This window comes from Gossypium arboreum, chromosome 10 (genome assembly GCF_025698485.1).
Source record: "Gossypium arboreum isolate Shixiya-1 chromosome 10, ASM2569848v2, whole genome shotgun sequence".
Classification (NCBI taxonomy): Eukaryota; Viridiplantae; Streptophyta; class Magnoliopsida; order Malvales; family Malvaceae; genus Gossypium; species Gossypium arboreum.
The window spans coordinates 126,966,470-127,038,558 of NC_069079.1; the positions used below are offsets into that span (position 1 = coordinate 126,966,470).

Here is a 72,089-nt window from a genome sequence, read left to right on the forward strand (position 1 = left end):
ATGAAACAAAATAGAAAAATAAAATAAAATAATAATAATGATAAGGTAGAGGTAAAAGGGTAAACCGACTGGTCGATGGTCGGAGGTGTGGAGGTGCGGCGGTAGTGAAGTGAGGGTCGGGGCTGAGTCAGTTTGGGTGAAAAGGAATCTAGTTTATGGTGGTTGTGTAAGTGTAGGAGGATGAGAAGAGACGGATGGGGGTTTGGGTGGTCGGGTTCCAGTGGGGTAGGCTTTAGGAAGGGTTGGGTCAATTTTGTTGGTGGTGACGACGGAGAAGGATAGAGCTAGGGAGGGGAGGTCGGATCGGGGTAAAGGGAGAGTAAGAAGAGGAGGTTCGTGGGGCGTGGATGGTTGCGTGCAAGGGAGAGAGAGTAAGGGAGGAACGGAGATTGTGAGGGAGGTTAGGGTCAATGGGGGGTTTTGGGTGGTCGGGTTCCGGTGGGGCGACGATCAGAGAGAGTAGGGTGTTGATAAGTCGTAATTTATACATATTTTATCCCATGCTTAGCACATTTTTGGATGAATCATCATTAAAATTGTGGAATTTGATGCTCCTAATCCTTTAATTTCATATCTTATACTTAGGTGAGCATAGAAAAGTAAAAAGAGCGAGAAACGGACCAAAACGGAGAAAATGGGCCAACGTGGAAAATCAACACGGCCTGGACTTCCTCACAGGGTAGACCACATGCCCGTGTCTTTTTAGCAGACTTCAACACGGCCTAGGCCACCCCACACGGGCGTGTTTATTTAACAGTCTTGAACACTATTTGAAGCACTTGCACATGGGCATGGCGCACGACCGTGTCCCTGTCGAGCCCAAGTTTAGTTCTACTTGGAAAAGGCTAATTTTGTGCATTGGAAAGTCTATTTAAACACCCTAGAGGAGGATTAAAAGGACACACAGAGCAGGAAGCAAGGATTGACTTGAAGAAAGCCGATTGATCCATCTCAGAAGTCGGATTCTCCTTCAAGACTGAATATCTTCCTTCAATTTCCTTCAGGGGTTTTTAGGTGTTCTTTATGTTTTGCTATTACTATTCTTCTGAGATGTTTTCTTTTACAATAATGAACTAAATCCCCTAAATCCCTAAGGAGGATGAAACCAAAGATGGATCTTGTTAATATTTTCTGAATTATATGATAAATACTTGATTTGTTCTTAATTATGTGTTCTTAATTCTTGTTTTAATATTCTAGGATATTGATTCAAGTATTGATGTGCTTATTCAGAGGAGCAAAAGTCCCTATCCAAGAGTAAATCTAGCGTAATTAAGCGGAGTTGATTGCACCCCTAGACATAGGGCAACATAATTTTGCTGGATTAGGGTGAAACCTAATAAGAGAATCCATAGATCAAGTTAATGCAACACTAGGGGTTTTAATTAGAAAGAGATTTCAATTAATCAACCTAGGGTTAGACATTGTTAGTCTCGAGAGAGATAATAATATAAATTAGGGATTTCTAAGGATCAAGTCAAGTGAATAAATCGTCTAGTTCAGAGTTGAATAACAAGTGAAGTTGATAAATCGTAATTTATACATATTTTTACTCCATGCTTAACACATTTTATGGATGAATTTTCCTTAGAATTAGTGAATTCGATGCTCCTAATGCCATAATTTCATGATTTATACTTAGGTGAGCATAGGAGAGTGAAAGGAACGAGAAACGGGCTAAAAACAAAGAAAATGGGCCGAAGTACGAAATCAACATGGCCTGGACTTCCTCACACAGGCAGCCCACACGGCCGTGTTAGACACCCCCTAACCCCAAACCGTTACCGGAACGAAGTTATGAGGCATTACCGGACATATCAGACAACTTACGAATAATTTACAATTAATATAACTTTCATAGTATAATATAATAATTAAGTCCCTATCTTGAACTCTCGAAGTTCAAACACGTATTAAAAGTAGAACGGGACTTGTTCGAGTATTCCAATTTTTTTTTATAAAAATTTCGGCAGCATTTCTGCTTATTTTTACCTAAACCTCCTGCAAATTCAAACCAAAACAACCAACACCAATATTTCACATTCATATAACTAATATTTATATCATTAACAAAATTTTAACTTAATAACTATCATAGCATCATTCAAAATTGATTAAAAACTTCATTCATTTAACAACTTAATGTTCATGTATCAAAATATCATGTTCTTTCCTTACCATTTCATTTAACCATCTAAATTTTATAATTCATCCTTCACTACCCAAAGTAATATACATATTCAAGTGACTAAACAACACCTATGTACATGCCACCTTTACCCAAAAGAGAAATATACATCACCAAATTTGTGTTGAAGTCGGGATTGTTCTGGATACTGAGCCGGGACACTTGACTTCTACTAACCTGCGCACGGAAACAACCTTACGCTGAGTATAGATATACTCAGTGGTATTACTATAAATCAAGACTATTTAACATTAATAAATTACAAACATCAACCATAAATTTTATAATTATTTAAACTACTTTTATATATAATTATTTTACTTCATAAATCTTAAATTCATAATTCATTTTTCTCATACTAACTCAATTCATAATTTAATTCATACATTCTTTCTCGTACTTTTCAATAGTGCTAAAACAAATAATCTCATTTTCAAAATTTCATTTCAATTATTTACCCTATTAACAAAGCTCGGACTATAACAGATCTGGATTTCCACCCAAACACACGAATATCCAACCCAAACACACCCTAATATTGTAAATCCTCCATAACACACCGGTATAATATATCCTCCCAAACACACCAATAAGGCATTAAATGCCTATTTGGATAAACCGAAGTATATAATAACAGAAACATCTTCTCGGCGAACTACAATCTCTTCATCACATCACAAATCCAATGGCATGCCATTTGTATCGAATCTAGTCCGACAAGTTAATAGGGTATTATTTTACTTTTTCTAATTTCAATTTCATTTACACAAAATTTTCAATACTCATTCAATTCAAATATCTATTATCTTAATTCATATACAAATTAATTTTCACACAAGTGTATACCATCAACACCATACATTTGTCACAATTTATTTATTTTCAATCAATACACTTTTCAAATAATCACATATTCCATAATTCACTTATTCAATTCAATTTGATTCAATTTATATCACTTTCATTTTCACTCAATATTCATATCAATTTCACATACTTACCTCAAGTCTTATTTACCATACATAACAATTAAAATTTCAGCAATCAATAATAATTAAAATTTGAATTATAGTAATACACACCGTAATTCTCTCGTTTTAGTCCTCGATGACTTTCTCCTTTCCTTTCGATGCTGATGCTTCAGGTTCTTTGTTGGCTACGAAAATAATAGTAATTTACATTATTATTTACAGCATTAATTATAATAAATAATTAAATTTCTAAACAACTCCTACCTTATTCCCAATTTAATCCTAACTAAACTTAATTATTTTATTAATCCAATTCACTCTCTTTTTCTATTCAAATTTTGTCTAAACTTATATTTAACTATAAAATTTCCAGCATATTTCCCTAATTTTGAAATTTCTTAAATTTAGTCCCTACAACATAAAACTTATAGCCTAGTTTACAATTTAATCCCTTAATCAATTCTAACTTAGAATTCATTCAATTAAATCCCTAATTCCATAATTTATCCAACATGAACCATATTTGGGAAGCATATAAACTCTTGAATTATCAACTTAATTTCATCAAAACTTGTTTTAAAGCTTCTAAAATATCAAAATTAAGAGAAAAGGACTTGATTAAGCTTACCAATTAAACTTGAAGCTTTAAAATCCCAATTTCCCTTTTTATTTTCTTTCCCTTTTTCTTCCCCTGTTTTTGTTTTGTTCCCTGCTTCGTTTCTGTTTCTTTTGTTTTGTTTCTTTGTTTCCTTAATTCTTTTTATGCTTTATTATTTTATTAACATAATATAATATTAATATCATATATTAAAATATCTTTTACTTTAATATTAAGTAAATTAATAATTATATAACAAGTGTACATATTTATATTATTACAAATGTCATTATCTAATTTGCTTATTAAATAAAAATCTCATGATTTAATTAATACAATTAATAATTATAAAATATCTTTATACTTAAATTATAAGTAATTAAATATTTAAATTACAAATGTACCAATACAATTCTTACACATGTATATTTTATTACCATACAATTGCCTTCTATTTAATTTATTTATAATATATTATCAATTAAATAATCATAACAATTTAATATAAAACCATAATAATAATCATTATAATATATAAAACCTAAAAAAAAAATCTTTGATTTTATTTCACCAATATGCCACCTCATTTGTAGTCAATGGCTTAATTGTCATTTTAATCCTTTTTATTTTCTATTGCTTTATAATTAAACTTTTACCCTTTATTCAATTTAATCATTTTTATTACTTACTCTAAATTAAGCTAAATTCACTTAATTAGATCCTAATTAGACACACCACTAGGCTCATAAATATTTCTAATAATTATTTTTGAACTTATTTCACTAAGACGGAGGCCCTATAACTCACTTTTCTGGTGCCCGTGAATTTCAGGTCATTACAGTGTCAATTTGGCAGAATCGAAGCACGACTCACACGGGTAGAACACACGCCCGTGCCATTCTAACAAGCCCGAACACGGCCTGAAGTAATTGCACACGGGCGTGTCACACGGGCATGTCCCTGCTGAGCCCAAGTTGAGTCCAATTCGGAAAAGGCCACTTTTGAGGGCTCGTAGGCATTCCAAAGCCTATAAATACACCTTAGAGGAGGAAGAAAAAGGACACAGAGGGAGGGAGGAAGGAATTACTCGAAGGAAGCCAATTGATCCATCTCAGAAGCCGGATTCATCATCAACACTGAAGATCTCCCCTCAATTTCCCTTCAGGAGTTTTAGGTTTTCTTTATGTTTTGTATTCATTATTCTTCTGAGATGTTTTCCTGTTTAGTTATGAACTAAATCCCCTAAATACCTAAGGGGAATGAAACCTAAGACGAATCTTGTTATTATTTTCTGAATTGTATGATAAATATTTAACTTGTTCTTAATTATGTGTTCTTAATTCTTGTTTTGATATCCTAGGATACTGATTCAAGATAAGCTCTTATTCAGAGGAGGAATAGACCCTGTCTAAGAGTACATTTGTCATAATTAAGCGAAGTTGATTGCGCGCCTAAAGATAGGGTGGCAAGATTTTGTCGGATTAGGGTGAAACCTAATAAGGGGATCCATAGATCGAGTTAATGCAACCCTAGGGTGTTAATTAGAGAAAAGTCTCAATTATTCAATCTAGGGATTAGACGTTATTAGTCTTGAATAGGGATAATAACATAACTTAGGGATTTCTACGGAACAAGTTAAATGAATAAATCGTCTGATTCGGAGTCAGAATAACAAGTAAAGTCTAGATAGATTTTTCCTTAGGTATTATCTTAATTCAATCGTTTTCCAAAAGTAATCCCCCAATTCTACTCTCTGTGAATTCTTAGTTTAGGTAATTAGTTAGTTAAAACAAAACCCTCTTATTTTTAGGCTAAATAATAAAAAGACAGTCATTACTAGTACTTTTAGTTCCTTTGGGTTCGAAAATCTGGTCTTGCTAAAACTATACTACTGTTCGATAGGTACACTTGCCTACATCGTGATAATAGTTAGTTCCAAGAATGATTCATTATAAATATTTAAAACCTGTCACGTGAGAATTGTGATCAAGTTTTTGGCGCCGTTGCCAGGGAACTAGGATATTAGGAACGCTCAATTTTTATTACTTTAGCCATTTATTTTTCTTGCAAATTAATTTTATTTTATTTTTTTATTAATTTACTTTATGTTTCTCTTGGCAGGCTTTTATAGTTTATGACTAGAAGAAACCCATCAGGACCACTACTCTTTGACGAAGAAATCGATCGCACAGTTCGCAGAAACCAAAGGGAAATAAGGCGAAGCTTAAGATACACAGAGAACGAGTGAGAAGATGATACTCAACCCCCAACCAAAGAGATGGCTGAAAACCAAGACAATTAGCCACCTCCTGCAATTGCGGTTAATCAAAACCCTGCTCCACGCACTATGTATGATTATGCTAAACCTTTTTTAACAGGAACTGAATCAAGCATAGTTAGACCTATTGTAGCTGCAAGTATTTTTGAATTGAAACCTAACACAATTCAAATGATACAACAGTTTGTTCAGTTTGATGGTTTGCAGGATGAGGATCCCAACGCTTACTTAACAAACTTTTTGGAATGCATTTAAAATTAATGGTGTTTCTGATGATGTCATATGTCTTCAGTTGTTTTCCTTTTCATTGAGGAATAAAGCTAAACAGTGGTTGAACTCGTTACCACGAGGGTCAATTACTACTTGGGAACAAATCACCGAAAAATTTTTACTAAAATATTTTTCACCGGCTAAAACGGCTAAATTACGTAATGATATCTCTTCTTTTGTGCAGATGAATTTAGAAACACTCTACGATGCATGGGAGAGATACAAGGACCTTTTGAGAAGGTGCCTTCACTAGAGGTTACCGCTTTAGCTATAGGTTCAAATGTTCCATAATGGCCAGAATCCTTCGACTCGGCAAATGGTTGATGTAGCTGCTGGCGGAACCATCAATAATAAAACACCTAAAGATGCTTATGAGTTTATAGAGGAGATGTCACTGAATAACTATCAGTGGCAAGTCATGAGAACAAAGCCAATGGAAATAGCCGGTGTTTATAACGTCGATTCGGTCACCATGCTCTCTAATCAGGTAGAACTTCTAAATAAAAAGATTGATGATTTTCTTATTTCTTCATAGGTTCACCCAGTAATGCAGTGCGAAGCAAGTGGAGGTGGATCAAGCAATTTTGAATACCAACCTTATGGCCACAACATGGATAATGAGCAGTTAAATTACATGGGTAATAATACTCGATCTCAAAACAATCCATATAGTAACACTTATAATGCAGGTTGGAGGAACCACCCAAATTTATCATGGGGAGGTCAAAGAAATCAGAGACCACCTCCAGGCTACCAACAACGACCCTACCAACAAGAGAAGAAGCCGAACCTTGAAGAGATGCTGTCTAAATTTATCTCAGTGTCAGAAACCCGTTTCCAGAACACCGAGACAGCACTTAAAAATCAACAAGCATCAATCCAAGGGCTCGAAACTTAGATAGGCCAGCTTTCTAAACTAATTTCCGAATGACCACAAGGTAGCTTGCTAAGTAATACTGAACCCAACCCTAGGGAATAGCTCAACACGTTAAATGTTCAAGATGAAGTAGGATTTGTTGAGCCTGAGCCAGAATTGAAGTAAGAAATTATGGTAAACAGAGGTCAAGGTGAGGTGGGTCATAATAAAAACAAATCAGTGGATGTCGAATATAAACCTCGTGTGCCATACCCCAACACTACAAGGAAAGACCACTCAGATGAACAATTTGGTAAATTCCTTAAACTCTTAAAAAAATTACATATTAACTTATCGTTTATTGAAGCTCTATCGCAGATGCCAAATGCAATGAAATTTTTAAAAGAGCTTTTAGCAAATAAGCGGAAATTGGACGAGGCGTCGCATGTGGAGCTAAACGCAGTTTGCTCAGCTATTCTCCAAAATAAACTACCCAACAAACTAAAAGATCCAGGGAGTTTTACAATGGCTTGCTTAATTGGTAGTTTAGATGTTAATAATGTATTAGCTGATTTGGGAGCTAGTATTAACGTCATGCCCTACAAAATGTTCAAACAATTAGGTCTCGAGAAACCCAAACAGACTAGGATGAGCGTTCAATTAGCAGACAAAACTATAAGATTTCTTAGGGGTATCATTGAAGATATGCTAGTTAAAATCAATAAATTTATATTTCTCGTTGACTTCATTGTTCTAGACGTAGAGGAGGATAGTAACACTCCCTTAATTCTAGGAAGGCCCTTTTAGGAACTGCTAAAATAATTATTGATGTTGGCACAGGTGAGCTCACACTTCGTGTGGGAGACGAAACAATCACCCATCAAGCTTGCAATTCTAGCAACACATCAGAAATTGAAGGTGATCATCTAAACCATTCTACTAAAACTGACAATATGGTACAACCTACTCTGCAGGAAATGAGTTTGAAGGAAGTACATGAACCATTCTCAAGCAATAGTAGAGGACCTATTCATGAAGAACGAAGGTTACAAATCGAGGAGCTAGATGAATGGCGGACGCATAAATCGAGAACGCCCGATAAACCGAAACTACAACAGAACGAGCTCAATACCTTTCCAAATCAACTTAAGGTTAGAGATAAAGTTTTATTAGACACCGCAGATCCTCACATTGTCACTACCAAACCGAATGAAGAAATCCCTCTTACGGTACTTAACATTTCCCCATTTGGTACAGTCGAGGTAAGTCATCCCAAGTTCGGCACTTTTAAGGTAAACAACACCTGTCTAAAACCTTATTTTGATAAGAATGTTAGCAAGAATGAGAAGTATAAACTCCTCAAACCCCCATGACATTCAATGGAGAGGTAAGTCGAGCTTAGACTATAAATAAGCACTTCTCGGGAAGCAACCCAAGCACTAACTGTATTAACTTCTTTAAAATTTAGTCTTCAACACCTAACTTATTAACGGAGCTCTTTAATATAGGTTTTCCACAAAGACACGGCCAAGCACAACGGCGTGCTTACGGCCGTGTGAAAATAGGGCAAAGATTTTTCCAAACTTGAGCTACGATAAAACGCCACAGCCGTGCGACATGGCCGTGGTTGAACCTGCCAAAACAACATAGGTGTGCGACACGCTCATGTGGAAGAACCGTGGGTGAACATGTTAAAACAGCACGGGCGTGTGACACGCCTGTGTCTAGTACCTGTGGTCGAACTATTTAAATTAACACAGGCGTGGGAGAAGCGAACAATGCCAGACACAGTCGTGCGACACAGCCGTGTGCACCCACACTCCCAAGGAACACGGGCGTGGACTAAACGCTAGACGCACCCGAATTCAAAATTCGAGAATCACATGGACAAAAATTAGGGAGCACCGGCATGTTCCCTGGCCGTGTGGCCCAAAATCTATAAATAGGCTGCATTATTCATTGTCTTCCCCACCCAAAAACCCTAACCCTAGCCGCTGCAAGTCCATACGCCCTCCCCGCCCCGCCCGTACACCACCTCTAACTTTATTTTTAACGCTCATTCTCCTTTTTTCTAGCGTACCATGTCATCTTTACATGGTAAAAATACCGCTATACCTGCTTCAAAGAAAAGAAAGGGAGCGTCATCTTCTGCGGGTCCAACTGCGAAAATTTGTCACCCTCTTCTACAGTTCCCCCGTGGGCCCTAAGAAGAACTTTTCCAAATACTTCAAGCCCGACCTTTAATTGCGAGCCGTTGCATATACTGGGTTGCCGTAGAACAAGTTCAGTTGGTTGATGCAATTCGGGCCCTCCTAACCATTGACCCTTGGGAGCTTTTCTTTGGGACCATTGAGCCGATGTATCTCGAGATCACGATGGAACTATGCTCAACGTTCCATCTTCAGACTGTAATGACAAATTACGATGATCCCAGCACGATTCAATTTTGCCTAAGCGGATTAGTCCGCCAGCTCAGCGTCCTAGAATTCGGTACGGCACTAGGCTTATATACGGAAGAGTTCAAGGAGGAGAATGATTTAGATACTCTTAATCACCATATCCATCGTTCTCCTTCACGATGTTGGGACGCACTAGTACCAGGTGGGGCCACCTACAATCCTAGCCCCTCCAATGCATCGGCTTTCCCTCCATCTCTGAAGTACCTACACGCCATTTTGGCTCACACGATTACAAGAAGGCGAGAGAGCACTGGCGTCGTCAACACTCACGACGCTTACTTTTTATGGTGTATGTCGCACGGGCATGTCATCGACCTTGCCTATTTCATTGCCCTCGTGATTCAGCACCAGACGGAGCGGCATAGGAAGGGGGTCATCTCCATTGGCCCCTATGTTACTCGGTTGGCTCGACACTTCGGGCTCCTCAGCACCACAGCCCAAGAATCATCCTTAACCCTCATTGGCCAGATGTCTCCATAAGGTATCTCAAGCATGCTTAGCATGAGGATGATCGAAAAATCTCGAGGAACCTACCCTCATCAATATCATCTCGCCCAATCTACCGAGGAGGAGGCCTACGAGGACATTCCTGATGATGTCCCTCCACAGCTCGAGGACCCACCGTATCAGCCACCACCACCCTCTCGTCTAGTTCATGCGGCAACTTCATATGCTAACATCTCTGAGCGCCTCACTCAATTTGAGCAGCAGTGTTTTCAACAATTTGATAACATTGATGCTACTCTACAGCAGATTTGTCAGCACCTCCAAATCTCATCGCCAGTCCCACCTTGCGAACCATCCAGCGATGAATATGTTTAAAAACATTTATTTATTATTTTATGTTTTTTAATTTTCATTAAAACTACTTTTTATTTTTATTAGATTTTAGAATTTTATTTTATAATTATAAATTTCGGTTAGTTCTTTATGAGTAAATATTCTTCCTAATATCCCCTAAAAAGTTCCTGATTCTATCACAGTTATATAGAGCTCCTAAGCTCATCATCGCATAGGAACTACAAACTCCAACGAGAAAGGTTCTCCACGACTACCATGTCCTGCTCGACCACGACCATAGCTACCACTAGATACAATACTCTTTTAGCACAGGACTTATGGACTAATGAACCTCTACCACCGCCGAAGTATCCTCCTCCACTCTCGCACCGATTACTCTCCAAAACTCCAGTTCGAGGAATTCATCAAACAGGAAGTTTCACTTCTCCCCTTATCTTATGATTACAAATTTATCTTTTCCTATCTATCTTTGTACATTGAGGGCAATGTACATCTTAAGTGTGGGGGGGTATTCAATTCATTATCAAAAAAATCCCTGAATGATTACCTTGTTCTCTTGAAAAGCTCTTATATCATATTTAGGATAAATTTTGATTGATTTATAATTTTGATTGATGTATCTTGGATTAAAACATAGGCATTTATGCATTGATTGTTTAAACTTCAAGACATTAAGAGAATCAAGCATGATAAGTTGATTTTTAAGAATATAAAATTTTAGGTTGTTTTCCCCAAGTCTAGGTATTATCTTGAATTGGAATTCACAAGTTTAAACGTAAAAAAAAGCCATAATTTTTGTGAGATTTTTGAGCCTTTTGAGCATCTATTAATTCTTTCATGCTCATTTTTATTATTGCTTTGAGTGCGTCAGTATTGAACTGTTATTCTAGAACTTGCCTGATTATGCATGTCAAGACCACACTATTTGACTTGATATGTCAAGATGATGGAGACACTTAGGATTAACCCACTCATGCCATGAAAAGCCTACCTCCACGATTAACCCCTAGTAAACCCTCATTGAGCCTAACAAACAATTTTTGTATTACCCTTAATATTAACCCTTAACCCATTATTGTTGAAATCCCCTAAATTATTTTGATCCCTATTTTTATCGAGATTTGAGTTGAATAAATTGCTTAGCTATGTCTTGTTATTAATAGTTAGACTATGTTATTTAACTTGTTCTTAAAAAAAATGAAAATGTATACACATTAGCAATTCCATATTCTGAGAAGAAGCTCTGTTGTACGCAATTGATGATTAAATCTTTTTCTAGCTAAGTGATTTTTCAATTCAATCTTGATTCTAACCGTTTCTTTTAACTTGTGACCACATTCCCTAACCAAGCCTTGTTATAACCCTCTAAAGACCTTTTGATTGTTGTTTCAACTCAATTTACAGTGGTGGAGATTTGATTTTCATGCAAGCCTATGGTAATGACTTTTCATTACTGACTATTGAGTGCTTCATTCATTGTCCTTAAAACACCTCGAGTGATTTGAGTAAATATTTAGTGAGGATGTGAAACTCTATGATATTCTGAATCAAAGGAAAATACTTAGATGAGGGGAGACACCTATGTTTTTAGTATAAAATGCTCAACTTGTAATGTTTGAAACTTTGATGTTCTTTTAGTTGAATTCTCAATGTATGATTACCTATGGATTATTTTGAGATATTTTCGATAAGAATTATAAGTTGAGAAGAATTTATTTTGATTATGAGTTGAGAATTTTGCTTGAGGACAAGCAAATGCTTGAGTGTGGGGGTATTTGATAAACTGTAAATTATACATATTTTTACCCCATGCTTAATGCATTTTATGTATGAATTTTCCTTAGAATTAGTGAATTCAATGCTCCTAATGCCTTAATTTCATGATTTATACCTAGGTAAGCATAGGAGAGCGAAAGGAATGAGAAACAGGCCAAAAATAGAGAAAATGGGTCAAAGTACGAAATCAACACGGCCTGGACTTCCTCATACGTGCAGCCCACAAGGTTGTGTCAATTTGGCAGAATCGAAGCACGACTCACACGGGTAGAACACACGCCCGTGCCATTCTAAAAGGCTCGAACACGGCCTGAAGTAATCGCACACGGGCGTATCCCTGCTGAGCCCAAGTTGAGTCCAATTCAGAAAAGGCCACTTTTGAGGGCTCGTAGGCATTCCAAAGCCTATAAATACACCCTAGAGGAGGAAGGAAAAGGACACAGAGGGAGGGAGGAAGGAATTACTCAAAGGAAGCCGATTGATCCATCTCAGAAGCCGGATTCATCATTAATACTGAAGATCTCCCCTCAATTTCCCTTAAGGAGTTTTGGGTTTTCTTTATGTTTTGTATTCATTATTCTTCTGAGATGTTTTCCTTTTTAGTTATGAACTAAATCCCCTAAATACCTAAGGGGAATGAAACCTAAGACGAATCTTGTTATTATTTTCTGAATTGTATGATAAATATTTAACTTGTTCTTAATTATATGTTTTTAATTCTTGTTTTGATATCCCGGGATACTGATTCAAGATAAGCTCTTATTCAGAGGAGGAATAGACCCTGTCTAAGAGTACACTTTTCATAATTAATGGGAGTTTATTGCGCGCCTAGAGATAGGGTGACAAGATTTTGCCGGATTAGGGTGAAACCTAATAAGGGGATCCACAGATCGAGTTAATGCAACCCTACGGTGTTAATTAGAGAAAAGTCTCAATTATTCAATCTAGGGATTAGACGTTATTAGTCTTGAATAGGGATAATAACATAACTTAGGGATCTCTACGGAATAAGTTAAATGAATAAACAGTCTGATTTGGAGCTAGAATAACAAGTAAAGTCTAGGTGGATTTTTCCTTAGGTATTGTCTTAATTCAATCGTTTTCCAAAAGTAATCCCCCAATTCTACTCTCTGTGAATTCTTAGTTTAGGTAATTAGTTAGTTAAAACAAAACCCTCTTATTTTTAGGCTAGATAATAAAAAGACAGTCATTACTAGTACTTTTAGTTCCTTTGGGTTCGACAATCCAGTCTTGCTAAAACGATACTATTGTTTGATAGGTACACTATCCTACATCATGATAATAGTTAGTTCTAAGAACGATTCATTATAAATATTTAAAACTTATCACACGAGAATCGCGATCAGAAGTCTAGGTGGATTCTTTCTTGGGTATTATCTAAGTCAATCAGTTTTCCAAAAAGTTTTTCCCCAATTTACTTTCTGTGCATTCTTAGTTTAATTAATTAGTTTAGATAAAACAAATCCCCTTATTTTTAGGCTAGATAATAAAAAAAAAGGTTACTGCTAGTACTTTTAGTTCCTGTGGGTTCGACATCCAGTCTTGCTATAAACTATACTACTGTTCGATAGGTACGCTTGCCTTTATCGTGATAATAGTTAGTTTTCAAGTACGATTAGTCATAAATATAAAACTTATCATGCAGCAATCAAGTTTTTGGCGCCGTTGCCGGGGAACTAAGATATTAGGAACACTTAATTTTTATTACTTTAGCCATTTATTTTATTGCAATTTAATTTTATTTCAATTTTGTTTATATTACTAAATTTTCTTTTATTTTCTTCTGACAGGTTTTCATAGTTTATGACTAGAAGAAACCTGTTGGGACCATTACTTTTTGATAGTGAAATTGAAAGCAGAGCTCGCAGAAACTGAAGAGAAATAAGGCGAAGCCTAAGATACATAGAGGAAGAGCGAGAGGACGATATTCACACCACAACCGAGGAGATGGCTGAAAATCAGGAAAATCCACTATCTCTTGCAATTGTTGCTGATCCAGTAAATCAGAATCCTGCTCCGCGTACTATGTATGGTTATGCTAAACCTAGTTTAACAGGAACTGAATCGAGTATAGTTAGGCCTGCTATTGTTGCAAATAATTTTGAACTGAAACCTAATACGATTCAAATGATACAACAGTTTGTGCAGTTTGATGGTTTGCAGGACGAGGATCCAAACACTCATTTAGCAAATTTTTTGGAATTCTGTGGCACTTTTAAGATCAATGGTGTTTCTGATGATGCCATTCACCTTCGGTTATTTCCCTTTTCACTGAGGAATAAGGCTAAACAGTGGTTGAACTCATTAGCACGAGGGTCTATCACTACCTGGGAACAAATGACCAAAATTTTTTTACTTAAATATTTCCCATCGGCTAAAACTGCTAAACTAAGGAATGATATTTCTTCTTTTGTGCAGATGGATTTAGAAACACTCTACGATGCATGAGAGAGATACAATGATCTATTAAGAAGGTGCTCTTACCATGGGTTACCACTTTGGCTATAGGTTCAGACATTCCGCAACGGTTTGAATCCTTCGACTAGACAAATGATTGATGCAGCCGCTGGTGGAACCATCAATAATAAAACCCCTAAAGATGCTTATGAGTTTATAAAAGAGATGTCGCTAAATAATTATTAGTGGCAAGTCATGAGGACTAAGCCGACCAAAGCAGCAAGCGTTTATAACGTCGACTCGATTACTATGCTGTCAAATCTGGTAGAACTCTTGAATAAAAAGATTGATGGTTTATATGGTTCAACTCAGGTACATCCAGTGATGAGGTGTTACTCAATTGGAGGAGAGCACAACGTAAACTATTCATTCTTTAATCCTGGCACCGAGGAGGAACAAGTCCACTATATGGGTAATAACTCTAGGCCTCAAAATAACCCGTATAGTAACACTTATAATGTAGGTTGGAGGAACCATCCCAATTTCTCGTGGGGTGGCCAAGGAAATCAAAGGCCACAACATCCTCCAAGTTTTCAACAACCACCTTACCAGCAGGAAAAGAAGCCAAACCTTGAGGAGATGCTAATGATATTCATCTCGGCATTAGAAACTCATTTTCAGAATACCGAGTCAGCACTTAAGAACCAACAAGCATCGATTCAAGGGCTCGAAAGTCAGATAGGCCAACTTGCCAAATTAATTTCTGAATGACCACAAGGTAGCTTGCCGAGTAATACTAAATCTAACCCAAGGCAATAGCTTAATGCGATTACTGTTCGTGATGAGGAAGGGTTAGTTGAACCTGAACCAAAACCAAGGCAAGGAATTCTGGTAAGTAAAGGTAAGGATGAGGTGGACCACAGTGAGTGAAAACTGGTAAGTAAAGAGTACAAACCTCGAGTGCCATACCCCAATGCGACAAGGAAATACCACACGGACGAACAATTTGGTAAATTCCTTAAATTATTAAAGAAATTACACATTAACTTACCATTTATTGAAGCTCTTTCGCAGATGCCGGACGCAATGAAATTTTTAAAGGAGCTTTTAGCAAATAAGTTGGATGCAGTTTGCTCAGCCATTCTATAGAATAAGCTACCCATCAAATTGAAAGATCCAGGGAGTTTTACGATTCCTTGTTTAATTGGTAGTTTAAACATTAACAATGCTTTAGCTAATTTAGTAGCAAGTATTAATGTCATGCCTTACAAAATGTTTAAACAACTAGGTCTAGGGAAACCCAAACAAACTAGGATGAGCATTCAATTGGCAGATAAAACCGTTAGATTTCCTAGGGGTATCATTGAAGATGTACTTGTAAAAATCGATAAATTTATATTTCCAATTGATTTTTTTGTTCTAGACATAGAAAAGGATAGTGACGTGCCTTTAATTTTAGGAAGACCCTTTTTAGCAATAGCTAGAACTATTATTGATGTTGGTACAGGTGAACTCACACTTCGTGTGGGTGATGAAACAATCACTCTTCAAGCTCGCAATTCGAGTAACACATCGAATATCAAGGGTGGTTGTATTAATCATGCTACTGATACTGATCATGTGATGCAACCTTCTTTACAGAAAACACGTTCAAAGAGCATAAATGAGCCATGTTTACGTAACAACAAAGGACCCATCTATGAAGAACGAATGCTCAAATCGAGGAACTAGATGAATGGCAGACCCAGAAATCGAGAACACGCCATGACAGACTCGATGTTTCACCAAATCAACTTAAGGTTGGAGACAAAGTACTATTAGATGCAGCAAACCCTCGTATTGCCACTTCTGAACCCAATGGAGCAATCCCTTTACGGTACTTAGCATCTTCCCATATGATACAGTCGAGGTAACTCATTCCAAATTCGGCACTTTTAAGGTAAATAGTACTCGTCTAAAACCTTATTTTGATAAAACTGATAGCAGGAATGAGGAGTGTAAACTCCTCGCACCACTATGACCACGTAAAATCGAGGTAAATCGAGCTTAGACTATAAATAAACACTTCTCGGGAGGCAACCCGAGCACTAACGATGTTAATTTCTTTAAATTTTAGTGTTTAACATCTAAATCACTAACTGAGTCCTTGAACACAGGGTTTCCAAATTCACACAGCTAGGCACACGGGCGTGCCTTAGGCTGTGCTCATAACACGGGAAACAACACAGCCGTTCGATATGGCCGTGTGAAAGTACAGTAAAATTTTTACCAAAACACGGGATTTGATACATTGCCACGGCCGTGAGACATAGCCGTGGAAAATCCTACCAAATAAACACGGGCGTGCGACACGCCTATGCCTATAAACCATGGTAGAAACTGAGGAATCAACATGGGCGTGCCACACGCCTGTGGCCACCACTAGTGGTCGAAACTGTCAAAATAACACAGGCGTGTGCATATATACACGGACGTGGGAGAAGCAAACAAAGTAGGACATGGCCGTGCGACCCGACCGTGTGCACCAACACGCCCAAAGGACACAGGCGTGGGGTGAATTCTAGTGCGCCCAAAATTTGAAAATCATGAAAAACACGTGCTGAAATAAGGGTACACGGGCATGCCCCACGGCCGTGGGATTTTTAAAGATTTCTTTTTATTTAGTCTTTTTACTTTTATCTTTATTTATCTCTTTAAATTACTTTTAATTTTATTTCTCTTTAAGATTATTTTTATTTCATCTTTAGGTTTTACAATTTATATTAAGTAATATATGTTTTCAGCCATTTCTTTATGAGTAATCATGCTTCTCTATATTTCCTAAAGAATTATTGATTTTATCGCAGTTATAAAGAGCTCCAAAGCTCACTATTACTTAGGAATTTGCAACTCCACTGGAAAAGGTCCTCCATGACTGCCATGTCTTGCCCGACCACTACGATAAGCTCTTCGCTAGACACTGTGGTTGTGGAACCCAACCTCTACCACCATCAGAGTATCCTCCTCCAATCTCACCCTTGCATTAGCCGATTACTTTCCATAACTCCAATTCAAGGATTCCATTGAACATTCAGGAAGTTTCATTTCTCTCCCTATCTTATGATCTTATATGTATATTTTCAAATAAGTCTATCTTTGTACATTGAGGACAATGTACATCTTAAGTATGGGGGGTTATTTATATCACTATCAGAAAAATCCCTGAATTTTGTTTTATTCTCACGTGACTCACTCATATCACTATTAGAATGAATTTTGATTAATTTATGATTTTTATTGATATGTCTTGAATTAAAACATAGGTATTTATGCATTGATGGTTTAAACTTTAAGTAATTAGAGAATCAAGCATGATAAGTTGATTTTTAAGTATTAAAATTTTTAGGTTATTTCCCCGAGTTTAGGTATTATCTTGGAGTTGAAATTCACATGGTTAACATAAAAAAGCCATAATTTTTGTGAGATCTTGAGCCTTTAGAGCATATATTATTTCTTTCATGCTCACTTTATTGGTGATATGAGTACGTCAATATTGATTTGTTATTCTAGAACTTGCTTTGATTATGCATGTCAAGACCACACCATTGATTTGATATGTCAAGATGATAAAGGCACTTAGGTTTAACCCACTTAATCCATGTCTACCTTCATAATTAACCCTTAGTGAACCCCCTTGAGCTTAACAAGCCATTCATTGATTTACCCCCAATATCAACCCATAGCCCATTATTGTTGAAATCTCCTAAATTAATTTGATCCCTACTTTTGTCGAGATTTGATTTGAATAAATTGCTTAGCTATATTTTATTTTTGATAGTTAGCAAAGTTCTATATTACTTGATTTTTTTAAAAAAAAGTTAATGTAATTGAGATTTGTCGTCTAGCATATTACGAAATTATGAAATACTTGGGTTAAAACGACGTTATCCATGAAGAAAAGCTCAATTCTAGGTTTTCTAATTAGGAATGTAATTTTTTTTAGTTTTAGTATTTTTCTAGTTAGGTAATTTTTCAATTCAATCTCGATTTTAACCTTCTCTTCCAGCTTGTGACCACACCCCCTAATCAAAGCCACGTTACAATCCTCTAAAGACCTTTTGATTGATGTATCATCTCAATATATAGTGGTGGAGATTTGATTTTCACGTAAGCCTATGGAAATAACTTTTCATATTGACTGTTGAGTGCTAAATTTGTTGTGCTTAAACACCTCGAGTGAATTGAGTGAATCTTTAGTGAGGATATTAAACTCCGTGATATTTTGAATCAAAGGTGATTACTTAGATGAGGGGAGACATCTATGTGTTTCGTGATAAAATGCTCAACTTGGAATGCTTGAAACTTTAATGTTCTTCTAGTTGAATTCTCAATGTATGATTACTTATGAATTATTTTGAGATATTATTGATAGGAATTATAAGTTGAAAAAATGATCTCTTAATTGAGAATTGAGGATTTTGCTTGAGGACAAGCAAACGCTTAAATGTGGGGGTATTTGATAAGTCGTAATTTATACATATTTTTATCCCATGCTTAGCACATTTTTGGATGAATCATCATTAAAATTGTGGAATTTGATGCTCCTAATCCTTTAATTTCATATCTTATACTTAGGTGAGCATAGGAAAGTTAAAAGAGCGAGAAACGGGCCAAAAATAAAAAAAATGGGCCAACGTGGAAAATCAACATGGCCTGAACTTCTTTACATGGGTAGACCACATGCCCGTGTCTTTTTAGCAGACTTCATGATAAACTGTAATTTATACATATTTTTATCCCTCGCTTAACACATTTATGAATGATTTCTCCTTAGATTTGGTGAATTTGATGCACCTAATCCTTTAATTTCATGTTTTATACTTAGGTGAGCATAGAAGGAAGAAAAGAACGAGAAACGGGCCAAAAATGGAGAAAATGGGCCTACAAGGGGAAACAACATGGCCTGGACTTCCTCACACGGGCATCACACATGCCCGTGCCAATCTAACAGGCCCGACCACGGCCTAAATCAACATCAGCACGGGCGTGTTGATATCTCAGCCTCGACCAGGCCTGAAGTATTCGCACACAGCCGTGTCACACGGGCATGTCCCTGTTGAACCCTAGCAAAGTTCCATTCGGAAAAGGGAAAGTTTTAGGGCCTTTAGGCATTCTAAAGCCTATTTAAACAACCTAGAGGAAGACTAAAAGGGAGGAGGAGAATAGGGAGTAAGGAATTAATCCAAGGAAGCCGATTGATCCATCTCAGAAGCTAGATTCATCATCAAGACTGAAGATCTCTCCTCAATTTCCCTTCAGGAGTTTTGGGTTTTCTTTATGTTTTGTATTCTTTATTATTCTGAGATTTTTATTATTTAGTTATGAACTAAAACCCCTAAATACCTAAGAGAGAAGAAACCTAAGACGAATCTTGTTATTATTTTCTGAATCGTACGATAAATATTTGACTTGTTCTTAATGATGTGTTCTTAATTCTTGTTTTGGTATTTTGGGATATCACTTCAAGTTAATGCTCTTAGTTGGAGGATGAATAGTCCCTGGCTAAGAGTGACTTTGTCATAATTAAGCGGAGTTGATTGCACGCCTAGAGATAGGGTGACAAGATTTTGCCGGATTAGGGTGAAACCTAATAAGGAATCCATAGATCGAGTTAATGCAACCCTAGGGTGTTAACTAGAGAAAAGTCTCGGTTATTCAACTTAGGTATTAGACGTTATTAGTCTTGAATAGGGATAATAATATAACTTAGGGATTTCTACAGAACAAGTTAAATGAATAAATCATCCGGTTCGGAGCCAGAATAACAAGTAAAAGTCTAGGTGGATTTTTCCTTAGCTATTGTCCTAAATCAATCGTTTTTCCCAAAAGTAATTTCCCAATTCTATTTTCTACAACTTCTTAGTTTAATTAATTAGTTAGTTAAAACAAACCTCTTTATTTCTTAGGCTAGATAATAAAAAGACAGTCATTACTAGTACTTTTAGTCCTTTGGGTTCACAATCTGGTCTTGCTAAAGCTATACTACTGTTCGATAGGTACAGTTTCCTACGTCGTGATAGTAGTTAGTTTCAAGAACGATTAATTATAAATTTATAGAACTTATCACAAAAAATCACGATCAAGTTTTTGGCGCCGTTGCCGGGGATTTAAATATTAGGAACACTCAATTGTTATTACTTTAGCCATTTATTTTTCTTGCAATTTAATTTAAATTTTATTTTTATTTTAATATACTAATTTTCTTTTTCTTTCTTCTAGCAGGTTCTTATAGTTTATGACTAGAAGAAACCCGTTAAGACCATTGCTTTTTGACAAAGAGATCGATCGCACAGCTCGTAGAAACTGATGAGAAATAAGGCGAAGCCTAAGATACACAGAAGAAGAGCAAGAGGACGATATCTCAACTACAACCGAGGAGATGGCTGAAAATCAAGACAATCAGCTACCTCCTGCGATACCCGCTGAATTAGCAAATCAGAATCCTGCTCCTCGTACTATATATGATTGTGCTAAACCTAATTTAACAGGAACTGAGTCAAGTATAGTTAGGCCTACTATTGCTACAAATAATTTTAAACTGAAACCTAACACGATTCAAATGATACAGTAATTTTTTCAGTTTGATGGTTTGCAGGATGAGAATCCCAACATTCACTTGGCGAATTTTCTAGAAATCTGCGATACTTTTAAAATTAATGGTGTCTCTGATGAAGCCATTCGTCTTCGGTTATTCCCTTTTTCACTAAGGAACAAGGCTAAATAGTGGTTGAACTCATTACCACAAGGGTCCATCACTACTTAGGAACAAATGACTGAAAATTTTTTATTAAAATATTTTCCGCCGGCTAAAACGGCCAAGTTACGTAATGATATCTCTTCTGCAGATGGATTTAGAAACACTTTACGATACATGGGAGAGATACAAGGACCTACTGCGAAGGTGCCCTCACCATGGGTTACCTTTATGGCTGCAAGTTCAAACGTTCTACAATGATGTGACTCCTTCAACAAGATAGATAATTGACACAGCCACTGGGGGAACCATCGACAGCAAAACACCTGAAGAGGCTTACAAATTTATTGAGGAGATGTCACTGAATAACTATCAGTGGCAAGTCATGAGGACTAAGCCAACTAAAATAGTAGACGTTTATAACGTTGACTCGATTACTATGCTGTCAAATCAGGTAGAACTTCTAAATAAAAAGATTGATGGTTTACTTAGTTCTATGCAGGTTCACCCAGTAATGCAATGTGAAGCGATTGGAGGTGGATCGAGTAATCCAGAATATCAACCCTATGGCCACAACATGGAAAATAAGCAATTAAATTATATGGGTAATAATCCTCGATCTCAAAATAATCCTTACAGTAATACCTATAACGCAGGTTGGATGAATCACGCAAACTTCTCATGAGGAGGTCAAGGAAATCAGAGACCACCACCACCCTCAGGCTTCCAACAACCACCTTACTAATAAGAGAAATAGTAGAACCTTGAGAAGATGCTGTCCAAATTCATCTCGATGTCAGAAACCCATTTCCAGAATATCGAGACAGCCCTGATAAATCAACAAGCATTAATCTAAGGGCTTGAAACTCAGATAGGCCAGCTGTCCAAACTAATTTCTCAAAGATCCTTAGAAAGGTTACCTAGTAACACCAAACCAAATCCAAAAGAACATGTGAAAGAAGTTGCACTAAGGAGTGGCAAAGTGTTAGCTAGATCTGAAAAGATGCTAACACAGGAAGCTATGATAAGTGAAAAGAAGGAGGAAAGACCTGAAAATATTGACAAACCAGTGCTAAAAGAATATACACCACCAGTTTTATATCCAGCAAAGTTGAAAAAAGACTGCATAGATACACAATTCGGTAAGTTTCTTAAACTTTTTAAGCAATTACATATCAACTTACCTTTTGTTGAAGCTATCTCGCAGATGCCTACATACTCAAAATTTTTGAAGAAGCTTCTAACAAATAAAAGGAAGTTTGAGGATTTATTTACAGTGGAACTTAACGAGGAATGCTCAGCCATACTCCAAAATAAACTACCAACCAAACTGAAAGATCTAGGAAGTTTTACTATTCCTTGCTTAATTGGTAGTTTGAATGTTGAGAAAGCCCTAGCTGATTTAGGCACTAGCATTAATTTAATGCCATATAAAATGTTCAAACAACTCAGTCTTGGGGAACCTAAACCCACTAGGATGAGTATTCAACTAGCCAATAGATCTGTTAAATATCAGAGGGGTATTATAGAAGGCATACTTGTGAAAGTAGATAAATTCATATTCTCTGTAAATTTCGTTGTGCTTGACATGGACGAAGATGTGGAAGTGCCTTTAATCTTAGGGCGTCCATTTTTAGCCACTGCTAGGGCTGTGATTGATGTGGGTGACGGCAAATTGGTACCTAGAGTAGGTGATGAAGAAATTATCTTTAAAATTTATGACTCTATGAGATTCTCTAGGGAACAGGATGATTCTTCCTATTTTATTGATACTATTGATCATGCTACTTAAGATTCTTTTCAGGAAATTATACTGAAAGACACGACGGAACTATATCTAGCTCAAGGAGAGGAGTCAAATGTTGAAACCAACGAACATCCCTCAAGACAAACAGAATATGAAGGTATCAAGATAAACGATGAACTTAAGCAAAAACCCTCTATTGAAGAACCTCCCAAACTTGAACTTAAACAATTGCCAAATCACTTGGAATATGCATATCTTGGAAATAATTCTACATTACCAGTGATTATTGCTTCTAAACTGCAACCCAAGGAAAAAGAGGAATTAATCCAAGTATTAAAAGAACATAAAAAGGCTATAGCTTGGAAAATTTCTGGCATAAAAGGAATAAGCCCCTCTTTTTGCATCCATAAAATTTTAATGGAAGATGAGTACAAGCCATGCATGCAGGCTCAAAGATGACTGAACCCCAATATGAAAGAAGTTGTTAAAGCTGAGGTAATTAAACTTCTAGATGCAGGAATTATTTATTCTATTTCTGACAGTTCTTTGGTATGTCCTGTGCAGGTTGTTCCTAAAAAATGAAGCATGATGGTTGTGACCAACGAGAAGAATGAATTAATCCCGACAAGAACAGTCATAGGTTGGAGAGTTTGTATTGACTATAGGAAGCTGAATGATGCCACAAGAAAAGATCAATTTCCCTTACCATTCATTGACCAAATGTTGGAAAGATTATCCGGGCACATGTATTACTACTTTTTAGACGGACTCTCTGGCTACTTCCAAATCCAAATAGTTCTTGAAGATCAAGAAAAGATGACATTCACATGTACATATGGTACGTTCGCTTATCGTAAAATGCCTTTTGGATTATGTAATGCTCTTGCCACTTTTCAGCACTGTATGATGGCCATCTTTGACGAACTCGTAGAAGACATCATGGAGGTATTTATGGATGATTTCTCGGTATTCAGTAACTATTTCCATCTTTGCCTTAAAAATTTAAAACAAGTTTTAATAAGATGTGAGGAAACGAACCTTGTGCTTAACTGGGAGAAATGTCACTTCATGGTTCAAGAAGGTATCGTATTAGGGCATAAAATTTCTAGTAAAGGGATTGAAGTGGATAAATCTAAAATTAAAACAATCGAAAAATTACCCCCTCCTAGTTCGGTCAAGGCTATTAGAAGCTTTTTAGGACATGTTGGTTTTTATAGAAGATTTATTAAGGATTTTTCTAAAATAGTTAAGCCTTTGACTAAACTGCTAGAAAAAGATGTGCCTTTTAATTTCGATCAGGAATGCTTAGAAGCATTTAACACCTTAAAAGATAAATTAATTAATTCTCCAATTATAATTGCACCTGACTGGAATTTACCTTTCGAATTAATGTGTGATGCGAGTGACTTTGCAGTAGGTGCGGTTTTGGGACAGCGAAGAGACAAATGCTTTCAACCTATCTATTATGCTAGCAAGACGTTGATAGCTGCACAAGAAAATTACACTACCACGGAAAAAGAATTGCTAGCTGTGGTTTTTGCATTTGATAAATTCTGATCATATCTCATATTGTCTAAAGTTGTTGTTTACACTGACCATTCTGCCCTTCGATACCTTCTAACTAAAACTGATGCAAAACCTCGCCTGATTTGATGGATTTTGTTGTTGCAGGAATTTGACTTAGAAATCCAGGATAAGAAAGGAGCTGAAAATCTCGTGGCTGATCATCTTTCCAGGCTTGAAAACTCAAATACCAAAGAACTAGATGAAGTTGAAATAAATGATTCGTTTCTTGAAGAACAATTTTTCGCTATATCTAATTCTGAGGTACCTTGGTTTGTAGACATCACGAATTTTCTAGCCGCTAACATTATCCCAAAAGGGTTAACACACCAGTAAAAGAAGCAATTCTTTAGTGATGTGAAAAACTACTTTTGGGATGACCCATTTCTTTATCGCACATGTGCGGATCAAATCATTCGAAGATGCGTTACAAGGTCAGAAACATCAAAGATACTAGAACATTGCCACTCAGGACTGACTGAGGACACTATAGTGGAACTAAGACCGCGTATAAAATACTTGAATTAGCTTTTTATTGGCCCTCATTATTCAAAGACGCTAACAGGTATGTGACTTCTTGCGACAAATGCCAACGGACAGGTAACCTCTCCAAACGTGATGAAATGCCTCAAAACTATATGCTTTCATGTGAAATATTTGACATTTGGGGTATTGACTTCATGGGTCCATTCCCCAGTTTGTTTGGGAATAACTACATCTTAGTAGCAGTTGATTATATGTCCAAATGGGTAAAAGCCCAAGCTCTACCTACTAATGATGCTAGAGTAGTAGTATGTTTCCTTAAGAAACTCTTCTCGAGATTCGAAACACCTAGAGCAATTATCAGTGACAGGGGCACTCATTTCTGTAACACCCAATTTGAGAAAACCCTTAAGAAATACGTAGTTTACCACAAAACAGCCACCCCATACCATCCTCAAACTAGTGGACAAGTCGAAGTGGCAAACCGAGAAATCAAATGAATTCTTGAAAAAATAGTAGAATCAAACAGGAAAGATTGGGCGATGAAAGTAGATGATGCTTTATGGGCTTATAGAACTGCTTTTAAGACTCCCATAGGAACATCACCTTACTTACTCGTTTATGGAAAAAGTTGTCATCTACCATTCGAACTAGAGTACAAATTTTTTTGGGCTATTAAATTTCTAAACCTTGATCCTAAACTTGCAGGCCAAAACAGGTTGATGCAGTTGAATGAGTTAGATGAGTGGCGAGCCAATACATACGAAAATTCACGACTATACAAGGAAGCAACAAAACGACGCCATGACACTCGTTTGAAGTAGTGGAAGCAATTCGAAGTCAGAGATTTTGTCTTGCTCTATAATTCGAGACTCAAATTGTTTCCTGGGAAACTTAAAACACGATGGTCAATATGGTTTTTCCATATGGCATAGTAGAGGTATGTCACCCATCACAAGGAACTTTCAAGGTAAACGGTCATCGTCTCAAACTTTATAATGGCGAGAATTTTAAGGACGACGAGAGGAGCTACAACTCCACAAACCCCCCTGAATACACTAACAAGGGAAAGCCGAGCTGAGACTATAAACAAGTGCTTCTCGAGAGGTAACCCAAGTACTAACAGTTTTTATTTATTTAAATTTCATCAAAATTTCAAAATTTTAATATTTAGACCACTAACCGAATCTTTGAGCACAGGTCCACAAAATCCACATAGCCATCCACACGGGCGTGTCATACGCAGTGCCCGTAACATGAGAATAGAGACAGCTGTGCGATACTACCGTGTGAAAACAGAGTAGAAGTTTTCCCCAAAACACGGGATAGGATAAATTCCCACGGCTGTGTGAGTAGGTCGTGGGCAAACCTGCCAAATTGACACGGGTGAGTGACACGCCCTTGTCTAGCACCCGTGGTTGAATCTTTAAATTACCACGGGCGTGGGCCTACGAACACGAGGGTGGGAGTAGCGAACCACATCGCACACGGAGGTGCATCACGATCATGTAGCCATACGGCCAAGACACACGGACGTGTCTTAAGTCCGTGTAACGAACTCTCAATTCGCAACAAACACGGGCTGGACACGAACCACACGGGTGTGTGAGATGGCCGTGCCACTTACAAAATTAGATTATTTCTCTTATTTTTACTTTTATTTTTAGTTATTTTTAAATGATTCCCTTTTTTTTAACGCGGCTTATCCTTATAATTACTATCAGATTATTTCTTCCTCAGAATCATGTCTTTCTTCTAACTCTATTGTCAATCCTCACTTTCGCCAAACTAGGGAGTTCATTCATTCAACACTCAGGAATTTCACTTCTCTCCTTATCTTGTGATTTTATATTTTTCTATATATCTACCTTTGTACATTGAGGGCAATGTACATCTTAAGTGTGGGGGAGGGGGTAATTATTTCATTATCTGAAAAATCCCTGAATGTTGTCTTGTTCTCTTGTAAATTTCTCATATCATGTTTAGGATGAATTTTGATTGACTTATGAATTTTATTGATATATCTTGAATTAAAACATAGGCATTCATGCATTGATTATTTAAACTTTAAGACATTAGAAAATTAAGCATGATAAGTTAATTTTTAAGAATTTAAAATTTTAAGTTGTTTCCCCGAGTTTAGGTATTATCTTGAATTGAATTCCACGGGTTTAAACATCAAAAAGCCATAATTTTTGTGATATTTTAAGCCTTCAAGAGCATCTATTAATTCTTTCATGCTCACTTTTATTATTTCTTTGAGAGTGTTAATATCGAATTGTTATTCTAGAACTTGCCTGAATATGCATGTCAAGACCACACTGTTTGATTTGATATGTCAAGATGATAGAGGCACTTAGGATTAACCCACTCATGCCATGAAAAGCCTAACTCCACGATTAACCCTTAGTAAAACCCTTTGAGCCTAACAAGCCATTCCTTGTATTACCCTTAATATTAACCCTTAACCCATTATTGTTGAAATCCCCTCAATTAATTTGATCCCTATTTTTGTCGAGAGTTGATTTGAATATATTGCTTAGCTATGTCTTGTTCTTAATAGTAATCTATGTCATTTGACTTGTTCTTAAAATATATATATAATAATATTATTATACATTTTAGTAGTAGAAGTCTTCTATCTTTAAGTTCAAGTGTGTAAATTCTTTATTTTGAGAAGAAGCTCTATTGTATGCAATTGATGGTTAAATATTTTTCTAGTTAAGTAATTTTTCAACTCAATCTCGATTCTAACCCTTTCTTTCAGCTTGTGACCACACCCCCTAACCAAGCCTCATTACAACCCTCTAAAGACCTTTTGACTGATGTATCATCTCAATTTAAAGTGGTGGAGATTTGATTTTCATGCAAGCCTATGGTAATAACTTTTCATATTGACTAATGAGTGCTGGTTTCATTGTCCTTAAACGCTACGAGTGATTTGAGTGAATCTTTAGTGAGGATGTTAAACTCTGTGAGATTTCGAACCGATGGTAACTACTTAGATGAAGGGAGATGCCTAAGTTTTTAATGATTAAAATACTCAACTTGGAATGTTTAAAGCTTTAATGTTCTTTTAGTTGAATTTTCAATATATGATTACTTATGGATTTAGTTTGAGATATTATTGATAGGAATTATAAGTTGAGAAAAAGGAATTCTTAATTATGAAGAGAGGATTTTGCTTGAGGACAAGCAAACGCTTAAGTGTCGGGGTATTTGATAAACCGTAATTTATACATATTTTTATCCCTCGCTTAACACGTTTATGAATGATTTCTCTTTAGATTTGGTGAATTTGATGCTCCTAATCCTTTAATTTCATGTTTTATACTTAGGTGGGCATAGAAGGATGAAAAGAACGAGAAACGGGCCAAAAATGGATAAAATGGGCCGTGCCAATCTAACAGGCTCGACCATGGCCCCAATCAACATCAGCACGGGCATGTTGATATCTCATCCTCGACCACAGCCTAAAGTATTCACACATGGCAGTGTCACATGGGCGTGTCCCTACCGAACCCTAGCTAAGTTCTATTTGGAAAAGGGCAAGTTTTAGGGCTTTTAGGCATTCTAAAGCCTATTTAAACACCCTAGAGGAAGACTAAAAGAGAGGAGGAGAATAGGGAGTAAGGAATTACTCCAAGGAAGCCGATTGATCCATCTCAGAAGCCGGATTCATCTTCAAGACTGAAGATCTCTCCTCAATTTCCCTTCAGGAGTTTTGGGTTTTCTTTATGTTTTGTATTCTTTATTATTCTGAGATTTTTATTATTTAGTTATGAACTAAAACCCCTAAATACCTAAGGGGGATAAAACCTAAGACGAATCTTGTTATTATTTTCTAAATCGTATGATAAAATTTGACTTGTTCTTAATGATGTGTTCTTAATTCTTGTTTTGGTATTTCAGGATATCACTTCAAGTTAATGCTCTTAGTTGGAGGATGAATAGTCCCTAGCTAAGAGTGACTTTGTCATAATTAAGCGGAGTTGATTGCGTGCCTAGAGATAGGGTGACAAGATTTTGTCAGATTAGGGTGAAACCTAATAAGGGAATCCATAGGTCTAGTTAATGCAACCCTAGGGTGTTAATTAGAGAAAAGTCTCGATTATTCAACCTAGGGATTAGACGTTATTAGTCTTGAATAGGGATAATAACATAACTTAGGATTTCTACGAAACAAGTTAAATGAATAAATCGTTCGGTTCGGAGCCAAAATAACAAGTAAAAGTCTAGGTGGATTTTTCCTTAGGTATTGTCCTAAATCAATCGTTTTTCCCAAAAGTAATTTTCCAATTCTATTTTCTACAACATCTTAGTTTAATTAATTAGTTAGTTAAAACAAACCCCTTTATTTCTTAGGCTAGATAATAAAAAGACAGTCATTACTAGTACTTTTAGTCCTTTGTGTTCGACAATCCGGTTTTGCTAAAGCTATACTACTGTTCGATAGGTACACTTGCCTACGTCATGATAATAGTTAGTTTCAAGAATGATTAATTATAAATTTATAAAACTTATCACGAAAAATCACGTTCAAGTTTTTGGTGCCGTTGCCGGGGACTAAAATATTAGAAACACTCAATTTTTGTTACTTTAGCCATTTATTTTTCTTGCAATTTAATTTTAATTTTAATTTTATTTCAATTTACTAATTTTCTTTTTCTTTGTTCTAGCAGGTTCTTATAGTTTATGACTAGAAGAAACCCATCAGGACCATCGCTTTTTGACGAAGAGATTGATCGCACAGCTCGTAGAAATTGACGAGAAATAAGGCGAAGCCTAAGATACACAAAAGAAGAGAAAGAGGATGATATCTCAACTACAACCGAGGAGATGACTAAAAATCAAGACAATCAGCTACCTCTTGCGATACTCGCTGAATTAGCAAATCAGAATCCTGCTCCTCGTACTATGTATGATTATGCTAAACCTAATTTAACAGGAACTGAGTCAAGTATAGTTAGGCCTGCTATTGCTGCAAATAATTTTGAACTTAAACCTAACACGATTCAAATGATACAGTAATTTGTTCAGTTTGATGGTTTGCAAGATGAGAATCCCAACACTCACTTGGCAAATTTTCAAGAAATCTACAATACTTTTTAAATTAATGGCGTCTCTGATTAAGCCATTCGTCTTCGGTTATTCCTTTTTTCACTGAGGAACAAGGCTAAACAGTGGTTGAACTCGTTACCATGAGGGTCCATCACTACTTCGGAACAAATGACCGAAAAGTTTTTATTAAAATATTTTCCGCCGGCTAAAATGGCCAAGTTACGTAATGATATCTCTTCTTTTGTGCAGATGGATTTAGAAACACTTTACAATGCATGGGAGAGATACAAGGACCTACTGCGAAGGTGCCCTCACCATGGGTTACCTCTATGGCTGCAAGTTCAAACGTTCTACAATGGTGTGAATCCCTCAACAAGACAGATGATTGACGCAGCCGCTGGTGGAACCATCAACAACAAAACACCTGAAGAGGCTTACGAATTTTGTGAGGAGATGTCACTGAATAAATATCAGTGGCAAGTCATGAGGACTAAGCCAACTAAAACAGCAGGTGTTTATAACGTCGACTCGGTTACTATGCTGTCAAATCAGGTAGAACTTTTAAATAAAAAGATTGATGGTTTACTTGGTTCTACGCAGGTTCACCCAGTAATGCAATGTGAAGCGATTAGAGGTGGATCGAGTAATCCAGAATATCAACCCTATAGCCACAACATGGAAGACGAGCAATTAAATTATATGAGTAATAATCCTTGATCTCAAAATAATCATTACAGTAATACCTATAATGCAGGTTGGAGGAATCACCCAAACTTCTCATGAGGAGGTCAAGAAAATCAGAGATCACCACCACCCTCAGGCTTCCAACAACCACCTTACCAACAAGAGAAAAAGCCGAACCTTGAGGAGATGCTGTCCAAATTCATCTCGGTGTCAGAAACTCATTTCCAGAATACCGAGACAGCACTGAAAAATCAACAAGCATCAATCCAAGGGCTCGAAACTCAAAAGAGCTTAAGAAAGTGAAAAGAGCAAGATATAACGGACAAAATGGGCCTAATTCAGTGTTTCACACAGCCTAGGCATTCCTCCAAGGGTAATCCACATGCTCGTGTGTGGCACATGGGCTGGCCACATGCCCGTGTGTCATGGCCGTGTCGACTTAAAACCATATCAGAATTACACACGGCCTGAGCACCATAGCACGATTCTGCCACACGACCATGTCCCTATCGAGACCTATTTTAATTCTGCTTGAAAAAGGCTAAATTTGGGTGATTTTGGGCATTCCAAAGTCTATTTAAACACACTAGGAGAGGATCTAAGGGGGAACACAGAGGAGAGGGCAGAAAATACTCTAAGATAGCCATTGGAATCAACTCGGAAGCAGGATTTACTTCAAGGCTGAAGATCTCCATTCAATTTCTATCGAAGTTTTTGGGTTTCTTTATGTTTTGTTGTTTTCCTAATTTTGAGATGTTTTCCCCCATCATTATGAACTAAATTCCCTAGATACCTAGGGAAGATGAAACCTAAAATGAATCTTATTATCTTTTGAATTATATGATAAATACTTGTTCTTATTCTTAATTATGAGTTTTAATCATTGCCTTAATATTCTAGGATATTAATTCAGGTTTTGATGTGCTTATTCAGTGGAGAAAAAGTCCCTGTTTAAGAGTAGGTCTTCCATAATTAAGCGGAGTTGCATGCAATCCTAGAGATAGGATGACATAGATCTGCCAGATTAGAGTCAAATCTAATAAGGGAATCCATAGATCGAGTTAATGCGACAATATAGATTTTAATTAGAAAGAGATTTCAATTAATGAACCTAGAGTCAGTTGTTTTTAGTTTCGAGAGAGATATTAACATAAGCTAGGGATTTCTACGGATTAAGTCAAGTGAATAAATCGTCTAATTTAGAAGTAATAAATGAAGTCTAGGTGGACTCTTCCTTGGGTATTTTCTTCTCTATCAGTTTTCCAAAAGTATTTTCCAACTTTTATCTCTGTCATGTTCTTAGTTAATTAGATAGTTAATCTTAGTTTAAAAACATCCTTTTAATTCTTAGGCTAGATAATAAAAAGATAGTAATTAGTATTACTTTTAGTTCTTGTGGATATGATATTTCCGGTCTCACCATAACTATATTACTGTCCGATAGGTGCACTTGCCTTAGTTGAATTTTTAGTTAGTTTAGCGACCGTATGGGCTAGCCGTGTGGGTTACACGGCCGTGTCACCTGGCCATGTAACTCTCTGTCGATTTCCTTCAATTTTAAAAAACTAAGTCTTAGGTTCCACATGGCCAAGGACACGCCCGTGTGGCCAAGCCATGTGGGGTACTCGGCAATATCGCACACTAGTGTAACTCATACTTGCACCCATGGCAAGCCACACGGCCTAGGACATGCCCATGTGTCCAGGCCGTGTGGGTCAAAAACCCTGCACATAAAGACAAAAAGAAGTAAAAATAAACTAATTAGTAGGGTTAGTGCTCGAGTTGCCTCCCTAGAAGCGCTTATTTAGAGTCTAAGCTCAACTTACCTCTCATTTACATGGTCACGGTGGATCACGGAGTCGAGACTCCTCTTTCTCACTGTCAATCCTTTTATTTAAATAAGGTTTAAGTCGAGTATTGTTTTTCTTAAAAGTACCAACATGAGAATGAGTTACCTCAACTATACCGTATGGGAAGACATTGAGTACCGTAAAAGGAGTTGCTCCATTTGCATTAAGCTCTGAAGTGGCAACTCGAGGACCCTTTTCATCTAAGTAGACCTGATTACCAACCTTGAAGTGATTGGTTCTATCCTTAAGCTTGACATGTTGTTGCTTCGGTTCCTCTTTGACACAATTCTGCCATTCATCTAATTCATCTATCTGTAGTGTTCGTTTGTCATGGATGATTCCATTGTTGGCAGTAGAACGTGGCTCATTTATGCTTTTTCGAAGTATTTCCTGCAGAGAAGGTTGAACCACATGATTATTCCCATTAACAAGTTTTATAGAATTATCTTTATTACTTGATAACTTGATAGAATCACGAGCTTGGTGTGTGATCGTATCATCTCCTACACGAAGTGTGAGTTCACCTGTACCAACATCAATGATAGTTCTAACAGTTGCTAAAAAATGACATTCTAAGATTAAAGGTACGTCACTATCCTCATCCATGTCTAGAACAAAAAGGTCAACTGGGAATATGAATTTATCAATTTTTATGAGCACATCTTCAACAATACCCCTAGGAAATCTAATGGTTTTATCTGCTAATTGAATGTTCATCCTAGTTTGTTTGGGTTTATCAAGACCTAGCAGTTTAAACATTTTGTAGTGCATGACATTAATGTTCACCCCTAAATTAGCCAAAGCGTTGTTAACATTTAAACTACCGATTAAACAAGGAATAGTAAAACTTCCTGGATCTTTCAATTTGTTGGGTAGTATATTCTGTAGGATGGTTGAGCAAACTGCGTTGAGTTCCACATGCGATGAATCATCTAACTTCCACTTATTTACTAAAAGCTCCTTTAAAAATTTTACGGAATTGGGCATCTGCGGAAGAGCTTCAATAAACGGTAAGTTAATATATAACTTTTTTAGAAGTTTAAGAAATTTACCAAATTGTTCGTTGGTGTGGTCTTTCTTAGTTGCGTTGGGATATGGCACACAAGGTGTATACTCTCTATTTACTAGTTTCTGCTCACTGTGGTTCACCTCAACCTTACCTTTATTTACCATAAGTTCTTGCCTCGGTTCTGGTTCAGGTTCAACTAACCCCTCTTCATCTCTTACATTAATTGCATGAAGTTGTTCTCTTGGGTTAGTTTCGGTATTACTTGGCAGGCTACCTTGTGATCTTTTTGAGATCATATTAGCTAGTTAGCCTATTTGATTCTTGAGCCCTTGAATTGACGCTTGCTGATTTTTAAGTGTTGTTTCGATGTTTTGGAAGTGAGTTTCTGACACCGAAATAAACTTCGTCAACATCTCCTTAAGGTTCGGCTTCTTCTCCCGCTGGTAAGGTGATTGAAAACCTGGAGGGGGTTGTGGTCTTTGATTACCTTGACCACCCCAAGAGAAATTGGGATGGTTCCTCCAACTTGCGTTGTAAGTATTAATATATGGATTATTCTGAGGTCTGGAATTGTTACCCATATAGTTGACTTGTTCGTTCTCTGAGCTAGGGTTGTAGGATAGGCATTCTGGATTGTTCATCCCTCCTCCATTTGTATCGCACTGCATCACCAGATGTACCTACGTAGAACCATATAAACCATCAATCTTTTTACTTAAAAGTTCTACCTGGTTTGCTAACATGGTGACCGCATCCACGTTAAAAACACCGGCTGCTTTTGTCGGCTTTATTCTCATGACTTGCCACTAATAATTATTCAGTGACATCTCTTCTATAAACTTATAAGCCTCCTCAGGTGTTTTATTATTTAAAGTACCACCGGTTGCTGCATCTATTAATTGCCTCATTGAAGGGTTCAAACCGTTATAGGAAGTCTGAACCTATAACCATAGAGTTAACCCATGGTGAGGACACCTTCTCAGTAAGTCCTTGTACCTTTCCCATTCATCATATAGAGTTTCTAAATCCATTTGTATGAAGGAAGAGATATCATCCGTCAATTTTTCCGTCTTAGCCGGTGGGAAATATTTAAGCAAAAACTTCTCGATCATTTGTTCCCAAGTAGTGATAAAACCTCGCGGTAGGGAGTTCAACCACTATTTAGCTTTATTCCTCGATGAAAAGGAGCAATTTTACCAATTTTAAGTTCATGGACAAATTTAGGACATGGAAGGAATTTTTGGAGAGTTTAGTAGTAAGGGTATTTTAGTCATTTTGATATTAAATGAAATAAAATTGGAAAAATAACACAAAATAGTCCTCTTCCCCATTTAGTTGCTGTCGAAACTTCACTCTCACCATAGCTAGGGTTTCTTCAACTTTCAAGCTTCATAGTAAGTGATTCTAAGCCCCGTTTTTAATGATTTTTACGTTTTTGAGATCCCGGTAGCTCAATTAAGCTTATGCTAACAATAATTCAACCCAGGGTTCATATTTGGAAAAATACCCATAGGTGAAATTTGTGTATTTTGATGTTTTATGATAGAATATAGGGTTTTAAATTATGTTAGACAACTTGTGCTACTCGGTTTTGAGCGAAAACGAGTAAAAGGGCTTAATCGGTAAAAATACCTAATAGTCATAAGTACATGTTAGAGTGAGAATTTGATGTTGCCATAGAAGAGAAAAGTGATCAGCATGTTGTAAAAAATAAGAATAAGGAATAAAGTTTAATCCCGAGCTTAGGGGAAAAAATGTAAATATGCAAAAGTTTAGGGGCAAAATTGTAATTTTTCCAAAATTTGAGTTAAGGATTAATTTGATAATGTGAGTATTAAATGAGCTAAATGTGTTATTTTAGATCAAGAAAGACGTGGAATCGACCTCAATCGAGGAAAAGAAAAGATTGTGGACTAAACTGCAAAATCCTTGTATTTTGGTACCAAGGTAAGTTCATGTGTAAATAATGTAGCATAATTGTTATTTTTAAGTTATTGATATTAATTATGTGTTATGCTGAATTTCATTATGAAATGTATGCTTTGTGGTTAATTTCAAATAATATGTAAATTATGTGAGCTACTTGTTAAATATAATTGTTACCGAGTATTGATTTCGGCATTCTACGGAAGACGGCAAGGATAAGTGTTCGAGAAAAATACCGTTTGAACCTTAGGAATAGATTAGGATACAAGTGGCATGTCACTAGGATGGTTGAGCATCCGAACTCGTTGAGTTGAGTCCGAGTTCACTTATGGATGCGAATGTCCGAACTCGTTGAGTTGAGTCCGAGTTCGTGAAATATAACTAGGCATCCGAACTCGTTGAGTTGAGTCCGAGTTCACTTATGGATGGGAACGCCCGAGCTCCTTGAGTTGAGTCCGAGTTCGCTTATGGGCGGGTTACATGATTGCTTGATTGAATATGTGGCACTTATAAGCAAATTATCCATGTATCCCAATTATATTCCGATGTGTTCAACGGGTAAAGTTCTACTCAATGGAGGAATATTCGAGATGTAAAGAGAAGTATTGGTGAGTGATGTGATGGATATTTTTGACAGGTATGTATTTAACCCTCGGGTTGAGTATTGATACAACCACTATAAGGTAATAAGATGATGAAAAATGATCAGAAATGTGATATGTGTTTTAGTGATGTATGCTAATGTTGATTGGTATAACTGTTTGTTATGTTACTTATTATTTGCATATGAACTTACTAAGCATTTATGCTTACTCCTCCTTCTTACTCATTGTAGTTTTGGACAAGCCAGCTCAGAGTCGGGATAGGTCAAGGCTCGATCCACGCTATCCTAAGACTTTTGGTAAATGGCTTGTAAATTTAAGTATGGCATGTATAGCAATATACCTATTTTGTGTAAATGATCTTATGGTATGGTTGTGAAATGGTTGATGAAATGCTTGATAATGATAAATTATGAAAATGGTTAGTTTAGATTATGTTTGATGTTAAGGAAAACTATTAAGATACTTAGTGCATAAAAAAACTCATAAAAGGATGAAATTTACCATAAATGAACATCATCACAACACTAACGTGAGTTTGAAAATTTACTAAAAATCATAGAAATTGAATTTGGTGATGACCTACATATCAAATTGAAACTTATTATGTATAGTTTCACATGAAACAAATGAAACAAGTAAAGGAATTATATGTTAGAAGATATTTGAATTTTAGTGAAACAGAGTCATAGCAGTTTCTGAATCCCCTGTTACTACTTTAGAAATTCACCATAAATTGTAAAGATATAATTAGGTGGTGTATTTTATATCCTAAGAATCCTTATTGAGTCTAATTTTAGTAGAAATAAATCTCATAGTCATCTGAATTTTTTACAGAGAGAAATGTGGTTCGTAGTAAACAGAGGGCAGACCAGTCAAGTCTTGAAACAGGGGTAACTTTAACTAATAAACTGTACTAATTGGCCCAACCAAAAATTCTAGAAAAAAATTAGTAGATAGGTATATGAATCTAGATTCAGGAAAAATTTAAGGACCTTAATTTAGAGTTTTTTAACTCGAGATATGATTTTTCTTGGGACTGTGATGCTAGTAGCTTAAAAGCTGTGAATGTAGAAACAAATAATCCAAAGTTCCAAAAATGTTAAACTAAGCTTAGTAACACCTCATACTCGACTCCGGCGATGGTCTCGGGCGTGGGAGCGTTACATTTAGTGGTATCAGAGCAGGTTTAGTCGGTTCTCGGACTACGTGTTGTATGTACGGATTTTGCTATACATGCCATATGTATAAATTGTGATAGTGTGACGACTTCTGACCTTTTTAAATGATTTTTTTTATTGTAAATGGATCCCGATCCAGTGTGGCGAGATGAAGTAGAGAGTAATGTCCCAGCTCCTTTGAAGGAGCAGCGCCGACTGAAAATCCACCTCCCATCTGTTGGTCGGGGAGGAGGAGAAAGGGTCGGAAGCCTTTCTCCAAATGATGAGTGCATGGTACATCGAGTTCGTTCGCACGAACCCAAATGTACAACCTCCCCACCTCCCCAATTCCTCAACTCAGACCCCGATGCCTCGTGGTATAGACTGATGAAATTTCATAGAACTCCAATCGATAGAATTCGCAAGCAAGGGGCCGAAGAATTTAAAGCAAATATTGATGATGATGCCGAGAGAGCAGAGTTCTGGCTTGAAAATTCAATCCGGGTATTTGACGAATTATCTTGTACACTTGAACAATGTTTGAAATGCGCTATATCTTTGTTGAGGGATTCAACTTATAATTGGTGGAAGACTTTGATTTCGGTGGTACCGAAGAGAAAATAACACAGAATTCTTTCAAGAAGAGTTTGGAAGAAATATATTAGTGAAAGATTTATTGATCGAAGCGTAAAGAATTTCTTGAGTGAAGCAAGGTAATATGACGGTTACAGAATATGAAAGAAAGTTTGTTCGATTAAGTAAGTATGCCAGAGAGTATGTTCTTACAGAGGCCAAGATGTGCCGACAATTTGAAGACGGGCTCAACGAAGACATCAAGGTATTTGTTGGAATTCTTGAATTAAAAGAAATAGTAGTATTGGTTAATCGAGCTTGTAAGGCCGAAGAATTACTTAAAGAAAAGAAAAGGTAGAGGCCGAGACTAGAAATTGGAAGAAAAGACGATGAGTAGTTCATTTTCACAAAGAACTCGAAAGTCAAGGAATATGAATCCTCGTTCCCAAGCTTTAGTCGGGCAATCATATGGGAATTATAGGAAGCAAAATGTGGGTCCTAAATCCCGCACTACTTGGCGACCAAAGTAGGGAACTCGAGATTTGTTAAACCCGATCGAGTGCCGCCGGTGGTAGAAATCATTTTGGTGCTGTAGAGCAAATGAATGTTTTCGATGTGGTTCTCCTGATCATTTTATTAGAGATCGCCCAAAGAGAGTGAAAAGAAAAATTTCGAATATAAAACAAGTGGGTGGATTCGAGAGGAAGATATCCAAGAAAAGCCGGGAGCGAAGCAAGCGAAGAATGAAGCCAGGGATGCACCAGTTAGACCTGAAGGAAGGGCTCCGGCTAGAACTTATGCTATTAAAGCACGTGAAGATGCTTCCTCACCTGATGTGATTACCGGTACATTTTCCCTCTATAATGTTAATGTTATTGCTTTGATAGATCCCGGTTCTACTCATTCATATGTATGCATGAAACTAATGTCTAGTATGAATATACCTGTTGAGAACACAGAATTTATGATTAGAGTGTCGAACCCGTTAGGCAAATGCGTGATAGTTGATAAAGTAAGCAAGAAATGCCCTTTAATGATTCGGGGTCATTACTTTCCGGCCGACTTGATGTTGTTACCGTTTGATGAATTTGATGTTATTTTGGGTATGGATTGGTTGACATTGCATGATGCTATAGTAAATTGCAAAGAAAAGGTTATAGAATTAAAGTGTGGAAATGCTGAAACTCTGCGGGTTGAATCAGATAAATCAGAGGCATTGCCTAGTGTGATTTCTTCAATGTCGGCTCAAAGATATTTGAGAAAGGGTTATGAAGCTTATTTGGCGTATGTAATTAATACAAAAGAAGTTGAAAAGAAAGTTGAATCAGTGCCGGTTGTGTGTGAATTTGCTGACATATTTCCAGAAGAATTGCCGGGTTTGCCTCCAGTCAGGGAAGTAGAATTTGGTATTGATTTGATACCGTGAACTGCTTCGATTTCGATTGCTCCGTATAGAATGGCACCAGCAGAGTTGAAGGAATTAAAGTCGCAGTTGCAAGAGTTGACTGATAAAGGTTTTGTGAGACCGAGTTTTTCACCTTGGGGTGCTCCCGTGTTATTTGTGAAAAAGAAGGATGGTTCTATGAGGTTGTGTGTTGATTATCGGTAGTTAAACAAGGTGATAATCAAAAACAAGTATCGTTGCCAAGAATTGATGATTTGTTTGATCAGCTAAAAGGAGCGACATGGTTTTCAAAGATTGACGTGAGATCTGGGTATTACCAACTGTGGGTAAAAGAGTCGGATGTGCCTAAACGCTTTTAGAACAAGGTATGGTCATTATGAATTTTAGTTATGCCATTCGGATTGACAAATGCTCTGCTGTGTTTATGGATTTAATGAATCGCATATTTCGCCATACTTGGACAAATTTGTTGTGGTGTTTATAGATGATATTTTAATTTATTCAAAAGATGAGACAGAGCATGCTGAGCATTTGCGAATAGTTATGCAAACTTTGAGAAATAAGCAGCTGTATGCCAAGTTTAGTAAAAGTGAATTTTGGCTCCGGGAAGTTGGATTTTGGGTCATATTGTTTCGTGATGGTATACGGGTTGATCCTAGTAAAATTTCAGCCATTGTTGATTGGAAACCATCAAAAATGTAACGAAGTTAGAAGTTTCTTGGGGCTAGTGGGTATTATCGACGGTTTGTAAATGGATTTTCTATAATTGCTGCTCCTATAACTAGATTACTCAGAAAGGATGTTAAATTTGAATGGACGTAAGAATGTCAACGAGTTTTGAAGAATTGAAAAGTTATTAACAGAGGCACCAAGTGTTAGTACAGCCGAATCGGGTAAAGAATTTGTGGTGTATAGTGATGCTTCTCTAAATGGTTTGGGGTGTGTGCTCATGCAAGAAGGAAAAGTGGTGGCATATGCTTGAGGCGCTTAAAACCTCATGAGAGGAATTATCCTACTCACGATTTGGAATTGGTCTGCGGTGGTGTTTGCTTTGAAAATTTGGCGACATTATTTGTATGGTGAAAAATGTCGGGTATATACCGACCACAAAAGTCTTAAGTACTTAATGTCACAAAAAGACTTGAATTTGAGACAATAAAGATGGTTGGAGTTGTTGAAAGATTACGAGCTTGTTATTGATTATCATCCGGAAAAGCGAATGTGGTTCTTGATGCTTTGAGCGAAAGTTGTTGTTTGCTTTGAGAGTTATGAACACTCGGTTGAAAGTGTCGATGATGGTTTGATTCTAGCAGAGTTAAGAGCAAAACCAATGTTTTTGCAAGAGATTTCAGCTCGTAAAGACGATCAAGATTTGCAAGCCAAGAGAAAACAAAGTGAAGTTGATACTGAGTCGATTTCAAAATTGGTTCGATGGGTGCTTAATGTTTAAAGATCGGATTTGTGTATCAAGAATGAGGAATTGATTCAAAAGATCCTACAGAAGCACATAGTGGTTATTTCTCGATTCATCCGGTAGTACGAAAATGTATAATGACTTGAAGAAAATGTATTGGTGGAATGGAATGAAAAGAGATATATCGAGTTTGTGTCCAAATGCTTAATTTTTCAACAGTGAAAGTTGAACACCAAGTGCCTTCGGATTACTTCACCTATTATGGTTCCTGAATGGAAATGGGATCGGATTACTATGGATTTTGTTTCAGATTGCCATTGACTCGTGAAAGAAAGATGCCATCTGGGTAATAGTTGATGATTAACTAAGTCGGCTCATTTTATCCCTATGACGTATGGATTATTCTCTTAACAAGTTGGCTGAACTGTATATTAGAGAAATTGTTAGATTACACGGAATACCATTGTCGATTATTTCAGATAGAGATCCAAGGTTTACCTCACGGTTTTGGCAAAAGTTACAAGACGCGTTAGGTACAAAGTTAAATTTCAGTACTGCTTTTCATCCACAAACTGATGGACAATCAGAGAGAGTAATTCAGATTCTTGAAGACATGCTCAGATGTTGTGTATTGGAATTTCAAGGAAGTTGGGAAAGATATTTGCCTTTGGTAGAATTTGCTTACAACAATAGTTATCAGACGAGCTTGAAAATGGCACCTTATAAAACATTGTATGGTCGTAAGTGTCGAACGCCTTTGTATTGGACTGAACTCAAGGAAAATCAGATTTATGGAGTTGATCTAATAAAAGAAACTGAAGAAAAAGTGAAGGTAATTCGAGATTGTTTGAAAGCTGCTTCAGATAGACAAAAATCTTATGCAGATTTAAAACGAAAGGACATTGAATTTCAAGTTGGTGATAAAGTATTTTTAAAGGTGTCTCCGTGGAAGAAAGTCCTTAGATTTGGACGGAAGGGTAAATTAAGTCCGCCTTATATTGGGCCGTATGAAGTAATTGAAAAAGTTGGACCGGTAGCATATCGGCTAGCATTACCACCTGAATTAGAGAAGATTCATGATGTGTTCCACGTATCTATGTTACGTCGATATCGTTCGGATCCTTCACATGTAGTTTCACCGACAGAAATTGAACTACAATCAGATATGACCTACGAAGAAGAACCGATTAAGATTTTAGCTCGAGAGGTCAAACAACTAAGGAATAAAAATGTTGCACTTGTGAAGGTGTTGTGGCAAAGGCATGGAGTAGAGGAAGCTACATGGGAATCTGAAGAAACTATGAGAAATCAATACCCACATCTATTTACAGGTAAGATTTTTGAGGACGAAAATCCTTAAAGGGGGGGAGAGTTGTAATATCCCGAATTAGGGCCTAATCGGAATAGTGGTTTCGTAACCACAAATTTGAGATAGAAATAATTATTTTATAATTATTTTGATGATTATGATATGATTGCATGATTGTGTGAAAATTTCGTGATGAAATTCTATGCCTAAAGTGCTTAAATTGAAAGTAGGGACTAAATCGAATAAGTTGCAAAATTTGCATTCTAGAAATTTTAGTATGAAATTGCTTTGAAATATTTATTAGGAGGTCTTAAATAGAAATTTTACCAATTTTAAGTTCATGGACAAATTTAGGACATGGAAGGAATTTTGGAAAGTTTAGTAGTAAGGGTATTTTAGTCATTTTGATATTAATGAAATAAAATGGGAAAAATAACACAAAATAGTCATCTTCCCATTTAGTTGCTGCGAAACTTCACTCTCACCATAGCTAGTGTTTCTTCAACTTTCAAGCTTCATAGTAAGTGATTCTAAGCCCGCTTTTAATGATTTTTACGTTTTTGAGATCCCTAGTAGCTCGATTAAGCTTATGCTAACAATAATTCAACCTAGGGTTCATATTTGGAAAAATACCCATAGGTGAAATTTGTGTATTTTGATGTTTTATGATAGAATATAGGGTTTTAAATTATGTTAGACAACTTGTGCTACTCGGTTTTGAGCGAAAACGAGTAAGCCAAGCTTAATCGGTAAAAATACCTAATAGTCATAAGTACATGTTAGAGTGAGAATTTGATGTTTCCATAGAAGAGAAAAGTGATCAGCATGTTGTAAAACATAAGAATAAGGAATAAAGTTTAATCCCGAGCTTAGGGGAAAAAATGTAAATATGCAAAAGTTTAGGGGCAAAATTGTAATTTTGCCAAAATTTGAGTTAAGGATTAATTTGATAATGTGAGTATTAAATGAGCTAAATGTGTTATTTTAGATCAAGAAAGATGTGGAATCGACCTCAATCGAGGAAAAGAAAAGATTGTGGACTAAACTGCAAAATCCTTGTATTTTGGTACCAAGGTAAGTTCATGTGTAAATAATGTAGCATAATTGTTATTTTTAAGTTATTGATATTAATTATGTGTTAAGCTGAATTTCATTATGAAATGTATGCTTTGTGGTTAATTTCAAATAATATGTAAATTATGTGAGCTACTTGTTAAATATAATTGTTACCGAGTATTGATTTCGGCATTCTACGGAAGACGGCAAGGATAAGTGTTCGAGAAAAATCCCGTTTGAACCTTAGGAATAGATTAGGATACAAGTGACATGTCACTAGGATGGTTGAGCATCCGAACTCGTTGAGTTGAGTCCGAGTTCGTGAAATATAACTAGGCATCCGAACTCGTTGAGTTGAGTCCGAGTTCACTTATGGATGGGAACGCCTGAGCTCCTTGAGTTGAGTCCGAGTTCGCTTATGGGCAGGTTACATGATTGCTTGATTGAATATGTGGCACTTATAAGCAAATTATCCATGTATCCCAATTATATTCCGATGTGTTCAACGGGTAAAGTTCTACTCAATGGAGGAATATTCGAGATGTAAAGAGAAGTATTGGTGAGTGATGTGAAATGGATATTTTGGACGGTATGTATTTAACCCTCGGGTTGAGTATTGATACAACCACTATAAGGTAATAAGATGATGAAAATGATCGAAATGTGATATGTGTTTTAGTGATGTATGCTAATGTTGATTGGTATAACTGTTTGTTATGTTACTTATTATTTGCATATGAACTTACTAAGCATTTATGCTTACTCCTCCTTCTTACTCATTGTAGTTTTGGACAAGCCACTTCAGAGTCGGGATAGGTCAAAGGCTCACCACACTATCCTAAGACTTTTGGTAAATGGCTTGTAAATTTAAGTATGGCATGTATAGCAATATACCTATTTTGTGTAAATGATCTTATGGTATGGTTGTGAAATGGTTGAGGAAATGCTTGATAATGATAAATTATGAAAATGGTTAGTTTAGATTATGTTTGATGTTAAGGAAAACTATTAAGATATTTAGTGCATAAAAAACTCATAAAAGGATGAAATTTACCATAAATGCGAATCTGCAGCAACACTAACGCAAGTTTGAAAATTTACTAAAATCATAGAAATTTAATTTGGTGATGAACTACATATCAAATTGAATCTTATTATGTCTAGTTTCACATGAAACAAATGAAACAAGTAAAGGAATTATATGTTAGAAGATATTTGAATTTTAGTGAAACAGAGTCATAGCAGTTTCTGAATCCCCTGTTCCTACTTTAAAAATTCACCATAAATTGTAAAGATATAATTAGGTGGTGTATTTTATATCCTCAGAATCCTTATTGAGTCTAGTTTTAGTAGAAACAAATATCATAATCATATAAATTTTGTACAGAGATAAATGTGGTTTCGTAGTAAATAGAAGTTAGACCAGTCGAGTCCTGAAACAGGGGTAACTTTAACTAATAAACTGTACTAATTGGCCCAACCAAAAATTCTAGAAAAAAATTAGTAGATAGGTATATGAGTCTAGATTCAGGGAAAATTTACGGATCTTAATTTAGAGTTTCGTAACTTGAGATATGATTTTTCTTGTGACTGTGACGCTAGTAGCTTAAAAGCTGTGAATGTAGAAACAAATAATCCAAAGTTCCAAAAATGTTAAACTAAGCTTAGTAACACCTCATACTCGACTCCGGCGATGGTCTCGGGCGTGGGGGCGTTACATCCTCGGTAATCAGTGTTCTAATTTTCAACTCCTTCCCTTCCTGTAGGGCTATATTCTTTATTGCCTCTTTCTCATATGGCGTGATTTGTTTCTCCTCCTGCTTTACCATTCTTATCAGATCAAGAGATACATCACAATCTTGGACATCTTCAAAATCCTGAGGTTTCTCTAAACACATGTCTTGCTTACAAGAGAAATCAGGAGCTACAGTATTAGTTCTCATATCATTGATATCTAGGGACCTGTGGGGTATACAAAGAATGAATGAATCTAAGAATGATTGTTTATGTGCTATGAATAAAAGAATAAGAATTGCCAAAATTTAAAGGAATATTGGTTGATAAAAATGAAACCATATTCGTCCAAATTGATAACATAGTTATGTTTTATTAAAATAATAATAAATGAACGTAAGTCTATTTTCACAAATGTAATATTACTACTCCTAGGCCTTAGAGTAACAGACATGTTTAAAGAATTACTCTGAAAAATTCCTAAAGACTACAGGAAGGTCCTTCGTAGTTCAATTATTCAGAGAGCTCCCTGGTTCATAAGGGCGAATACCCTCGAGGCTTCCTTGCTTCAATCCCTCATTGTGTACAGCATTAATTTGATGACTTTCTTCTACCAGCAACCTTCCTGACTTAAAGGATTTGGATATAGATGGGAATGTCATCGGTTCCCACTCCACTTCTCCTCCATTCAAACGCACATTTCTTCTCGCTTGGCGCTTCTCAATCTATTGCCTCTGGTGCTTATGGTTTGGCTTGAAGCCCAAACCAAAGCGATCTTTCTTCTCAATCAGTTTTGGGATTTGAAATACTCCTTGCCACTGTCTTCTTAGTCCCTTTCCTAGCAATGCTCCTTTTCCCATCATCATTTGCAGGGCCATCCTTGTGGCTCTGGACATTTTGGGTTCCAGCACCTCACTTCCTTCCAAAATGAAGGTTGCATTGATGATTTCTAAAGAGCGGAAAGAACACTCAATAGCCTCTTCATTTACCTCGACATAAGGGGCCTTGCTAGTTATTACTGCTATAATGTCCTCCTCTGCATTGATGGTTATTAATCGTCCATCTGTCACTAACTTCAATTTTTGGTGCAATGAGGAAGGCACCGCTCCTGCCGAGTGTATCCATGGTCTCCCCAATAAACAATTATAGGAGGGCTTGATATCCATCACCAAGAAATCAACTTCATATGTATTTGCCCCAATTTCCAAAGGGATGTCAATTCGTCCCATCACTTTCCTTTCGGTTCCATCGAAGGCTCTTACCACATTGTGACATGTTTTCATATGCGAACTGTCAATAGGTAATCTGTTCAATGTGGATAATGGAAGGATGTTCAAAGCCAACCTGTTATCAATGAGTACACTTGGAAGCGTGTATCCCTTGCACCGTGTAGTGATTTGCATGGCTTTGGTTGACCCTATACCCCCGGGTGGGATTTCATCATCACTGAAGCAGATGAAATTGTCAACATTGATGTTATTTACCAACCGGTCCAACTTGTTAACGGATATGTCGTGAGGAGATCAGTAAAGGCCTGCACGCAGGTCGTAATATATAGGTTTAAGTTAATGGATGCAAACAAAATTACATGTTAAGAAATGAATATTGCAGTTGATCAACATGTATACCTTGCTGTCTACACCTCTAGGGTTGCTCCAGGCAACAACCCACATTTTGCCATCATCTTGCAATTTGTATGCGACAGCAGCAATTGAACCATCATCGGTCCCTACATTGTGAGTAAACTGAATCCTATCTCCATCTATAATTGTTTTTGGGAAATCCGTAGACCGAGATCCTTCCCAAACCTCGTGGCTGACAAGGATAAAGCATGGCCGAACTGCTTTGAAGGTCGGTCACTGTGTGTTTTTGTGCCATGGTTATGGTAGCTTTGTGTGCTTTGGTTTTGCTTTTCCTTGGTCTGTGTTGTGCTTTGAATGTAGAAATGCACACCTACTTATATACTAGTTGGTTGAGTGTTAGTGGCGTCAAACATATATCTAGAGTAAATTATCACTAAGAATCAAAATGTGCCAAATTTTTTTTATTTTCTTTTTTAAGCTAAGTGTACTGTCAGACATGTGCTTTTGTTCTAAAAGAAGTACATATGAAATGTCAACTAAGAAATGAAGTAGAAGAAGCTGTAGCCACTTTTATTTTGTTGTTATTTGAATTATTTATTACCATGCAGTTCATATTGGGGACATCTATTTCTAATATTTATAATGTAAAAATGCAGTTGATTCTTCTCATGTTCTCGAAGATGGATAATTTGTCAAAGTGTGCAAGGGATCTTTTAACTTGGCTCATGCATTGGATATAGCTGGTGAGGATGAATCTTTTGTTTTTTAAAATGTTGTGACTGTGTTTGTTTTGGTGTTGCACGTTGTTCATTCCTGTCGAAACAAGCCGAGTATCCCACCGGGAGTTATCCAAATATTTTGGCTAAAATTTTCATCCCTAGTTTATGCAGATAAAATCTTGGTCAACCTATAATTTAAATTAAATAATTGGGAAAAAGATTTCATCAACATGTTCATGCCATTTGGGCATATGAATAATACCCACGAATAAAATATAAAGCAATAACAGGCGCACTACATTTCTTTTTTACCTTGACAACTCTTAGTAGCATCTCCAAATCCTCATTAAAATATTATTTCAGCATTAAAATACATCTACCTAGATATCTCTCTATATAACTATATTAAAATGCACGTTATATATATTTTTATTTGGGATTATTATTTATATATCAACATCATGTTTACAAAATTATTTTCAAACGAATAAATATAGCAACCTGTTCTAATCAATTTAATTTAATTCCTACATGTGCAGCTTGGTGGTTAGGAATTTATTGGTTATTATTAAGAATGAGATCTCCAACTTCGAATTCTCGTTTTCTTATGAAATTAAGATGTACTATTACTTCGATTTCTCGGGATGTTTTGTTAATTATTTTGTTTCATAAACACAGTTTGAGGTGGCAAACTGGCTGATTTCAGTGTATTAAGCGTTTTGATATAATCGAACCATCAATTAATCGAGAATAAACATTAACTTAAACTAACAAATAACTGATGAACCAATTTAGCACATAATCAAACTTAAATAGAAAATGTTCATTCAATTGATGGAAATCCAATGATGCCCAAGAGTTTGATTATCTTTATTTTGCATTGTCTTCAACAATAAAAAGGAATACACAGAAAACAACAAAAATAATATCTATTCTAAACCTATTCTAAAAACGAAAACAAAAGAAAACCTAACCTAAATCTATGAAAAGCTAACGAGAAATGTTCAGCCAAAAAACTCTGAAATCAAAAGCTTATCAAGTAGTATTTATAGTAAACTAACATTTAACCTAGCATTGATCATTATGCCCTTGAATAAAAAGAAGGCTTAAGCTTGTTTGGACACAAAAATGTCCTTGTAGTTTTTCACCCGTCAGGCAGCGGTATCGTGATACCCAGGCATCGCTATCGTGATACCCACAACAATATTGATCTTGGGAATCTTGGGTTCTCGATATCGCGATATCACTGGAGCTGGCCTCAATTTTCTTCACTTCATGCACTATCAGGGGTATCACGACTTCCATGCCTCAGTATCGCGATAGCCCCCCCCCGAATGATGATTTCTTCAAGTTCGGGCCATTATCGCCTTCCAACACCACTCAATCATATCGTTAGGTCCCCCATGGCACGTTTGGCCAATTTGGGTCTCAAAAAGAGTGTAAAACTGAATAAAAAGGCTTATTAATGCTTAAAACTAAAAATCGATAAAAACACGTAAAATGCACTTAATTGCTTAAGAATAAGCTCCTCAAGTGTGTTGGAGGGCCTAATTCGACGTATCAAATTACAGCAGATCTCAATTCTCCCCCTTAAGAAATTTCAACCCCAAAATTTGCCTGGAAAGAGGTGGGGATATTGGGATCTCATTGTTTCTCCCGGTTCCTAATTTGTTTCTTCCGCACTTTGGCTTCGCCACAAGACTTTCACCAATGAGACGCGCTTATTCATCAGCTCCTTCACTTCTCCAGCTAAGATCTCAACCGGTTCCTCTTCATACGATAATTCATATTGAACTTCAATCGCCTTAACCGGTATAACATAAGATGGATCACACCGACATTGTTGGAGCCTAAATACATGGAATGCATCGTGAACCTTTTGCAATTCCGACAGGAGAGCTAGACGCTATGCAACCGGTCTTATTTTTTCGACGATCCCTTACGGCCCAATACATCTGGGACTCAATTTTCCCATACGACCAAAGCGCAAGATCTGTTACCATGGAGAAACCTTCAAGAATACCTTGTCACCCACTGAACACTCAATATCTTCCCGTTTCAGATATGCATACGGATTCCGCCAATCGGATGGCACGTTCAATCTGTCTCAGATATACTTTACTATATCTTCTGCTTACTGAATTAATTCTAGCCCCATTACCTTTTCACTCAATTCCGATCAGCATAAGGGTGTTTTACACTGCCGACCCTATAATACTTCATATGAAGCCATCTGAATACTCGACTGGAGACTGTTGTTATACGCAAATTCGACTAGTGATAAATATCATTCCCAGCCAGATTCGAGATCAATAGCACAGGCTCGCAGCATATCTTCTAGCACCTGAACAACTCGCTCCGATTGGCCATCAGACTGAGGGTGGAACCCTGTGCTGAAATTTAACCTCGTACCTAACGATTCATGCAACTGTTTCCAAAATCTCGAGGTAAAACGAGGGTCTCGGTCGAAGATAATGGACACAGGCACGCCTGATATCTAACTATCGCGTGAATATTTACTTCAGCCAACTTTGGGAGTGACCGATCAGTTCCCACCGCCAGAAAACGACCAGACTTCGTCAGTCGATCAACTGGTACCCAAATGGAATTTGATTTGCCCGGTGATGTCGGTAGACCAACTACGAAATTTGGGATTAAATTTAACACTTTCTAGTGATCGCCATTTTAGGTGTCTACGAAAATAGTTAGATTACTGATTAGGAGACGAAATCTTAGAACGTCTTAAAATACTGTCTATTTATAATATTAGGGACGTTTAATATTACACGTCTCCTTAGCATGTCCCTAAAAATCCTCAGTTTTTTAGTGTTGATGATAAGGATGACGAAGGGATTGAGGAATTAGCTCGAATCGATGGGTTGTAGCCGTGCGGTGATTTTGTAGCAGTGGAGTGGAATGGAGATATTGGAAATTGTCGAATGATCATGGTGTTTGGTTGTATCGAGTATTAATAAAAAATAAAATTTAATTACAAACATTAATAATTAAAGCAATAAATATTGATACTGTTAGAATTACTTCTTTATATATAAAAAATAAAATTAGATATATGTCGAAACCATTTTCAAATCGAGTTTTGGAAAATGGTAATCGATTTAAAAAAACGAAAACGGGAGTCGCCACCAATCTTTTTAGGTGTGATTGGATCACCTTTAAAACATTTTGTTTTAAAAATCATTAGTTTTGGTCCACGAAATAAAAGAATAGGTTCGGGAGTCGGTTATGTACGAGGAAGGATTAGCACCCTCGTAACGCCCAAAAATTGGTACCTAATTGATTATCAAATATCTTTAATGTCGGAAATTTAAAAAAAATTAAGATGTAATCCTCTTTAAAATACTTTGATTTTGAAAATTTGTGTTTTCTCGTATCAAAACATTGACACTAAGTTAACCTTTTGGAAATCCCTATCTTGAAACGGCAAATCGCCACATCCAATAAGTTAGGACACAACGCTTGGAAATTCCAAGATTGTTGTTAGTATTTTGGAAATCTTAAAAACTTAGAAGGGTACTTGACTATTCGAACTCAACGAGAAAAGTTGCAACCCAATAAGTTAGGGCACTACTTTTTCGAAATTTCCAAACACCAAGCATTGCCTTTATACGCTTTTTTTTTAAATCTTGGAGCCTTGCCTTTTTAAAGATGATGCATAGGGAATTGTATTGCATTATAAATCATACATAGTAACATATTATTGTAGTTGGTAAATAAGACGTGCATTTAAGCAAAATGATGGCAATAATATAAAGAACGTGCATTAGATTCATACATGTAAAATAGCAAATATTAACAATATGCCTACAAAGATATATAATATGTATTGAGAACGAATAAACGAGATATACAAACATATGAAATAATATTTAAATGATGCGTGATATAAAATCACATATAATCAAATAATGCATAATATACAAATAGAATAAATGTAGTGACAATATGCATATAATTATAATAAAAATAACACATACAAGATACATACAATACCTAACATATAGAAAAACTAAAAATGATTGATTGCTAACAAAATATACATATAATTAAAAACAAGACATTTCATATCAATAGTATTTAATATATAATATAATAACATAATGACAAGAATAAAGAATAATAATTATATAATAATATATTGGTTTGAAAGTATGTAGGAGGTTTCATAATATCAATATTAGTTTAAAATGAAATAATATATGTATAGTAAATAAAAAATGTGTATATAATGTAAGTTAAAAATATGAATTAACAATGATAATTTACATTTTAAAATAATATATATATAATATAAACATAAATAATATAATTTATGATACATGATATATATAACATATATAGAAATAAACAATAAATAATATAAAAATAAAACATAATAAAGATTATATAATAAAATGTAATATAAACATATAAGAAAAATAATAGATATAAAATAACATATAAAATAATATATATATAATTAATACATGTAATATATGTGAAAACATAATAATATATAAGAGAGATGTAATTTAAGAAAAATAATACATAATAAGTAATAATAATATATAATTAAAATAATACTTATAATAAAATAGTTTTATAATATATAATATAAAAGTAAAATTAAAATAAAACAAATAATAAAATATATATATAGAATAATAAATATAGGACTAAATTTAAAGTTTAACAGAATTTCAAGGTGAATTTCAAAGAAACAAAACTGAATTGAGGCCCGATTTGAAACGCCCGCAAAATAAAAGGGGGTTACTGGGCAAATAACCCTATTCCCAAAACGATGACGTTTTCCAGAATATAATTTAATAGCCATAGGGACTAAATTAAAACTAAAATAAAATAATGGGCCAAATTATAAAATAAAATAAGTTTAATTGTATGTACAAAAGGGATAGAAGGATCGATTGGGTAATTAACCCAACTCTCAAAAATGCGCGGATCCTCCCCGGGTAATCGGGTCAACGCGCGGATCCCTGAGTCACAAAACGATGCCGTTTTGTCAAGGCTAAATAAACCAGGTTATTAGCCCTAAAATCATTTGAAACCAGTTTTAAAAAAAAAAATTTAAGAATTCTCTCTGACAGAGAGAAAGGAGAGAGCTCCGGGCTCTAGCCTCCGTCAGCCACACACCGCCCACGCGCCCACGCGCCGCCCTAAGGACCACCGTACACGGTGGCTTGGGTTTAAAACCCCTCCTTTCACTCGTCGTTCATCAGGTAACTTTCTTCCTTGTATTTTTTATAATCTATACTTTTGCTAAAAAACAGTTTACATACATGCATACGTTCAAAAATAAAAAAAGTTAGATCACATTTTCTTTGAAAACTGCTTGTATTCTCTATTTATTTCTGTATCTGATTGCGTCATCGTTACAAGAGTTACAAAGGCTTTTTTATAGCCTACTGATTTGTTACATAAGGAAAGAAATATTTGATTTCTTGTATCTTTGACTGATGTGCTGTGATTTCCTTGCCATTTTCTACTCCGCTTTTTCGAGTATCTACTGTTTGTTTCCTTTTCTTGCAGGCAATCGAGCGAGGGATTCGGCAATGACTTTGCTGCGCACCGATCACGGATCCTGGAATCACGGCGCTGATGCATCGAAGGGCCGAGACGCTTGGGATGACTCGAAGCTTCCAGAACTTCATTGCGGCGCTGAAGAGAATGAGAGCTAGGGTTTCTAACCCTATCCGAAACTCATTTGGGCTTCCGCTATTTGGGCCTTCGGGTGGGTCTGTTTAAGTTTGGCTGGTCTAGGTGGGGTCAAGTTTTGGCTGCTGGATCCGTTGTACTTGGGCTACGGGACTACTTTAGTGTTTTGGGTAGTGGGCCTGCTGGGTAATTTTAAGTACTGATTTGGCTATTGGGTTGTAAAAGAAACTTTTATGGACTGTTTAAATTAAATAAATAAATATTTATTTATTTATCCATCAGTTTTAATAATCCGGGCAAATTTTGGTGATTACAATATATATGGAAATGTAAAACAAAAAAAAAAGAACGAAGAAATTCGTTATATTATTTTACTACTAGTTATTGCATGTAGACTTGGAAATTGGGATGGTTTGCTTTGCTTGAGTAAGACCTTGAATTAGAATATTTTCAAAATCGAGTGAACTTGAATTATTATTTAATAAACAAATATTTTTTATTTAAAATTAATTAATATATAATTGAATGATGAAACAAGCATTGGATCAAGTTCGAATAAAAGCCATGAAAATGAAATAAATTATGTCCTAGCTAAATTCGACTCTCAGACACCGCTAGTCAGTCGATAATTTAGGGAGATTTTAAATTTGTACATAACTCTATTGGCGGTCTCTGCATTCATATCAAGTTTGAAAATTAATCCATCTGTTAGGACTTCCTCGATCCTCTTGTGATAAATTTTTTTGTCCAATCATTGACAAAGTTATGAAATGGCAACATGGCATTTGCATGGACACAAGTTTGATGACGTGGACTAAAGAGTAAAACTATGATACCTATGTGGAAAAAATAGGACATAAAAAGTAGAAAAGGAAAAAAAGTATTAACGATGAGATAAGATAAAGGCCTTTTATTTTATTTTAATCCATATATAATGTAAATAGCCAGCCATGGAAGTGACATATAATATTTTGAAGGCCATGAAGACACGCAGTAGCAATGCGAAGCACAAGGCATGACATTATCATTTATTTTTGACAGAGAAAACCTCATCCCATCCCAGATATATATGCCTTTCAAGCATACTTCTTCTCAAGATAAGCAGTCACTACAGGCGAAAAGCTCTTGGGATCAATTTTTATTTCCGCCCTATAATTGAACTTGACAGTTTTATAGTCTGCGCTGCCATTTGCATCAAGCTCGGTTTTGATTTGATCCCAATCAGCAGGTTGATCCAGGAGATCTGTAAAGGCCTGCACGCAGGTCGTAATATATAGGTTTAAGTTAATGGATGCAAACATAATTACATGTTAAGAAATGAATATTGCAGTTGATCAACATGTATACCTTGCTGTCTGCACCTCTAGGGTTGCTCCAGGCAACAACCCACATTTTGCCATCATCTTGCAATTTGTATGCGACAGCAGCAATTGAACCATCATCGGTCCCTGCATTGTGAGTAAACTGAATCCTATCTCCATCCATAATTGTTTTTGGGAAATCCGTAGCCAGAACCGTTTCGAAGGTCGGTCACTGTGTGTTTTTGTGCCATGGTTATGGTAGCTTTGTGTGCTTTGGTTTTGCTTTTCCTTGGTCTGTGTTGTGCTTTGAATGTAGAAATGCACACCTACTTATATACTAGTTGGTTGAGTGTTAGTGGCGTTAAACTTATATCTAGATTAAATTATCACTAAGAATCAAAATGTGCCAAATTGTTTTTATTTTCTTTTTTAAGCTAAGTGTACTGTCAGACATGTGCTTTTGTTCTAAAAGAAGTACATATGAAATGTCAACTAAGAAATGAAGTAGAAGAAGCTGTAGCCACTTTTATTTTGTTGTTATTTGAATTATTTGTTACCATGCAGTTCATATTGGGGACATCTATTTCTACTATTTATAATGTAGAAATGCAGTTGATTCTTCTCATGTTCTCGAAGATGGATAATTTGTCAAAGTGAGCAAGGGATCTTTTAACTTGGCTCATGCATTGGATATAGCTGGTGAGGATGAATCTTTTGTTTTTAAAGTGTTGTGACTGTGTTTGTTTTGGTGTTGTACGTTGTTCATTCCTGTCGAAACAAGCCGAGTATCCCACCGGGAGTTATCCAAATACTTTGGCTAAAATTTTCATCCCTAGTTTATGCAGATAAAATCCTGGTTAACCTATAATTTAAATTAAATAATTGGGAAAAAGATTTCATCAACATGTTCATGCCATTTGGGCATATGAATAATACCCACGAATAAAATATAAAGCAATAACAGGCGCACTACATTTCTTTTTTACCTTGACAACTCTTAGTAGCATCTCCAAATCCTCATTAAAATATTATTTCAGCATTAAAATACATCTACCTAGATATCTCTCTATATAACTATATTAAAATGCACGTTATATATATTTTTTATTTGGGATTATTATTTATATATCAACATCATGTTTACAAAATTATTTTCAAACGAATAAATATAGCAACCTGTTCTAATCAATTTAATTTAATTCCTACATGTGCAGCTTGGTGGTTAGGAATTTATTGGTTATTATTAAGAATGAGATCTCCAACTTCGAATTCTCGTTTTCTTATGAAATTAAGATGTACTATTACTTCGATTTCTCGGGATGTTTTGTTAATTATTTTGTTTCATAAACACAGTTTGAGGTGGCAAACTGGCTGATTTCAGTGTATTAAGCGTTTCGATATAATCGAGCCATCAATTAATCGAGAATAAACATTAACTTAAACTAACAAATAACTGATGAACCAATTTAGCACATAATCAAACTTAAATAGAAAATGTTCATTCAATTGATGGAAATCCAATGATGCCCAAGAGTTTGATCATCTTTCTTTTGCATTGTCTTCAACAATAAAAAGGAATACACAGAAAACAACAAAAATAATATCTATTCTAAACCTATTCTAAAAACGAAAACAAAAGAAAACCTAACCTAAATCTATGAAAAGCTAACGAGAAATGTTCAGCCAAAAAACTCTGAAATCAAAAGCTTATCAAGTAGTATTTATAGCAAACTAACATTTAACATAGCATTGATCATTATGCCCTTGAATAAAAAGAAGGCTTAAGCTTGTTTGGACACAAAAATGTCCTTGTAGTTTTTCACCCGTCAGGCAGCGGTATTGTGCTACCCAGGCATCGCTATCGCGATACCCACAGCAATATTGATCTTGGGAATCTTGGGGTCTCGATATCGCGATATCATTGGAGCTGGACTCAATTTTCTTCACTTCATGCACTATCAGGGGTATCACGACTTCCATGCCTCAGTGTCGCGATAGCCCCACCCGAATGATGATTTCTTCAAGTTCGGGCCATTATCGCCTTCCAACACCACTCAATCATATCGTTAGGTCCCCCATGGCATTTGGCCAATTTGGGTCTCAAAAAGAGTGTAAAACTGAATAAAAACGCTTATTAATGCTTAAAACTAAAAATCGATAAAAACACGTAAAAGGCACTTAATTGCTTAAGAATAAGCTCCTCAAGTGTGTTGGAGGGCCTAATTCGACGTATCAAATTACGGCAGATCTCAATTCTCCCCCTTAAGAAATTTCAACCCGGAAATTTGCCTGGAAAGAGGTGGGGATATTGGGATCTCATTGTTTCTCCCGGTTCCCAATTTGTTTCTTCCGCACTTTGGCTTCGCCACAAGACTTTCACCAACGAGACGCGCTTATTCATCAGCTCCTTCACTTCTCAAGCTAAGATCTCAACCGGGTCCTCTTCATACGATAATTCATATTGAACTTTAATCGCCTCAACCGGTATAACATGAGATGGATCTCACCGTCATTGTTGGAGCCTAAATACATGGAATGCATCGTGAACCTTTTGCAATTCCGACAGGAGAGCTAGACGCTATGCAACCGGTCTTATTTTTTCGACGATCCCTTACGGCCCAATACATCTGGGACTCAATTTTCCCATGCGGCCAAAGCGCAAGATCTGTTACCACGGAGAAACCTTCAAGAATACCTTGTCACCCACTGAACACTCAATATCTTCCCGTTTCAGATATGCATACGGATTCTGCCAATCGGATGGCACTTTCAATCTGTCTCAGATATACTTTACTATATCTTCTGCTTCCTGAATTAATTCTAGCCCCATTACCTTTTCACTCAATTCCGATCAGCATAAGGGTGTTTTACATTGCCGTCCCTATAATACTTCATATGAAGCCATCTGAATACTCGACTGGAGACTGTTGTTATACGCAAATTCGACTAGTGATAAATATCGTTCCCAGCCAGATTCGAGATCAATAGCACAGGCTCGCAGCATATCTTCTAGCACCTGAACAACTCGCTCCGATTGGCCATCAGACTGAGGGTGGAACCCTGTGCTGAAATTTAACCTCGTACCTAACGATTCATGCAACTGTTTCCAAAATCTCGAGGTAAAACGAGGGTCTCGGTCGAAGATAATGGACACAGGCACACCTGATGTCTAACTATCGCGCGAATATTTACTTCAGCCAACTTTGGGAGTGACCGATCAGTTCCCACCGCCAGAAAACGACCAGACTTCGTCAGTCGATCAACTGGCACCCAAATGGCATTTGATTTGCCCGGTGATGTCGGTAGACCAACTACGAAATTTGGGATTAAATTTAACACTTTCTAATGATCGCCGTTTTAGGTGTCTGCGAAAATAGTTAGATTACTGATTAGGAGACGAAATCTTAGAACGTCTTAAAATACTGTCTATTTATAATATTAGGGACGTTTAATATTACACGTCTCCTTAACATGTCCCTGAAATCCTCAGTTTTTTAGTGTTGATGATAAGGATGACGAAGGGATTGAGGAATTAGCTCGAATCGGTGGGTTGTAACCGTGCGGTGATTTTGTAGCAGTGGAGTGGAATGGAGATATTGGAAATTGTCGAATGATCATGGTGTTTGGTTGTATCGAGTATTAATAAAAAATAAAATTTAATTACAAACATTAATAATTAAAACGATAAATATTGATATTTGTTAGAATTACTTCTTTATATATAAAAAATAAAATTAGATATATATGGAAATGTAAAACAAAAAAAAAAAGAACGAAGAAAAAGGAACAACCTACTTCGTTATATTATTTTACTACTAGTTATTGCATGTAGACTTGGAAATTGGGATGGTTTGCTTTGCTTGAGTAAGACCTTGAATTAGAATATTTTCAAAATCGAATGAACTTGAATTATTATTTAATAAACAAATATTTTTTTATTTAAAATTAATTAATATATAATTGAATGATGAAACAAGCCCCTGATCAGGTTCGAAGAAAAGCCATGAAAATGAAACAAATTATGTCCTAGCTAAATTCGACTCTCAGACACCGCTAGCCAGTCGATAATTTAAGGAGATTTTAAATTTGTACATAACTCTATTGGCGGTCTCTGCATTTATTGGAACCCACCATTGTTTGAAAAGTCAAATGGGGTGGGCACCGAAAGTAGAAAGTAATATTGGTTGGCAAGTTGGGTTAAAAGTTGGCATGGGATAATTGCAATTTTGGTCCCTAATTGTATAGGGACATTGCAAGTTGATCCTTGAACCTCAACTATAAATAGGCCTAACCATTTCTTACTTTCTTCATCCCATAATTGCCATTCTCTACTTAAGGCATTATTCTCTCTCTATTTGTAAATTTCACTTGTAATTTTTGGAGTGAAATATATTTGGTAGTGCCCGAGGACGTAGGCAAAATTTGCTGAACCTCGTTAAAATTCTGGTGTTCTTTATTATTTGTTTTGCATATTTTGTGAATGTGATTGTAGTGATTTATTGTGCTATTAAATTACGATAGAGGGATATTCTGGCTAGGAAAGACTTGGTATTTAAGTGATCTTCGTGATCTACCTCTCTTTCCTGGGAATTGAACTTGGTGTGATTTTTCAGTACAATAATTTTACTCTTTCACACGCTTCCGCGCAACAATTGGTACCAGAGCCAGATTCGTACTTGGGGAATACGACCGTTTACGGTACTATTCACGTATACAGCACTATTCACGTATACAGTACTATTCATGTATACGGCACTATTTACAAATACGGTACTGTTCACATATACAGTAGTTGGGATTGAGGAGAAAAATGGAAGCAGCATCGTCATCAACAAGGACTACTGTGACAAATGCAAAATTTGAAGTAGAGAAATTTGACGGTACCAATAATTTTGGTATGTGGCAATGTGAGATCCTGGATGTCTTATGTCAGCAAGAGCTAGATATAGCCCTTGAAGAAAAACCTGACAAGATGGATGACAAGGAGTGGGCCAAGATCAATAGACATGCGTGTGGTACAATCCGCCTATGTTTGGCCAAAGAGTAGAAGTACTCTGTCATGAGGGAGACATCAGCGAAGAAGTTATGGGATACACTGGAAGAAAAGTTTCTAACGAAAAGTCTTGAAAATAGGCTTTATATGAAAAAGAAACTTTATCGATTCACGTATGCACCCGGTATGTCGATGAATGACCATGTGAACTCATTCAATAAAATTTTAGCAGACTTGCTAAATTTGGATGAGAAATTTGAAGATGAAGATAAGGCATTATTGTTGTTGAATTCCCTTCCTGATGAATATGATCATCTTACCACCACATTGCTTCATGGGAAGGACACGATCACATTTGATGCAGTCTGTAGTGCGTTGTATAGATCTGAGACTCGAAAGAAAGATAAAAGAGATCACAGAGATACAACCGCAGAAGTCTTAACAGTAAGAGGACGTTCACACAGCAGCAAATCTGGTAGAAGGGGAAAGTCCAAAGGGAGACCCGCCAAAGATGAATGTGCCTTTTGCCATGAAAAGGGCATTGGAAAAAGATTGTCCTAAGCTACAAAAGGGCAAGGCTATTTCTAATGCATGTGTAGTGAACATGATGAGAGTCGACTTTAGCTTGGTTGGCATGGCAATGGCATGTCAAACGGATGAGTGGATTTTGGATTCAGGATGTACTTACCATATGTGTCCTAATAAGGACTGGTTTTCTAGTCTTAAAGAGCTAGAAGGTGGAATTGTTCTTATGGGCAATGATAGTGCTTGTAAGACAATGGGAGTGGGTACAGTCCAATTGAAGAATCACGACGGCTCAATCCAAGTCTTGACAGATGTTCGCTACGTACCTAGCCTGAAGAAAAATCTCATCTCATTAGGGGCCCTAGAATCTAAAGGGCTCACAATCACTTTGAGAGATGGATTACTAAAAGTAGTAGCTGGGCAATTGACGGTGATGAAAGGCACAAGAAGAAATAACTTGTACTTTTTAAATGGAAGTACAGTTATTGGATCAACATCAACAATTTCTACAAAAGATGTAGATTCGAGGCTACCAGATTATGGCATATGCGATTGGGACATGCTTGGTGAAAAAGCTTTGCGACATTGGCGAAGCAAGGCTTGTTGAAAGGTGCAAATTCTTGCAAAATGGAATTACGTGAACATTGTGTTCTGGGCAAGCAGAAGAGGGTAAAATTTGGTCCAGCAATTCACAATACGAAAGGAATTCTGGACTACGTTCACAGTGATGTGTGGGGACCTACCAAAGTAGCTTCTTTGGGAGGTATGCACTATTTTGTTACTTTTGTTGATGATTATTCAAGAAAAGTATGGGTGTATCTAATGAAAAGAAAAAGTAAAGTTTTGGATGCATTTCTGAAATGGAAGAAGATGGTGGAGACTCAGACTGGTCGAAAGGTCAAACGACTTCGATCAGATAATGGTACTGAGTACAAAAATGATCCATTTCTACAAGTATGCCAAGATGAGGGCATTGTGCGACACTTCACTGTTCGGGATACACCACAGCAGAATGGGGTGGCAGAACGCATGAATCGAACTATACTGGAGAAAGTTCGATGTATGTTGTCCAATGCTGGATTGGACAAAGAATTTTGGGCTGAGGCAGTTACATATGCGTGCCATCTAATTAACCGTTTGCCATCAGCTGCAATAAATGGAAAAACTCCTATGGAGATGTGGACTGGTAAATCTGCTACTTCTGCTACTGATTATGATTCTTTACATGTATTTGGTTCCACTGCATATTATCATGTAAAAGAATCTAAGTTAGACCCAAGAGCAAAGAAAGCATTATTCTTGGGTATAACTGATGGAGTAAAAGGATACCGTCTCTGGTGTCCTAATACAAGGAAAATTGTTTTCAGTAGAGATGTGACTTTTGATGAATCAACCATGTTGAAGTACAAGGATTCACAAAAGGATGACAAAACCAGTAGTACTTTGCAGCAGGTGGAGCTTGAAAAGGTTAACGATGATCCAGCTAATATTGGAGGGACAAATGATGAAGAGGTTCCTACCAAGAACCTCTACAAACAACAAGATTCAATTGCATATAGAAGGCCAAGAAGAGAGATTCGTAAGCCTCGCTTGCTTTGATGATATAGTGGCCTATGCACTTCCAATTGCAGATGATGATGTTCCTTCTACTTACACGTATGATAAGTAACCCCGATGGTGTAAAGTGGAAGCAAGCAATGAATGAAGAAATGCGTCTCTTCATAAAAATAAGACACAGGAGTTGGTGACACTACCCAAGGAAAGAAGGCAATTGGATGCAAATGGGTATATGCAAAGAAGGAAGGATTTCTGATAAAATTGAAATTGATACAAGGCTAGATTGGTAGCAAAGGGTTACGCTTAGAAAGAAGGAATAGATTACAATGAAGTGTTTTCTCCAGTTGTGAAGCATTCGTCTATTCGGATTTTGCTAGCCTTGGTTGCGCAATATGATCTTGAACTAGTTCGACTTGATGTGAAGACCGCGTTTTACGGTGATTTGGAAGAGGAAATCTATATGACTCACCAGATGGATTCAAGGTTGCTGAAAAGAAAATTGGGTTTGCAAACCGACAAAGTCGCTTTATGGATTGAAGCAATCTCCGAGGCGATGGTACAAGCGATTTGATCGAGTTCATGAAAGGGCAAAGGTACACAAGAAGTAAATTTGATCATTGCGTGTATTTTCGAAGCTACAAGAAGAAACTTTCATATACTTGCTCTTATATGTTGATGATATGCTAATAGCATCTAAGAGCAAAGTTGAGATTGAAAGATTGAAGACTCAACTCAATCTCGAGTTTGAGATGAAAGATCTAGGAGAAGCTAAAAGATTCTCGGCATGGAAATATGGAGAGATAGAGCTCATAATAGAGTTAGCTTGTCTCGAGCGATATTTGAAAAAGGTACTACAGTTAGCTTTGGCATGAACGAGCGAAAAAACCTGTAATACCCGTTGGCTTCTCATTTCAAGCTTTCGCACAACTATCTCCTTTGATTTAATACGGAACGAGAATACATGTTGCAAGTTCCGTATTCTAATGCAAATGGTAGCTTGATGTATGCAATGGTGTGTACAAGACCCGACATTTCACAAGCAGTTAGTATAATGAGCGGTATATGCATAATCACGGAAAAGGACATTGGCAAGTGTGAAATGGATTCTACGGTATATTCGAAGACCGTGGATGTTGGATTCTTGTTCAAGCGAGGATAATACACTTGGTAAAGGTGTTATTAGATGCGTTGATTCGACTATGCGGTGATTTGGACAAGCGAAGATCAACCACCGGTTATGTGTTTACACTTGCTGGAGGACCAATAAGTTGGAAGTCTACACTACGATCTCTGATTGCATTGTCAACCACGAAGCGAGTACATGGCAGTAATAGAGGTCAGAAGGAGGCTATTTGGTTACAAGGTATGGCTAAAACCTTGGGGTTGGTTCAGAGCATATTAACGTGTATTGTGATAGTCAAACTGCTATTCATTTAGCAAAGAATCAAGTCTATCATGCACGTACAAAACATATCGACGTACGATTCCATTTTGTGCGGGAAATTATTGAAGAGGGGAAAATTTGTCTTCAGAAGATCAAGACTGCAGATAATCCCGCAGATATGATGACCAAGGTGGTATTAACAACCAAGTTCAAACATTGTTTGAACTTGATTAATATCTGCAAGTTTAACAGTTGAAGAAGGCACTATCAAGTATTGTTGTCAAAAGCAGAAAGAATTGTGTGAAGATAAGATTATCCTAATCAAATCTTCAAGGTGGAGATTATTGGAACCCACCATTGTTTGAAAAGTCAAATGGGGTGGGCACCGAAAGTAGAAAGTAATATTGGTTGGCAAGTTGGGTTAAAAGTTGGCATGGGATAATTGCAATTTTGGTCCCTAATTGTATAGGGACATTGCAAGTTGATCCTTGAACCTCAACTATAAATAGGCCTAACCATTTCTTACTTTCTTCATCCCATAATTGCCATTCTCTACTTAAGGCATTATTCTCTCTCTCTATTTGTAAATTTCACTTGTAATTTTTGGAGTGAAATATATTTGGTAGTGCCCGAGGACGTAGACAAAATTTGCTGAACCTCGTTAAAATTCTGGTGTTCTTTATTATTTGTTTTGCATATTTTGTGAATGTGATTGTAGTGATTTATTGTGCTATTAAATTACGATAGAGGGATATTCTGGCTAGGAAAGACTTGGTATTTAAGTGATCTTCGTGATCTACCTCTCTTTCCTGGGAATTAAACTTGGTGTGATTTTTCAGTACAATAATTTTACTCTTTCACACGCTTCCGCGCAACAGCATTCATATCAAGTTTGTAAATTAATCCATCTGTTAGGACTTCCTCGATCCTCTTGTGATAAATTTTTTTGTCCAATCATTGACAAAGTTATGAAATGGCAACATGGCATTTGCATGGACACAAGTTTGATGACGTGGACTAAAGAGTAAAACTATGATACCTATGTGGAAAAAATAGGACATAAAAAGTAGAAAAGGAAAAAAAGTATTAACGATGAGATAAGATAAAGGCCTTTTATTTTATTTTAATCCATATATAATGTAAATAGCCAGCCATGGAAGTGACATATAATATTTTGAAGGCCATGAAGACACGCAGTAGCAATGCGAAGCACAAGGCATGACATTATCATTTATTTTTGACAGAGAAAAACTCATCCCATCCCAGATATATCTGCCTTTCAAGCATACTTCTTCTCAAGATAAGCAGTCACTACAGGCGAAAAGCTCTTGGGATCAATTTTTATTTCCGCCCTATAATTGAACTTGACAGTTTTATAGTCTGCGCTGCCATTTGCATCAAGCTCGGTTTTGATTTGATCCCAATCAGCAGGTTGATCCAGGAGATCTGTAAAGGCCTGCACGCAGGTCGTAATATATAGGTTTAAGTTAATGGATGCAAACATAATTACATGTTAAGAAATGAATATTGCAGTTGATCAACATGTATACCTTGCTGTCTGCACCTCTAGGGTTGCTCCAGGCAACAACCCACATTTTGCCATCATCTTGCAATTTGTATGCGACAGCAGCAATTGAACCATCATCGGTCCCTGCATTGTGAGTAAACTGAATCCTATCTCCATCCATAATTGTTTTTGGGAAATCCGTAGACTGAGATCCTTCCCAAACCTCGTGGCCAGACAAGGATAAAGCATGGCCAGAACCGTTTCGAAGGTCGGTCACTGTGTGTTTTTGTGCCATGGTTATGGTAGCTTTGTGTGCTTTGGTTTTGCTTTTCCTTGGTCTGTGTTGTGCTTTGAATGTAGAAATGCACACCTACTTATATACTAGTTGGTTGAGTGTTAGTGGCGTTAAACTTATATCTAGATTAAATTATCACTAAGAATCAAAATGTGCCAAATTGTTTTTATTTTCTTTTTTAAGCTAAGTGTACTGTCAGACATGTGCTTTTGTTCTAAAAGCAGTACATATGAAATGTCAACTAAGAAATGAAGTAGAAGAAGCTGTAGCCACTTTTATTTTGTTGTTATTTGAATTATTTGTTACCATGCAGTTCATATTGGGGACATCTATTTCTACTATTTATAATGTAGAAATGCAGTTGATTCTTCTCATGTTCTCGAAGATGGATAATTTGTCAAAGTGAGCAAGGGATCTTTTAACTTGGCTCATGCATTGGATATAGCTGGTGAGGATGAATCTTTTGCTTTTTAAAGTGTTGTGACTGTGTTTGTTTTGGTGTTGTACGTTGTTCATTCCTGTCGAAACAAGCCGAGTATCCCACCGGGAGTTATCCAAATACTTTGGCTAAAATTTTCATCCCTAGTTTATGCAGATAAAATCCTGGTTAACCTATAATTTAAATTAAATAATTGGGAAAAAGATTTCATCAACATGTTCATGCCATTTGGGCATATGAATAATACCCACGAATAAAATATAAAGCAATAACAGGCGCACTACATTTCTTTTTTACCTTGACAACTCTTAGTAGCATCTCCAAATCCTCATTAAAATATTATTTCAGCATTAAAATACATCTACCTAGATATCTCTCTATAACTATATTAAAATGCACGTTATATATATTTTTTATTTGGGATTATTATTTATATATCAACATCATGTTTACAAAAATTATTTTCAAACGAATAAATATAGCAACCTGTTCTAATCAATTTAATTTAATTCCTACATGTGCAGCTTGGTGGTTAGGAATTTATTGGTTATTATTAAGAATGAGATCTCCAACTTCGAATTCTCGTTTTCTTATGAAATTAAGATGTACTATTACTTCGATTTCTCGGGATGTTTTGTTAATTATTTTGTTTCATAAACACAGTTTGAGGTGGCAAACTGGCTGATTTCAGTGTATTAAGCGTTTCGATATAATCGAGCCATCAATTAATCGAGAATAAACATTAACTTAAACTAACAAATAACGATGAACCAATTTAGCACATAATCAAACTTAAATAGAAAATGTTCATTCAATTGATGGAAATCCAATGATACCCAAGAGTTTGATCATCTTTCTTTTGCATTGTCTTCAACAATAAAAAGGAATACACAGAAAACAACAAAAATAATATCTATTCTAAACCTATTCTAAAAACGAAAACAAAAGAAAACCTAACCTAAATCTATGAAAAGCTAACGAGAAATGTTCAGCCAAAAAACTCTGAAATCAAAAGCTTATCAAGTAGTATTTATAGCAAACTAACATTTAACATAGCATTGATCATTATGCGCTTGAATAAAAAGAAGGCTTAAGCTTGTATGGACACAAAAATGTCCTTGTAGTTTTTCACCCGTCAGGCAGCGGTATCATGATACCCAGGCATCGCTATCGCAATACCCACAACAATATTGATCTTGGGAATCTTGGGGTCTCGATATCGCGATATCATTGGAGCTGGCCTCAATTTTCTTCACTTCATGCACTATTAGGGGTATCACGACTTCCATGCCTCAGTGTCGCGATAGCCCCACCCGAATGATGATTTCTTCAAGTTCGGGCCATTATCGCCTTCCAACACCACTCAATCATATCGTTAGGTCCCCCATGGCACGTTTGGCCAATTTGGGTCTCAAAAAGAGTGTAAAACTGAATAAAATCGCTTATTAATGCTTAAAACTAAAAATCGATAAAAACACGTAAAAGGCACTTAATTGCTTAAGAATAAGCTCCTCAAGTGTGTTGGAGGGCCTAATTCGACGTATCAAATTACGGTAGATCTCAATTCTCCCCCTTAAGAAATTTCAACCCGGAGATTTGCCTGGAAAGAAGTGGGGATATTGGGATCTCATTGTTTCTCCCGGTTCCCAATTTGTTTCTTCCGCACTTTGGCTTCGCCACAAGACTTTCACCAACGAGACGCGCTTATTCATCAGCTCCTTCACTTCTCAAGCTAAGATCTCAACCGGGTCCTCTTCATACGATAATTCATATTGAACTTTAATCGCCTCAACCGGTATAACATGAGATGGATCTCACTGACATTGTTGGAGCCTAAATACATGGAATGCATTGTGAACCTTTTGCAATTCCGACAGGAGAGCTAGACGCTATGCAACCGGTCTTATTTTTTCGACGATCCCTTACGGCCCAATACATTTGGGACTCAATTTTCCCATGCGGCCAAAGCGCAAGATCTGTTACCACGGAGAAACCTTCAAGAATACCTTGTCACCCACTGAACACTCAATATCTTTCCGTTTCAGATATGCATACGGATTCCGCCAATCGGATGGCACTTTCAATCTGTCTCAGATATACTTTACTATATCTTCTGCTTCCTGAATTAATTCTAGCCCTATTACCTTTTCACTCAATTTCGATCAGCATAAGGGTGTTTTACATTGTCGTCCCTATAATACTTCATATGAAGCCATCTGAATACTCGACTGGAGACTGTTGTTATACGCAAATTCGACTAGTGATAAATATCGTTCCCAGCCAGATTCGAGATCAATAGCACAGGCTCGCAGCATATCTTCTAGCACCTGAACAACTCGCCCTGAACACGGTTGAACCGAACTATATACTCGTTTGATTGTTCTTGTTTCTTTTACTTGTTCTTTGCCATGTTCTAACTAGACGAATATCTACTTATCCTCTACAAGACCTGACTCACAATGGTGAAAATTAAAATATTTTTTTTCTTCTATGTGTTCTTACTGGGAAACAGAGAAGTCGATTTATTTTTCTGTTTTTGTCAATAGCATCCCTGCCCAGATCCATTGTAGTGAACTTCGGAGATTATTCAGAGTGTATGGGTAGAAGTGGTAAAAGATTTGGATTTGTTAGGTTTGCTAAAGATGAAGATGTGAGGAGAGCTATACTTCTTCTTAATGAGTTCAAGTTTCATGGTAATATGATTGGGGTAAACATGGCTCGTTTTAATAAAAAAGATTTGTTATAGAATATATCACAACACGACCTGAAATTCAATCCGTCTTTGTGACCAGAAGTCTGACCTAATCAGGGAAAGAGGACACCACCTCGCGAGGTCTCCTTGCACCTTGCCTCATTGCTAAAAGGACCTTCACCTCGCGGGATCACCTTGTACCTCAACACTACCTCATGGGGTCTCCTAGCACCTTGCCTCCTTGCGAAATGAAACTCCCTTTGGACCTCGCGGGGTCCCAACAGGGACATCTCTAAGGATAAGTGTCAAGCCTAAAGGGGGAACATGTCGTCATGCATGGCACCTAGTTATCCCTTAGCACATCACATCAGGGAATCGTACCTTATAAATATGAAGGATAACCTCTTGAAGGGGGGAGAGAGAAGAGAACATCTATAATTTGGTGCGGTGAGCATGGACCTTCAAATTGAATGGAAAGTCAACATGGCTCACCCAAATGAGAGATTCCCAAACCAACAGTTTTCAAACCAAAATGTGAGAGGAGAAACTCGATCTTTTCATGGGTTGGTTTGCTAACCGACCGGAAAACCTAGGTAACCCAGACCAACAGGATGCCTATCGAGCTTTCAACCTCAATTTTCCTTCTAGGAAACTTCTAATCCTTCTAACCAGGAGACTTCCTAACAACATAATGTAATTTTGTAGGAGTAGGTATGTATTTTGAAGGAACAAATGGTACAACAAAATGTCAAATATGAGCAGCAACAACTTTTTCACCAAGAGCAACTCAGACAAATGAAGAGATGATGCGGGAGATGCATTTAGACCATTCTAATCATCAGGATAATAACATGCTCTTGCAGGATGAGGGCTATGGAGTGCATGAAAGGCCATGGCAGCAAGAGTTGGACACTTTGCGTCGAGATGTCCAAGCACTACATCCTAATGTTCATGTTAGAATTGTGTAACCCAAATTCCTATTAAAGAAATAAAATGCAGTGGCAAAATAGAGGGATCTGTGGGGCCGAGGCCTTGCTAAGGTTAGATAAGATGCCTTCGACATTGACAGATGAAGAGAAGAAGCGTAAAGACCAAAAGGCTTTAACGCAATTACAGCTACATCTATCGAATGAAATTCTATATGACATGTTGAAGGAGAAGATCGTCGTTGCATTATGGAAAAAGCTGGAGCAGCTATGTATGTCGAAAACCCTAATATGAAGTAGCATCTTTATGCTCCTCGGTTGGAGGAAGGTGCGTCTGTGAATGAATGAAACACCCAAAACCCGTGTCCGTCGCCAGAGTAGGGTTACGAACTATTACCATACAATCGAAACATTTAACATACATTACATATAATATCATGAGCATATTATAATTCAACCATTTTCATGCGTGTCATCCCTAAATTGAGCCTTTGAGGCCTTAAAATTTCCTTATAAACATTTCGAGACCAATTAGAAATCATTTGGAAAGTTTAAGAAAAAGTTGCAAATTTTTTTACTATATAGGTCACAAGACCTTATGTCTAGGCCGTGTGACTCACACGATCGAGATACAAGCTCATGTTTCAGGCCATATGGACATTCAAAGTAAGGACACACAGTCGTGTCCCAGCCCGTGTCCGTGCCCTTGTAACTGACAAACTTGGGTCACATGGCCAAGCCACACGCCCGTGTGCCAGGCCGTGCGATTCACACTATGGTTTCACATGCCTGCGTGCCAGGCTGTGTGCTAAGCCGTGTAGCTTCCTGACTTGCATGCAAAGGAACCTACATGGGACACACAGCAATGTCACCAGGCCTTGTGGACAAAAATTCACCTAGAAACAAGCTATACCAAAACCAATACAAACATAACCATTCAACCTTCCTAAGTACACTTAAAAAGGGACCTTAAACAACATCAAAACTCATTAAAACATGCTTAAAGCATATCTAAACAAACAACCTAAATACCTAATCAATGTGCCTTCATTGACACCACATTTATAACATTCAACCATAACTAATATACCTTTCATTGGTACCTCAAATAACATTCAAGTAATCAAATAATTGGATATGGTAAAAAAAAAAACCTAAACACGTCTTTCTCAAAACAACTACTTTCATTGAACATTATCATATTGATAATACTCTGGAATGACATATTTTTATGTATTAATTACATATTTATTTTGAGTATGATCCTACTAATTTGAGCTATTTATGGTTTTTTATCTTATAGGGGCTAAATTGAGGGCAAAAGGAAATTTAGGTGCAAAAAGCGCGAACTTAAAGATAAAATGAGCCAGCATGCAAAATAGGAAGAAAGTGGTGCCGAAAATGCAAAGTGTGGAAGACTTTGGGAGCAAAAGAGCAAAGAAGAGATTTTATAGCATAAGACTCTATTTAAATTCCAATTATATTAGGATAATTATTAAGGATTATTATTTAGAATTAATTTTAGCTTTTATCTTTATTTATCATTATTTATCTTTTAGAATTTGATTAGGAATAGACTAGGTTTTCTAAGCACTATAAATAGGGATGGAGTGACACAAATTTCGCTCATCTTTCTTGTAAACATTCCCTCTCCCAAAAAGTTTAACCTTTTGTTCTTTCCATATTTTTCAATAAAAATTCCATTTCCATTATATTTATTTCTTTTTCCCTAAAAAACATGGGCCACTAAATTTATCTAGCCGAAGGTTGTCGAAATTCCCAAAAAAGGGTTCATGAGGCTTAGACTCCATGCTTAGCCTTATCAACGAGTATTCATTGCTTCTCAGCATTACGGGGCTGACGCTTCCGTCCATGTTTCTTAAAAGGTGATCTTTTCAACGTGTGCAAGGAATGGCCGCTTTGTATATTTTAGGAAGGTTGCACAGTCGGTTCATTAGCTTATTGCGTTAGAGGTTGGCAAGCCCAAGAGACAAAATGACGTGACATTCGCCATTGAGAAGTGATGATCTAGCATAAGCTAGTCCCACGAAAGCGATTATTGGCAAGAGTCGGGTTCCTCTAAATCGTAAGTCTAAAATCTTGCAGCTGGTGGTCGTAGGCATCCTCTTCCACTATAATTGGCTTATTCTATTTTAGAAGGATCACTTAAAAGCTGAGGATTGAACCCAAGGTGGATCGAGGCAACCGGAGGCTGGAATCTCTCCATAAGAAAAACTTTCTTTTCCTCAAACTCTATTTATCTCTACTATTTTAATTTTAATTTTTGTAATTTCAATTCAATCCAAACTTTTAATTCTATTTTTTTTTATTTTTCCCTAGGTACGCAGGTTTTCTTGGGCACAACTCTGTCCAGGATTTCAAGGAACAAGCACTTGTGCAAATCCAGTCCCTAAGGATTTGACCCTACTTCCCTTATACTATTCTTTTTCACTATTTTATAGGGATAGAATATTTTTGGTGCTCTCAACGATGCATCACATATGAAATAAGCAAATAGGCAAAACCATCACATATTCAAAATATTCAAGTCGGTTACAAGTTTACCATCACATATTCAAAATATTCAACTCCAAGGACCTAAACACACCCTAGGTACATACCAAAATTACAAAAAGAATACCTCACTAACGTTGTGTATGAGATTCTTAAAGGATGTCGAGTCCGAGTCTACTATTTATCTAACCTACGAACATCGAAACCAATTCACATTTAATGGATTTTATTTATATAATTAACCACAAGAATAACCAAATCATATGAGTTTCTATCTCAACCAAATAAAAGTTACCATTTTTCTTTAACAATACCAATAAACAACCCTCTTCGATAAGTCATATAATCTTACAGTATGGTCCATTAGTTACATGGCACCCGATGCCTAGCGAATAAACCGCAAAAGAGTTTGCACCCAGCGCTAGTCAGATTAACCGACGATATTAAATGTGAGCCCAGATCTAGTTAGTTAAACCAATGACATTTGCGCCCAGCGCTAGTCAGATTAACTGACAATGTTAAATGTGAGCCCGGTTCTAGTTGGTTAAACTAAAGACGTTTGTGCCCAGCTCTAGTCGGTTAGACCGACTATTGTGTGCCCGCGCTAGTCAAGCAAGCTGACAAAAGTTGCGCCCAGCGCTAGTCAGATAAACCGACAGAATCAATAGTGAGCCCAGCTCTGGTTGGATAAACCAACGATATTTGCGCCCAGCGCTAGTCGAATAAATCGACGATGTCAATTACTCATTTGCAAATCCATAATATTATTTCTCACAACTCAATATCACAATTCATAGTTTAATAATACCTCCATTCCAAATATCTACTAATCAAACATTAATTTATTCCTTAATGCCACATTCCTTAAACTACCATTCAATTAAATTAACAAATATATTAAGGATATAATATAAAACATCAAGTAGTAACTAAATTAATTAATACAATTTATAAAGTTCGAGTTCAGGGACTACGAACTTACCAAAACTACGTTTGCTAACCATTATTCCCTCGCCTTCTCTTTTCCATGACTAGCAACAGGATCTACCGTATCACAATC

General features: G+C 36.6%; 2 protein-coding genes and 4 non-coding genes across 6 annotated transcripts; 1 reads left to right on the plus strand and 5 right to left on the minus strand.

Annotated features, from left to right (window-relative positions):
• Positions 1 to 6,456: 6,456 nt before the first annotated feature.
• Positions 6,457 to 6,563, minus strand: LOC128283320 (small nucleolar RNA R71). Its single transcript, XR_008273661.1, has one exon. It is a non-coding gene; the product is annotated as a small nucleolar RNA R71 (small nucleolar RNA).
• Positions 6,564 to 14,603: 8,040 nt separating this feature from the next.
• On the minus strand, positions 14,604 to 14,710 carry LOC128283206 (small nucleolar RNA R71). The gene has a single exon (XR_008273548.1). It is a non-coding gene; the product is annotated as a small nucleolar RNA R71 (small nucleolar RNA).
• Positions 14,711 to 30,418: 15,708 nt separating this feature from the next.
• LOC128282790 (small nucleolar RNA R71) lies at positions 30,419 to 30,525 on the minus strand. The gene has a single exon (XR_008273144.1). It is a non-coding gene; the product is annotated as a small nucleolar RNA R71 (small nucleolar RNA).
• A 4,177-nt stretch (positions 30,526 to 34,702) lies between these two features.
• Positions 34,703 to 34,809, plus strand: LOC128283327 (small nucleolar RNA R71). Its single transcript, XR_008273669.1, has one exon. It is a non-coding gene; the product is annotated as a small nucleolar RNA R71 (small nucleolar RNA).
• Positions 34,810 to 53,779: 18,970 nt separating this feature from the next.
• LOC108463247 (uncharacterized) lies at positions 53,780 to 54,529 on the minus strand. The gene is made up of 2 exons (XM_017763190.2): positions 54,244 to 54,529; positions 53,780 to 54,149 (listed from the first exon to the last, which is right to left on the minus strand). Exons 1-2 carry the CDS (start codon positions 54,379 to 54,381, stop codon positions 53,973 to 53,975), a joined length of 315 nt encoding a protein of 104 aa, XP_017618679.1. The 5' UTR covers positions 54,382 to 54,529; the 3' UTR covers positions 53,780 to 53,972.
• A 9,225-nt stretch (positions 54,530 to 63,754) lies between these two features.
• Positions 63,755 to 64,542, minus strand: LOC108463390 (uncharacterized). Its single transcript, XM_017763334.2, has 2 exons — positions 64,207 to 64,542; positions 63,755 to 64,112 (listed from the first exon to the last, which is right to left on the minus strand). The coding sequence occupies exons 1-2, from the start codon at positions 64,456 to 64,458 to the stop codon at positions 63,936 to 63,938; spliced, it is 429 nt and encodes a 142-aa protein (XP_017618823.2). The 5' UTR covers positions 64,459 to 64,542; the 3' UTR covers positions 63,755 to 63,935.
• Positions 64,543 to 72,089: the final 7,547 nt, after the last annotated feature.

Excerpts from the sequence above, each read along its gene's own strand:
- LOC108463390 (XM_017763334.2), bottom strand. The coding sequence starts at position 64,458 with ATGGCACAAAAACACACAGTGACCGACCTTCGAAACGGTTCTGGCCAT. Across the intron at positions 64,113-64,206 it reads CTAGAGGTGCAGACAGCAAG|GCCTTTACAGATCTCCTGGA; the intron begins GTATACATGTTG and ends ACCTGCGTGCAG.
- LOC108463247 (XM_017763190.2), bottom strand. The coding sequence starts at position 54,381 with ATGGATGGAGATAGGATTCAGTTTACTCACAATGCAGGGACCGATGAT. Across the intron at positions 54,150-54,243 it reads CTAGAGGTGCAGACAGCAAG|GCCTTTACAGATCTCCTGGA; the intron begins GTATACATGTTG and ends ACCTGCGTGCAG.